Below are 54416 nucleotides of genomic sequence, written 5' to 3'. Positions count from 1 at the left end.
TCAAATAAAAGGGATGACTTACATGGATGGTAAAACATTTTTATGGGTAGAAAAGCTGTTCCAGTTTTAAAATCAATAGCCAGTTCTCATTCTTGCTGTTTTATTATCAAGTAAAATATAAGGAACTAAATACCTTTCTTGGCCAAGTTTATAACAAAAATATATCTCTATATGCCCCCCTTTTTTGTTTAAGCATGCTTGCATTTTAAAAGAACACTGCTACAGAAGTCTCTATACACCAAATTCACTGAAAGCTAAAATACTGTTCTGTAAACAATAGCTTAAAGCAATCTGCCAATGTGATCACAAACTTTCATCTTAACGTAAAAAAATCACTTACCAATGACAACCTGGAAGGGAGAGTAAGTGACTGGTGGTTTTGGATTATACCATGGAAGTTTTAGTGACATCCAAGCATGCTGCTGAAACGGATGCCTTTGAAACAACTGTAGAAATAATGCAGACCTTCGCTTTCATAAAAATCTGCTCATGTTTTTAAAGTATCTAACTCTGTAGAACCACAATTATGGAAAGCTCAGAGATGCTGCTAATGATAATTGTAAAATGTACCTTCAGTGTAGTATGATATTTTTCTATTCACTGGTGAGAGGCGATGGAGGCATCACAGTTGTATTTTAGGGCAAGGGAGGGGAACCCTCCCAGCCACCTAGGGAATAGTAAGGTCTAAAGCTTCAATGAAAACAGTTGTATTATATCACATTCCTGATGTAATCTTTCTGCCATGCTATGTTATCAATAGCTTAAAAATAATAATAAATAAAAACTACCAAGAAAACAAGAATATCTTCATTTAACGACATCTGAAAAAAAGTGATTACTGCATCTTTGTGGAATTATTGCCTGTATAATTGGGCTGTGAAAACAAGCTTAACAAAGTCCACTTTTGCTAAACAAAATTGCTATTCTGAAAATTGTTTAAAAGCATTAAATTTGGTTTTACTCTTTTTTTTATGCTGTGAAATATCAGATTTATCTAATTGCCTCTGCTATCTACTCTAACTAGTCTGGAGACTAAAGTGTATTTTCCACATTTCAGTATTCAGATGAATGTTTAGACAGTCAAGTTGAGCAACGTTTTAGTATTATTTTAAAATCAATTCATATGCTACAGTTCTTAATTTCAAGCCTTACATTCTTCAGTATCAGAACTAGCTAAAATATTCTGTGGCCATTTGTGATTTTGAGAGGAAAAAACACATGGTAGTAAAAATTTGAGGGTTACTGTCAATTCTAAATTTAAGTATATCTGAATTTTTTGAAAGGTAGTTTGAAGACATTTGGCTCTTACTAATAGTAAGATAATAAAATCTTAAGTTCCCATAAAAGTGAGTAACTTCAAAATCACTTTAATTTTAAAATATATTGAGTTTATTTCTAAACTGAGAGATAAAATAGCTTTTCTTTAAAAATGGGATTGGGGGAGGTTCCCTTAATCCTTTTTAAGCCATGGATCCACTTTAAATCTGTTTCAAACCACGGATTCTCCCCCCTGAAAGGTGCACACCAGCACATCCTAGACTTTGTGGTACTTCCATGGCCGTGGACCTACTGTGTCAAGTGGCTGCATATCACAGTTATTTTTTATCAACCACAGTTATTTGTTCATAGCAATCAGGAAAACTACAATTTTAGAGATGCAAGGATAACTTACTGGTTGGTTCCACATTGACACCATGTGGCTAGTTACATATTTCAATTTAAAACACATTTTGCAAAGCCAGAAAATATGGTTCAAACTAGTCTGGAGTAGATTTTACCTGACGCCTGCAAGCAAAAAAGAATAGTTTTTAATTGAATATCCATAGTTAATATGTTCTCACATATTTTATTCTGATGATATTATCTGGTTAACAAAGGAAAACAACAGGCACAGTAGTGTTCAGAAGATTTATTAGGTAAACGAGCTAAAACAGAATGTAGGTAGATACACTTAGCAGTCAAAATAAAGAACTGAATATTCATTGCTACCTCATTACATTTTTTGTATCTGTTTTGCTAGGTAACAAACATAAAAACCACCTCTGCTCAAAAAATTAACAGTTCAGAGAGCTGTGTGTTCTTTGTTCTGATACATTAAAAAACAGCCCCTCTTTTCATAGTTTTGCCAACCCCAGAATATTACTCATATGAAAGACCATATAGTTTTTTTTTTCCTCATCAGATAGTTTTTCCCCTTTTGCTCTCAATACACATCTGAAAAACATTTCTCTTTTATATGATCTCTAGGGATCACTAGCAGACATGGCTGCCAGTCATTCTTGAAGAGACTGAAGCCTTACAGGCAAAAATTTTAAAAGCTATATAGTATTAGGAGTGGGGAGAACTACAAACCCTCCAAGAGAACTGATTTGCAGCACACTGATTTTTAAGGGTCTCCCCTACAGAAGTAGAGAACAATCCCGCTTTTTTACTTTAGCCATAGAAGCTCCTCCAGCAAAGCAGAGGCCTTGTGTGTGTCACCCAGTGCAAATACATGAGTAGGAAGCCAATTTGCTTCCAACACACGCACTTAAAAAACCAGACTTCAGATCAAAGCCCCACGAAAAAGCTTCATGAAGAAAATGGAAAGGAAGTATTAGCTACTTTCTTAGGGAAGTAAAAGAGTCTTTCCAAATTAACAGAAACAATTTTAGCTTAACAACAAAACTGACATTCGGTAGTTTTTGTTTACAGAACTACAGAATGGACAAGTGTTTTTGAGACATTCCACACTATCTTCATGTCATACAAAATGATGTAAACGGACAGTGTTCACTAACAGTACTTACATCGAAAAGGCACAGCAATGTTCACGCTCAGAAAAACTACATCACACAGCACTAGGTGATACAGTATTACACAGACATGTTTAGATGTTTGGGTTTTTTCCTGCATGTGAAAAGGGAGTGTGCCCTGACCACCCTATTATTTTTACCTGTTTTCCTAACACGATTCAAGACTTCCTCCTCCATCTTCGTCTAAAGTAATAGTATAAAAAAAATTAACAGATCCCTAGAAAACACTTGACTTCCAGGTAAAAGAAAATTATGGTCTGATTTTTTTTTTTTTTTCCACATCACAGCAGCTATTCGCTTTTAAAATTTCTTTTCTAAAACTTCAGGTAGATGTTGATATATCTCATCAGGCTTAAACAACCCTAATAGTATAAGGTGTTTCTGTTCTCAATCTTTTGTCATCCGGTAAGACAAGTACATATCTGAAAGGGAAAGCTTCTAGTTGTTCATAACTATATATTTGGGTGCTTTTCTCTGCTTTCAGAACATTCACTTGTTTTACCCTTATTGGCTTTAAAGTTTGCTGCCAACCACAAGACATGTAAACATATAATTTACAACCATCTGCTTCCAGGTAGGTTATTACATAGAGAACTAATGCCAACTGAGATTCATGGATTAAATCTGAAAGATGACTGACTCAAGTTCTTCTGCATTTGAGATAACTAGCTTTTACCTCATGAATATATTATATTGATAGTACAGTTGACCCCTGAACAACATCATTTGAACTGCATGGGTCCACTTATATGCAGAGTTTTTCAACAAATAACAGACTGCAGTACTATGTGGCCCGTGGTTGGTTGAATCCAACCACGAGTGGAATCCCGGATACAAAGGGCTGATTGTTTTTGGCTGTGTGGGGTGTTGGCATTCCCAAACCCTGTGTTGTTCCAGGTCAACTATAATTCCAAGTGCAGTAACATTCAGTGTCACTACATAATATATGCTGTCTGACTTCACTGTTTTTCAGACTTCCTTCTAGTTTCTCATTGTTGGAAGTGTCTCGGAGATATTGTGTGCTTTAAACACTCATTACCAATATTCAGAAAAAAATATAAGACTTTTTTTTTGCCCAGGTGTTTGTGAATGTAAGTTAAAAAATTATATTTGATTTGGATTCAGATATTTATAGATTTACACTATATTTCGTCAAAATATATTGTATAATATTTAATAAAATCAAATACATAAAATAAAGTTTTCAACACTATTTATACAAACCCCTAGAAAAGCTGCTTTTTCTTTATAAGGCCGTTGGCAATCGATCATAACCGTGGAAAAGAAAGAACCTTTGGTTGCATGACTTTCACCAGGGATGAATGGTATGACTAAGACAGTTCTGGATGAGTCATTTCACTTGAAACACTTTTATACAATTAGGTACTTGGAGGACTTTTGCGGGTCTCAGTCACTTTCAGAATCTTCATCCTCACCTATCGGATGCGACTGGCTGCTGTTCTGTGTGTACATTTTTGTTTTAATGGGGCAGTTGTGATCCATGAGGATAGCCTAAGAGAGAGCAGGCGCAGATACATTAACTCACTGGTTCACAAAGAGAAGGCAGAGACTGCTTAAGACGAAGGATTAGTAGCTTGACAGCTTCCTACAGTACCACCCAATATTACCCAACCAGTAATTTGGTGCAACTGCCAGGTGCCTGGCCTAGAAGACCTGGAGTTCTACAGTGAAAATTCCAGGCAGTAGGAGGCAGCAGAAGCAGTCTCTACAGTGTTCCTAGTACATCTGCCAGGGACCCTAAGTCGATTTGGAGGAACCTGTAAGCTATGAAGAAAGGGGTATTCAGGTTAGGTTTAGTTTACACTTAGGGTGGCGGGATCCTCCTTAGTTAAGGCCACAGGTATGGCCCCTTTGATTTCCCTGGATTAAGCATCACAGGGCCCTTATCTTTTAAATGTGGCATGTCGGAAGGATGTCTTGTCTTCCCGAGTCCTGGCTGGCCTCTTCGTCATTAATATTATTTTATTAATAAAAAGTATGTTTCTCTCATACACGTAAAAATTCTGTGTGCTCCCTTATTGTAACAAAAACTTGTTAAAAGATCAACTGATCCTCAGTTGATAAGCGCTACAGTCATTATTCCTCCTGGAAGTATACAGACCAAGCACGTAGTGTTGAGTATACAGCTGGGGTTTATCATGCTGAGACTGTGCTAGGCATTCTCAATATATCTCTACTCCACAACAGCCCTATGTGATAGCTTGATCACCCTCTGTGTAGGCACAGGGGCCAAAGACCTAGACCAAGAGATGTGTGGCTAAATGGTGTGGATCGAGCCCAAGCAGCCTGTGCCAGCATCCGCTCTGGTGACGCCCCACAGGACAGCCAGGGGTGCCGAGCATGACATGGTGCAACTGCAATGAACTCTCACCAGGCATGTCTTTCAGTTTCTCTCCACGTAAGCTATCCCGCCAGTGCCTTTTTGTGCATTTGAAAATCTAAATGGCAACATTTATCTGGATTAAATTAATCTTCTGTTAGCCTATTGCAACCTATCTTGGCACTTGTCAGCTGCTCCTCCCAGTTCTTGTCCCACAGATTTGATAAGCTGCTGTGTCTCCACTCAGCCCTTAACCCATTTATCATTTCCCAAAAAATTCTAAAATGATCTGCCGTGTGGTCTGTGATGATAAGGATTTCCGTGACTGTCTAAGTTAGGCTGCCAGCTCAAATTGTTAGCTGCAAATTCAACTCTAGTTTTTTTTTTTTTTCATTATTATGCTGCTTGCCAAGCGAATTGATACATGGACTTCAAGAAGAGCTCAATTTTTTCAAAAGTAACTGAAGTGATAGACAGCAGGACCCTTCTTGCCACATGGGTGTGTGCTTTTAACACAAAAGCTTTAGCCATCAAGAGCTCCATGTCTTGCCTCTGGAGTCACAATCCTCAAACGTGCCCGAGAATCACTCGATGGGGCAGGTTAAACATCGAATCCCAGGTTCCTACCCTTAGTGACACTGGTGTCAACATGCTGTGAGAAGCACCACCCAACTTATGTGTGGCATCTTCTGGGACAAAGCAGTGTTGCACGGCTGATGACAGCTTACTGGGCACTTATCAGATGTGTGTTTCAGTGCCTTTAAGGTCCTCTCCCAGCAACTGAGGAACCTCACTGCACACAAGTGATGGTTCCACAGGGTTCGTGGACAGAGTGCTTCCTGGGAGTTAAGTGCTTGGGGAAAGCACATGGAGAAGATAGGGGTGGACTTGAAGCTTGCAGGACATTAAAGCAACCTGCTTTTTCCCCCACCCTCCTGCCAACCCCGAGATCCAATGTTGAGGCACAGTGAGACCATCACAGGAAAGACCAACCAGACCCTGACTGTAGGGCCCTGAAGGCCAGGCAAGAGGCCGTATTAACCCCAGGCCCACAGGCGGAGAGCCAGCCTTGGAAAGGATGGCCATCCTTCTTCCTTACCACAAAGGCCTCTCCCCTGGCTGCTGCTGCTAAGTCACTATGAACTACACAGACTTAAGGACTTTTGGAACCTAGCACTGGGCACATAACAGGGACCCAATTTTAAAACTGCATTGCAAGGGAAGATGTTCAGTCAGACCAATTATTTGGCACTGTACAGAACTTATCAGTTAACCAAACTGCATTTGCTGACACTACCTATACCAGGTAAAGGCGTTTTCTTTCTTAAAAAATCATTTGTAACTTTTAAAACCTAGCTTACTGGCTTCTGAACACTTTTTTTAAAGATTTATTGTGCCATCTTTTTTTTTTTTTTTTAAGTTATACAAGAGTAAGCCAGATGGCATGTAATAGTCCAAAAGTGCCATGAAAAGAGAGGCATGAGCAGCAGCAAGTGGGTAAATCACGGGCATGAGGGACGAGTAGAGGGACCTGGGGAGCAGCCTGGTAATTAGCAGTCCTCCACGCACTGCTGTGGGGAGAAAGGTGTGTTTGACCCTCAAGTGAAGTATAAAAGAGGAGGGTGCAGGGGATTGTCATTTGTATTCAGAGCAAAGCCCGTTCCTGAGAGTTGAGCTCCAGTCCTGCCAAATGCCTGGTTTCATATCAGACACCATAGAGTCAGGATTTCCAAAGCAGTGAAAACACGCTGGACCAAGTGAAGTGTAAAAATAATATAAATATGAAGCTAGGACAGTGAAACCATCAAAGGATTAAAATGTAAGAGTTCCAGGCTTCAAGACATTGAAAGATACCAGGGCTCCTGTGTGCTAGAAAAGACTTATTTACCACGTTATCTTTTGTTTTTTTAAGTGATGGTTTTGCATCAGGATCAGCCAGTAAAAGAAAGCTACAGTCTTCAAATCGCCTACTTTGCTGTCTGAGCAACAATTGTAAACTTGAAGAGTAAGACCTAAATTGTTTAGTCGCTAAGTTGTGATTCTTTGCAACTGTATGGACTGCAGCACGCCAGGCTCCCTGTCCTTCACCATCTCCTGGAGTTTGCTCGAACTCATGTCCATTGAGACCTAAGAAATGTGCCCTATCTTTAAAAAAAATTTAACCTGAAAAAATAAAAGTCCATTCCAGAACCCAGTTTCCTCACTGGCTACTCTAAGAGCCAGAGGCTACAATCATGGAATGCAGTTCCTCAAATGACAGAGCTGGTGTTTCTTATACCTGCAGAGGGACTACAGTAACAGGCTTTTTTCTCTGCCTGTATTGATAACACTGATTTCAAACAAACAAACAAAATCCCAGAAATCCAATAAACCAAATGAAAGCAAAACTCAGGTGCTCACAAACTGGTTCATGATCAGATGACTTGAGAACCATAAAATGGCACTCGAACTTTCCATTTCAAGCTTAAGTCCACACACCACTTAATCAGAATGTTTCCTAATGAAGGAATGACTTGCTAAGGCTTGTATGCCTTCTGGCTCTCCTGTCCCCTGCGCTTGGTAACTGCTGATCCTGAATGCAGGCACTTGGTGGTATTGGATTTTCTCAAGTGGATGGTAATCGATCGTGTCTCCGCCCTGGCACGCACCGCTTCCTGCCCTCGCTCCCTCTCATCACTCAGTGCCAGCGGCTGCTTCCTGCCTGCATAGTGAGTAGGCAGCGGCTGTTGGCTGCCACCTTCCCCTGTCACCATCATGCCCCTCAAATGGATCTGACATGATGCCTTCAATTACATGCATCAATTATGGGCAGGGAGACACACATTCTCTCTGGTTTTCAATGATTCATCTTGCTAGGCACTTATTAAGTGACATTTTACAGTGGAAGTAGCTTCTGGAAGCCTAGCCCTTATCGCTTTGCCTTCCAGGATTGTCTCTTCCACTTCTTTCAGCACTTTTGTTTTTAAATGAAAAAAAGCCTTGATTTAAGTGTGGGAAGAGGCACAGAGGCCTTCTGCCCATCATGTGTGGACTCCAGAGTGGGAACTGGTCCCCTGACCTCACCCACTTCCTCCAAGACCTCAGATAAGCCCTCGAAGCTGTTACTGACAAACGGATAACACGGTAGCCACTAACGTCTGCTGCTCGGCAAGGGAAGCCCACTGGGCAGTGCTGGGTTATGAGAGTTCTCATCTCACAGAGAGAAGAGAGGGAGGGACCTGAGGGACCGCTGGGCTGACAGACTGCATGAGAGTTAGGTAAGCGCAAGAAAGGAGGGTGGGGTTATGTGGAAACTAGTGACAACTTATTGAGCAGTTACTGTGTGCAGACATGGGGGTCACACTCTGCTGGGATTCCTTCACTGAATCCTCAAACCACCCTGTGAGGTCAAGGCTAAATCGTCTTCCTATGAGAGAGACAGCTTGGCTCCAGGGCCCTGCACTACCTTCTGAGTCTTACACAATCTCCTGGGTGACAGAATTATTTGTAGGTGATTTTTTTTTTTTTTTTTTTTTTTGGTCAAATAGGGTTGGGAGTAATCTTCATTCAGCCTTAATCAGATTGATATGGTGGCAACAGAACAAGAACTATTTTCTGTGATTGCACAGAGAATTTCCTGACCCTGATGGGGGCCAAGGAACTCTGCTGGGGTCAGACAAAGGTGGCCAGGGAACTCAGATGACCAGGCTGGAAAACAGGAAGTGCCCTGAGAGAGATGGGAAAGTTGTTCGGAGCTGGGGAGGCATCAGCAAGAGGAAGAGTCAGATGGGTGTGAGTAATTCAAAGATACCTATTTAAATCCTATATAATAAAGGGCACAAGACCAGTGCTCAGTGCTGGATACACTTCTTAAATATACTGAACAAATTAACAAATGCCCCAAATGCCCCAAACAAAGACTACACACGACCCAACTTCAGGGTCTGTGTCTGCCTTAAAACCTACTCTTTGGGGAAGATCATGAAGAGGGCAATTAAGAAATGCCAAAGCCTTAAAACCCATTTCAGTTCAAACGTCATGGAGAACTTCTGACGTACTCCCAAGAGCACAGTGCAAGGGAACCTCACATCCATTACTAAACAAAAAAATAACATCTCCCCCGGCCTTGCTTCTCTCATTCACTCTTAATCTAAGGCCCTCTTCTTTCAACCAGATGAATGTCCATTAGCATCGGACTTTTAAAAAAAAGTCAGCAGCAGCAGCACCAGGTATGAACACTTATTGGAAAGGGTAAAATGACTGATGCATTTCAAATTTCAAATTTAGAATTGATAACTTTGAATTTGTTCAAAAGGGGAACACTTTATATTCAATACTACATCTTGCCTATAGCTAGGATTCTGGTCATGAAATTGTTAACTTAAACATTATAAAGATGTGCTCACATGTGCCCAAAGGTACATAAAACAATGTTTTCCCATAAGTGTCTATTACCTACATTAAAACCATCTCCAGAGTCTTATGCAGAAGGACTTGAGACACTACTACTGAAAACCATCAGGGTTAGGAGAAAAGCAAACAGGACCAAAAATGGTTGATCTTAGGAGTGAGCACAGGAGGTAAAAAAGTTATGTTCAAGATTTCAAGAAGCTTTGAAAATTAAATTGTTTAATTGTCAATATGCTGCTGCTAAGTCGTGTCAGTCATGTCCGACTCTGTGTGACCCCATAGGTGGCAGCCCACCAGGCTCCCCCATCCCTGGGATTCTCCAGGCAATCTATGTTTATATTTGGTTGACAGAGAGCTATATTGACAGCTAATCTATATATGAAAATTATTTCACTCTTCAAGTGTATAAACATAATGCTTGATACAGTCAAAGAAGTATCTGCTCCATGTGGTATAAACTAAAAAGGAACTCTTACAATTTATATTTGGGGAGTTCTGTTCAAAAGGGGTAGAAATATATTTTAGAACCAAGCCATAAGATGCTAGCCAGAAGACCATGCTAAAATGATCAAGAAACACTTAATTGCATCCTAAAACTTTTCTTACCATTTTTTCTTCCTTGGCAGGTGGACTTCGAAGAAAAAAGCAGAGAGGAGCAAAAAGAATATCAATTATTCCAATAATTGTCATGAGCCATGGAAATCCAATTGCCTTTGCAATAGCCCCACCAGCAGAAGGACCTTTCAGGAAACAGAGAATTAGATGTAGGCAGAAAGATGCAAAGGTTTAAATAATTTTCAGTAGGCATTATCAATCGTGTACTGAGAAAAAAAAGTTCTTTAGGAAACCCAATGTCCTTACCTATGGCATATCCCATACAAAACGCTACATCAGCAATGGCATACACGCTCCCATAGACCGACACGTGCCGCAGGTCGACCAGGTAGCCCATGATGGGCATCATTGATGAATCCACCATGCCTGTGGACAGTCAGGGAACACAGACAGTCTACAGAAAACTGATGGAAACCAACAGCGGGCTGAATGTCAATGACTGTGTCCTAACCTCACAACCCTGCCAAGATTCTTCACCGCTATCTGCCAAGTCTTGAGGCAAACTCCCTACAACAGACCTTTCACTGAAGACAGACTAAAGGTGCCTGAGGCTGGGACTGGAACTCAGACTACTATTTGCCTGTTCCCTGCCTTGCCTCATCTTGTCCTCCACTGTCTGGTAGACAGCACTCAGTCCTCTAGGGGCTTGCCTGCCATTCTGCAGACCCAGAGGGATGCTGGTTACTGGCTGTGTGAACCCTGAGCCTGCTTCCTGTGGGTGCTTTCCTGATTCACTAGTTTCTGGTCCACATCGTCCTCTGCCCTCAAAGAGGGCATACATGCCTCACCCAGCCTCCTCCCCACCCACAGCTTGGCCTCACTCCTAGATTATGAGAGTTAAAGTCAGAAAGCATAGAGAGAATCAGAAGGAACCAGAACAGGAAAGAGTCTAAGGGATTGCCCGGCCCTACTCAGGAAACTAAAATCAAAAGAGGTTTGCTCATTTAGTTGGCTAAAACACCAAAAACCATCACCACTGCCAAGACCTGTATTAGGACCTCTGGTCTCTAAAATAGTCAGAGAACAGGAAGCATAAAGAAAGGATATGTGTATTCGGAGTTCTAAATCCAAACCCCTGGCTGGTTAAGCATCGTCATGCTTTATCTCTCTGAACGTCACTCTCCCCATCAATAAAATGGAGATGATAATGATTGGCTGAATGAGATGATGGCTGTGAACACCCCTGGCAGGGCATTCAAACATCAGATCCTCACCCGCACCCCTACCGAGGTAGGAGGGTAAGGGAAATTTCTTGCATTCAACTAGTATGTGCTGATCACCTGAAATGTGCAAGGTGCTGGGATAAGGGTGAACAGAGCAAAGAGTTGAAAACTAAATTATGATTGTGAGTGATGCTCTGAAGGCGCTGTAAGAAGCTATGTATATGGATACAGATATGTATGTGTATGTGTATGAGTGACTGAAGTTGCTCAGTCATGTCTCTTTGCGACCCCATAGACTGTAGCCTACCAGGCTCCTCTGTCCATGGGATTTTCCAGACAATAGTATTGGAGTGGGTTGCCATTTACTTCTCCAGGGGATCTTCCCAATCCAGGGCTTGAACTTGGGTCTCCCGCATTGTAGACAGACGCTTTACCATCTGAGCCACCAAAGCTCAACAAAGTTGGGTTAGTGAGTGAGTGAAGTCACTCAGTCGTATATGTATGCACGTAAGCTGGGATAACCTAGCCTGGTCTAAGGGGTCAGCAAAGGCTCCATCCTCACTACTGTACCAAAGATCTGACTTCTGCCTTTACCCTGCGACAGATTCACCTTTATCATGATTAATCCGTATATTATAAATGAGAAACAAGCATGTGCTATTTATCTAACATGTGAACGAGATTTTTCCTAACACATTACTTACTGTGCCTCACATTGCTACAAAGATTTATCCCCTTTGCTTGTGAAAATTCCCACAGTACAGCTGGTCATCAATACATCAGTCTACCTTTTCTGTACCAAACCTTATTGAAAACTACATGTGAAGCCTTTGTCCCCCAGCTTCATATGAGAAGGTCTGTGCACAGATATGAGCCCAAACAGATGGGTTCTGAGTAAGCAGTTCTCCTGTTTGCCCAGGCTCAGCAGTCGAGTGTCATTTTGCTTCTGTAAATATCAGGCTTTTACAATACTGGTTTTCAGGAAATAAATAACTAGTTCATGAAAGCCAGTACCTGTGGACAGTCTACAAACTGTACATGAGCTAAGGTGCCACAGCCTCCTGTCAAGCATCTAGAAATTTTAGACTGAGTAACTATAAGTCTGCCCAAGTAAGAACTCTTTTTGTTTGTTTTGGCCACACAGTGCACCATGCAAGATCTTAGTTCCCCAACCAGGAACTGAACCCAAGCCCTTGCTGTAAAAGTGCAGAGTCCTAACCACTGGACTGCCAGGGAAGTTGAGGAACTCTTTCTTGGTACTGGGAAAACAAATTTTTAAATTTAGGCACAAGGCTCCAATGACTTACCAATTGCAAAACCAACTCCGAAGTTGGGAGCTATGAGTCCATAGATGTTTTTTGCAAGAGGAATCTGTAAGAGGAAATACATGTTATGCCAAAAGAACATGCTATTCAACTCTGAATTATCACAGAAAATCTTAAAAATAGGTTTTCTCAGGCCTGTTATGTGTGTTCTCTTCTGAAAGAAGTAGGAGGAGGGAGCAAGATGGGGTTTGGGCAGAAGAGGACCCTCCAAATCTTTAATAGAATTGAAATGGGTTTTGTGACCACCACGAAAAGCTAGTTCACTTCCATATGTGAAAGTTCAGCCTAGCCTATACTCCATTCTTTTAATAGTTATTTTTATTTATTTGGCTGCACTGGGTCTTAGTTGCAACATGCGGGATCTTTAGCTGCAGCATTCGAACGCTTAGTTGCTACATGTGGGATCTAGTTCCCTGACGAGGGATCAAACCCAGGCCTGCTGCACTGGGAGGGCAAAGTCTTAGCCACTGGGCCACCAGGGAAGTGACCATACTCCATTTTTTAAAAGAACCAGAAGGTCTCATTTGGGGTAGATATTAGCCTTTGGTAGATGATGTTTTATTCTAGAAAAACATCTTGCTACTGTTTCTGGCTAGTTGCCCTAAAGTGTTCAAGCCACTGTGATATTTTAGACGCACAGGAAGAGGGGAACAAGGTGAAATAAAAACAATGTAATAAAACATTCTAAATAATTTCCAACTGACATAAAGATAAACCCTTTGGAGACTCTTGTCTGAAGTTTTTAACATGATAAAAAATGAGAAGAAAATGGAAGATTAATAAAACTAAGTGTCAACAAACTTCAAACTGCCATATTTGTTGATGACTCTTGCCCAAAGCAAAAGTTTCATTTACAGGTTATTTCCACCTGTCAAATGTCATCTTCCCCTCCACCCCCCGCAATGTCATCTTTTACTCACACATAAAATGCTCATTCCGACAATTATCATTCCTAGAAGAGCACAAAGCCATCTGTCAAAAAACAAAAAAGCACCATTAAGAAATTATTTCCCCCCCAACCCAGGTTTTCAGTGGAAACAACAGTTTATAGCAGTGAAAGTTTCTAACAGTTATAGTAGTGAAACTAGAAACACTTGGAATTTTTTAAAGTAAGTTTGTTACTGTAACCGAGTGAGTGTTGGGTTGTTTCATTTCATCTTACCTCCCCATTTTGTGTGCGAGGATCCCAAAAACATTGGTTCCAATGAGATAAGAGATGCTAGCTGGCAAGAAAGCCACGCCTGTAAATTTATGAAAGGGACACCTTATCAGTACAGATATCAGTCACGTGTGAGAAAAACTAATAATTGTGAGGCACTACACTTGTGATGAGAGCTGAGGAAATGAAGCCCTGGGACCTGCACCCAAGCAGCTAATATCCGGTGTCTGATGGAGCTAGTCTGGACTCCACACGGCTTATCCGCCCACACGAAGCTGCCGCCTCTACAGAAATGAGATTCCTCCCTCTATCGTGGGCTTCATCTCGCCCCCACCTCTGCCTAGTGGTGGGTTTTACCAGGCGAGTTGGGGTGGATGACAGTGATGGCTCCTGGCTGTGGAGCTGCCAGCTGCCACCCCACACAGGCAGTGACCAGTGGTGGTCATCCGCTCCCAGGTGCCTCCCTTTGTATGTGTACAGCAGAACAAAGACACAGGAACTGACAACAGTCAGGAACACTGAGATGAGCACAAGGAAGAAAACATTAAAACTCTCCCACGCTCCATCACTCAGATAATCCCACAGTTGTTTTCCCTTGCAAGTTCTATGTACATAAATAAATGCATAAGCACAGGAGTTTTGTGTCTTTAAAAAAAAATAGTATTATACCTACGGTTCTACATCCTGCTTTTTTTTTTAAAGATTTATTTCTTTATTTTTGGCTGTGCTGGGTCTTCATTGCTGGTCAGGCTTTTCCCTAGTTGTAGCGAGCGGAGCTACTCTTCCTTACAGTGGCTCTCTTGTTGGGCCCACAGGCTTCAGCAGTTGCAGTTCCTGGGCTCTAGAGCACAGGCTCAGGAGTGGCACATGGGCTTAGTTGTCCCGTGGCATGTGGGGTCCTCCAGGGATCGAACCAGGGATCAAACCCGTGTCTCCTAAAATGGCAGGCGGATTCCCTACCACTGAGCCACTCGAGAAGCCCCATCCTGCTTTCAATTCCCTTTATGAACATCTGTGCATGCCAGATAAATAAGTAAATAAATGCGTGGTCATTTTTTTGTGGCCAAATCCTATGTGACTGACAGTTTCATGTTTTCCCAGGAGAGGAACTTTGCAAGTCCCAAGCTGAGTTCACAGCTGACGAGGGCGATGGTTGCCTTGAACATGCCTCTCTGCCTTGAATAGGAAAGCCTACTCAAGCCAGCCCATGCTTGGTGGCCAGGGCATTTGTCCACATCAGCTCCATCTGGCTTCCACCCATCCTTAGGACAATAGGACAATCTCTTTTCCAAAGATGGCTTTTCAAACTTCTCACACTTTTGGTGTTTCCCCTTGAAATCCAGAAATACCAGGCTGGTTCCTAAGCCTTGCCTACAAGTGGTAAATGTTGCTTTGTTCCCAATCATCTGACTGCATAAATGGTCAGCAGCTCCCCACTCACTCCAAAGGCCCAGGGCCAGAGTCCTCCTTGTACAGGCAGCTCACTAGCACACGAGCAGCAAGTGTGATCTTACCTCTCCAAAGACACACTGGCTCCCCCACAGGCACTAACACAAGCCATCAAACTCTCAGATACACAGTATTGAAGGAAATCAAAAAAGGGGATATATGTAAACATACAGCAGATTGCATTTTGCTGTACAGTAGAAACTAAAACAACATTGTAAAGCAACTATGATCCAATAAAAATTAATTAACAAAGAAAAAACTCCAGAAAGGCCAAGCTTCCCAGAACAGAAGGGACTTCAACAGTGATTGCTTACGGGAGCTAAATCTAAAACCAAATCATTCTAGATTTGATAATCTGGAAAATAACAATTAAGTGCAATCTCATTTCACGTTCCAGGAAACCATTTCCATCACACTTAGCAACATACAGTGGCCACACAATTGCTAGAGGTGACAGGATACAGCAAACATCACCGGCAGCTCACGCCCAGCTCAGTGCTGGGCTGCAGCAAAGACAACGGGCACAACATGGTCCTGATCACCATGAGAGTCACTTCAAAGGATCAGAGGACATCTGAACTACGACATGGCTGAGCTGGGGTTGCACACAGGTACCAGTGCCGTGATCAGGGAACCAGAGTCTGAAGCTGGCAAAGCTCCCCAAAGCAGCTGGTGTTTAAACCTGACCCTGGCAGGGGCATAGCAGAGAACTAAATTAGTCTGGAGATGTAAGAAATCATGAGGGCCTTTGTCTGAGGATGAGTGTCAGGAGGCATTAATGAATGAAGCACACAAACTATCAGAAAAGTGACAGCATGGATACTGTGATAAAGAGCCGCTGACATTCAGCTTCAGCATCAGAGAAACAAAAGGAAAACAGAGTGGGGGGCCCAGGCCCACCTGACGGCACAGCTGCCATTCTGCCCAGACAGTGACCGCCCTGGGGACTGAAGTCCCAAATGAGATGATCTGGTTTTTCTAGAGAAGCTGGAACTCCAGATTCTTACACGAAGTCACCTGATTTTTACACGCTGGCAATTCGTATTTTAAAAACATAAACCTCATGCCAACACCTGTGCCAGCCAAATAAAACATACTTCTAGGCTGCATTTGGCCCAGAACCTGAGCAGAGGTTGGAGAAAGTGGTTGGTACAGCATCTGGCCAGAATGCCTTGCTGGTGACTCCTGACTCCCCAGATGGAACATGGGAAGCATCACTGAAGCCAAAACTTCAAAGCAGGGATGCAGACAAGCTCAGGGGATGCCCCAGATGAGCTACGTCTTCCCAGGCAAACCAGCTGGGATGCTGAGTGCACAGGAGTAACCCAGGAGCCAGCACAGATCATTTTCCACGGACGGCAAACAGAGCTGACCCTTGAACAATATGAGTTTGAACTGCTCAGATTCACTTGCGTCTAGATTTTTTTCAATAGTAAATACTACAGCTCTACAAGCCCCACGGTTGGGTGAACCCACACCTGTGGAACCACAGACACCAAGGCAACTATAAATTATAGCGAATTTCCAACTGTGAGGAGGGTCAGTGCTTCTAACCACCCCCCACTGTTCAAAGGTCAGCTGTACTCTCAGATGGCAAACACCAACTTCATGATTCTCTAGCCAGAAGCATGGAATTAGGAGGGGGGCAACAAGGTGTTCATTTCAGCTGGGGATTTACCAGCTGAGGCTTGAATGGGTCACTTGAACCTCGAGCCAGAGACAGCAACAGCTCCCACTGCACACTTTGAGGATCACGTGGCAAAGTGAGCACCAAGGGCCTTGGCACCTGCCCTCCCAGCCTGATCCCTGTGCCGTCACTCCACACTCACCCCACCTGACCCACCATTCACCCTGGCACGCTGACCTTCCCCACACTGCAGCAAGCTGCTGTGGGCGGGGACCACTTCATCTGTCTCCCTGCAGCCTTGCTCCGCAGCGGCACACAGGAGGTGCCTAGAACCAGCTGACCATTCAGAGGAAAGACCCTGAGCAAGGGCGTTCACTTCACAAAGCTGAAGGCCGTCCCTCGAAGGCACCCCCACTGGTCCAGCAGCCTGCCCCATGGGGAAACAGGCAGGGTGCGTGTTCGGGAGCCCAGAGGGCCCCCTTCTCCCTCCAAGGTGCAGACAGGGCCACACACGTTCTTTGGACCTCAGGCTCCAAGCTCCCGATTCGTGTTCTGACACAGCCTCTGCATCCTCGGCCTTCTGGGACCTCCACCACCTACATCATCGACGGAGCCAGCCTCTCGGAACTCAGAGAGACCTCAGTGGGCCTCACGGAGGAACTGCTCCAGTGTTCCAAGAGGGGGCCATCCATCTCTGCTTTAGAGACCAAGGGTGGCAACCTACTACCTTTCCAGACAGCCTTTCAGGGGCACCTCCTAGGACAGGGCGGGCACCCTGACACCAAGCCCTAAGCCTTCCCATCATCTCCACCCACCAGCCCTGGTTTACATTCCAGAGCCAAGAGCAGCAGGCTTCAACCCCCACCTCATGAGACCCTAGACCAGAGGGGCAGAGCTGCCAGGTCTCCAGGAAAGAGCTGTGCGGCCTCCTGGCACTGGATCCTCACCTTGGGGACAGGCCCAGCCTGGGGTCTCCTCACCTGACTGGGAGGGGCCCGAGGGGCTCAGGAGAGGTGGGCAGCAAGGTGCCAAGGGCCCACATGGTGGGGAGTGGGGGGAGATCCCCCCTACACAGGAGATGACACTGCAAATGGGAACAGAAATCTGATTCTCTGAAGGAAACACAAGTCTAGCTCTGGGGCAAGGAAGGAGCCAGGTCACTGGTGGAAAGGTATGGGGCTGGGGCACCATCTGGCCGGAGAGATAAGCCCTGCAAGAGGTCCTCCTGATGAAATCTAGGCAGCCTGTGGCCCGCTATCTAATCTGGATGGCCTGGGTCCCTGACTGACGTGAAAGACTTGACTGTGTTTACGTGTCTGGAGAGGAAGGAGGCGAGGCCGCTGAAGAGCCCTGCGTACGGCCAGGACGTGGTCAATTAGGGCGATGAGTCAGTTAATTGGAGAAAACAGAAACACCACCGCAGCATCTCTGCCCAGGAGCACGTGCAAAGCCAACACGTACGCTCCACTCACAGCCACGCGCCACACCCCCAACACACACACACACGCACACACAGACACACACACAGACACAGAGACACACACACAGACACACACACAGACACACACACAGACACACAGACACACAGACACACACACAGACACAGACACACAGACACACAGACACACACACAGACACACACACACAGACACACAGACAGACACACACACAGACACAGACACACAGACACACACACAGTCACACAGACACAGAGACACACACAGACACAGACACACAGATACACACAGACACACAGACACACACACAGACACACACACAGACACACACACACACAGACACACAGACACACACACAGACACACACACACAGATACACACAGACACACACACAGACACACTCACAGACACACAGACACAGACACACAGACAGACACACACAGACAGACACACAGACACACACACAGACACACACACACAGCAGCATCTCTGCCCAGGAGCACGTGCAAAGCCAACACATAGCTCCACTCACAGCCATGCGCCACCCCTCCCAACACACACACACACACACACACACACACACACAGACACACACACACACACACACACAGCACTGCCTGAGGACCCCTGGAGGCCTGGAGCAGCATCTTTGCCCAGGAGCACATGCAAAGCCAACACGTAGCTCCACTCACAGCCACGCGCTACCCCACAACACACACAGACACACACAGACACAGACACAGACACAGACACAGACACACACACACACACACACACACGGCACTGCCTGAGGACCCCTGGAGGCCCGGAGCAGCATCTTTGCCCAGGAGCACATGCAAAGCCAATACGTAGCTTCACTCACAGCCACGTGCCACCCCACAACACACACAGACACACACACAGACACAGACACACACACAGACACACACACAGACACGCACAGACACACACACACAGACACACACAGACACACACACACACATACAGACACAGACACACACACACACAGCAGCATCTCTGCCCAGGAGCATGTGCAAAGCCAACACGTAGCTCCACTCACAGCCATGCGCCACACCCCAACACACACACACACAGACACACAGACATGCACAGACACACAGACACACACACACACAGACACATACACACACACACAGACACACACACAGACACACACACACACAGCAGCATCTCTGCCCAGGAGCACGTGCAAAGCCAACACATAGCTCCACTCACAGCTACACACCACCCCCCAACACACACAGACACACAGACACACACACACACAGAGACACACACACACACACACACACACACACGGCACTCCCTGAGGACCCCTGGAGGCCCAGAGCAGCATCTTTGCCCAGGAGCACATGCAAAGCCAACATGTAGCTCCACTCACAGCCACGCGCCACACCCCCAACACACACAGACACACAGACACACACACACACACAGACACACACACACACACAGCATCATCTCTGCCCAGGAGCATGTGCAAAGCCAACACGTAGCTCTACTCCCAGCCACGTGCCACCCCCCCAACACACACACACAGACACACACACACACAGACACACAGACACACACACACACGGCACTCCCTGAGGACCCCTGGAGGCCCAGAGCAGCATCTTTGCCCAGGAGCACATGCAAAGCCAACATGTAGCTCCACTCACAGCCACGCGCCACACCCCCAACACACACACACACACACACACACACACACACACACACACACACACACACACACAGCACTGCCTGAGGACCCCTGCAGGCCCCAGTCAGCACAGGCCAGAGGGAAAGAGCCCGAGAAAAACACCTCCCATGGTGTCATCCACTGGTATCAGCACTGAGATGGAAGCTGTCTGATCCTTTGCAGAACTGCTATTCGCTAACTTGAAGACAGAAGCCCATGCCTCCTGCGAAGCACTAAGCTCACCTTAGGACCCTGGGGAGCCTCCACAGTTCCTCAGTCACCTCCATAGCCAGGAAGTTCAGAGTGAGATTTCTGCTGAGAACTGGCCTTAGTTGAGCTCCCAGAATCTTTCCTCCTTCACTGAATGACTCTTGTTGTTGACGGTTTGGTTTTGTGGCATAATCCACAGACCAGACAATTCTGCGTACCCTTTTAAAGGACACAGTTCACTGGTTTGTAGTATATCCACAGGGCTGTGAAACCACCATTAAGATTTAATTTCAGAATGCTTTCATCACCCACAAAAGAAATCTCACACCCTTTAGCAGTCTCTCCACATCCAGCCCAGCTTCTAGCCATTTGGGGCTTTTTAATGAAGGATTTTTATTTTTTTAATTAAAGAACACAGAAATTCAGTGCAGACCCCCAAAGGACTAGTCCCCAGGCCAGGCCAACTGGAATAAGTCTGGAAGATGAGGGACCAGCCCCAACCAGAGGGCAGCATTTGTGAAGACGCCTCTGCAAGGGCTGCGCAAGCTCACCCGAGGAAGGTAGTGCGGTACGGTGCGGTGCTGTGCTCAGTTGCTCAGCTGTGTCTGACCCTTTGCGACCCCGTGGACTGCAGCCCGCCAGGCTCCTCTGTCCATGGGGATTCTCCAGGCCAGAATACTGGAGTGGGTTGCCATGCCCTCCTCCAGGGGATCTTCCTGACCCAGGGATCAAACCCAGGTCTCCCACATTGCAGGCAGATTCTTTACCAGCTGAGTCACCAGGGAAGACCAAGAATACTGGAGTGGGTAGCCTATCCCTTCTCCAGGGGGTCTTCCCAACCCAGGAATCAAACTGGGATCTCCTGCATTGCAGGCAGATTCTTTACCAGCTGAGCTACCAGAGAAGGTTGGGGGGCTCTAAAAATGTGGGTTTATTCAGAACTGAGAGTCTCCATCTGAAGATGTCAGTACGTAACGTGAAAGAACTGTGAAAAGAAACTAAACTTCTGGGAAGGACAACTGATAAATTCTTAAAGAAATGTGTACATGCAAGACCTAGTCTTCAGATATTAAGCAGGATTCTCAGGCTACAGTAATTAAATAGTAAGGTATTGACAAGGGGATACAGGCAGACAAATGGAACACAAGAGAGAAACCCAGAAACAGACCCAAGAACGAAATGGTCGTTTCCAGCAAGTTGGACATGGGAAATATCAGATGGATTCCAGGGCGCCCGGCTGTAGGGCTGGCTGGCTACAAAGAGAACAGTAACATCAGGTCCTTCTCACACTCTTTTACAGCAAAAGGCATTCTCTGTAAAACCAAGAGCTAAATGCAAAAAAAAAAAAAAAAAAAAAGCAACTCATACATTTATTGAAGGAAACTCAGTGAAACCATAATCTTGACATAGGAAAGGCCTTCCTGAACCTGACTTGAAATGATGGAAAAGCCTGCTAAGTCTGACTCATGGCATTTTAAATGTTCCAAGTGACAAACAGGAAAACAAAAAAACCTGAGAACACCTATTAAGTCAAAAGACATAAAACAAAGGGCGATATTTGCAAAAGATCTGATAAAGATTAATATCTGAACATACAAAGAACACAAATTTCTAAAAAAGGATGAAACAATAGAAAAAATGGGCAAAGGATATTAATCAGAAATCCACAGTAAAGGGAATAGATATGGATAATAAACATATGAAAAGGTGCTCAATTTCACTCACAAAGCAGAAATAAATCAATATGAGATCCCCTTTCTCACATACACTCAATGTGGAATGGCTGATAACACCTGTTTTAGTGCAAGGCTACCAAATATCAAAACACAATTTAAGTTTAGGAATTTGCCCTATAGATACAGGTACTTTCACACTTGAGCAGGAATACATGGAAAGGATATTTCACTGCAGTGTGGTTTCTAATGGCAAAAACTGGGATGAAACCAAATGTCCAGCTAAGGACAGGTAGGAAATGTATGGTATAATCATAACACAGAACAGAAAGAAATCACTAGTAGGAATGATGGGGATGTCCCTAGTGGTCCAGTGGCTAAGATGCCACACTCCCAGTGCAGGGGGCCCAGGTTCGATCCCTGGTCAGGGATCCAGATTCTACATGCAGCAACTAAGTGTTTGCACGCCATAACTAAAGATCCTGCTCAGCCAAATAAATAAATATTTAAATTTTAAAAAGGAATGATGTTGTTTAGTTGCCGAGTCATTTCTGACAATTTTGCGACCCCCCTGAACAGTAGCCCTTCAGGCTCCTCTGTCCATGGAATTGTCTTGGCAAGAACGCTGGAGTGGGTTGCCATTTCCTTTTCCAGGAGATCTTCCTGACCCAGGGATTGAACCTGCATCTCCTGTATTACAGGCGGATTCTTTACCACTGAGCCATCTGGGAAGCCAGATCCAGTTAAACAGGGCAGACTGAATCTACAGGGTTTTCTAAATTCCACTTAAATTTTAGTAAAGGAATAAAAGAAAACTATAGACCCTCCGCTGTCTGCTCAAGGAGAAACAAAATGAAAAAGCAAAATGCAGTGAGAAGGAGGATCAACCAGAGGGAGAGAAGTGAGGTACATGGCAGAGAGCTCCAGAACCTTCCACCCTCACACAGAGTGGGCAGAAACAGTGAGACCTTCATGCCTCAGAACCCAGGACGTTCAGGAGCTGAAGGCTGCAGGTGCTGTGAACGTAAGGCTGAGAGTGGAGGCTGTCAACCAGAAAGAGGCTGAACCGCCCCCTCACCCGCCCCGTCCTCAGTGGTTCAACTGGCAGGAGACAGTTTCTTGAGAGAGACTGAACTGAAGAGGTTCAAAGACCCCAGGTAATGACACGGGAGGCTGAAACAAGGAGGGGGAGAGAGTCTTCCTACTAAATAGTAGGAGGATATTCTTTCAACAACCCCATCACCACTCCCTAACACATACACAAAACCACTCAGAGAAAATATGAAAAGACTCTTCAAGTGTATGATATGATGACATCAATTATAAAAGCTCAGTTGAGTTCAGAGGATGACGATGAAGAAATCAGTGGAAACAGGAAAGGCAAGATAAGAAATTAAAGCATAAAATGTAGGGTCCAACATCTGACCCACCAGAGCACCAGAAAAGAGCAGACAGAAAATGGAAGAGGGGTAGGATTAAAGAAATAATATAAAAAGATTTCCCAGAACTGAAAGAAGGGGTTTCCTAAGTGAGGAGGCTGACTATGCGACTGCCCAGCAGAGTGGAGGAAAACAAGACTCCTGTCAGTCACCATCGTGGATGCTCAAAACCTAGAGACAAACAGAAGACCCTTCAAGCTCCTACAGAAGATGGGGAATGAGGACACTGGCCTCCTCAACAGCGACCCTGGCTGCCAGAACAGGGCAGTGGCCTCAAAACTCTGAAGGAGGACTTCCCTGGTGGTGAAGTGGTTAGGGCTCCATGCTTCCAAGGCAGGGAACGTGGGTTTGATCCCTGGTTGGGGAACTAAGATCCCACATGCCACACAGTGTGGTCCAAAAAAATATTTTTTTTATAAGATTCTGAAGGAAAAGCATTTCCAACCAAGAATTATATACCCAAACAGACTAAGTCAATCAAACTCAGGATAAAATTGAGGCAAGGATGCGTGTGTGTGTGCTAAGTTGCTTCAGTCATGACCAACTCTTTGCAACCCTATGGACTGTAGCCCAGCAGGCTCCTCTGTCCATGGGATTCTCCAGGCAAGAACACTGGAGTGGGGTGCCATGCCCTCCTCTGTAGAGACACTTTCAGATATGCAGGATCCCAGAGGACTTTTACCTCAGGAAGCTGCTGGAGGATGCGTTCCAGCATAATGAGAATGCAAACCAAAGAGACGAGTGCTTGAGAGGAGGGTACAGGAAACAGCAGAGAGGCAAAGAAGATGCCCAGATATTAGAAGAGAAAAGTCTCACGATGGCCTAGAGCACACGTCTGGACTGGAGACAGAATGACGTGGAACAGACGTCCACAAACAAGCAAAAACACAGAAAGGATAGGTCTGTGGTGCACTTGGCTGTATTTAGAGGGTCTCTCATCTCTGCAGGAGAGTTTGAGGGATATATTCACAAATGCTACACAGGAATCTAAGGAAATGGAAAGACAGCAATTACTACCTACAGGAAAAACAGGCAGCTTGTAAAAGAGAAAGAAACCACTAGTATTCTACTAGTTAAGACTCCGCGCTTCCACTGCAGGGGCCCTGGGTTCAACCCCTGGCTAGGGAACGAGATTCCACACACACACTAAAAGGAAATAATCACAGAACCCTATACAGCTCATCTTTGAACAATATTTACACAGTCAGAGTAATGTCAACACTGAAAGCCAACGTAAAGAAAATCTGTTAGAGAATTGTTTTAGGAAAACAGAGGATGAGAAAACATGTGAGTTGTTTGTTTGATATTCTCAGGTAGAGCAATAATGGCATTAAAGCTTCATCTATTATATTAGGAAGCTGGTGGACAAGTCAGAAATTGGAAAATAAAAAAAATAAGAGTGTACATGTTATTGAGAGACAACAAGGAATTAGCAGAAGAAATAACTAAAAGAGTTGAGGGTGAACAAAATTTGAGGAAGGGATTGGAGATGAGAAGGCATTGAGAAAAGACTGCTGTCTTTTCACTACGACTTGTATAATATTTTACTTAAAAATTAAGTACATATGTAATTTTGATAAAAATTAAAATTTAACTGTGAAAAGTAAATCTGTGCATTCTGACAAAGAAACAGGAAAAAACAAGAGGTCACACAGTGATGTACATGACAAGATTTGACACGGGTTGGGTTTTCAAGCATTGCACACAGATGGCACAGAACCAGAAAAGACACAAAACTGTTAACAGAGGACTGGGCTGGGAGAAGGGGAAAGATGCATATGAGATTTTTTTTTTTAATTTTACTTCCTCATTCCCTGTACTTCGGTTTTGAACAAGAAGCATGAAAGCGAAAGTGAAAGTCTCTTAATTGTGTCTGACTCTTTGCGAGCCCATGGGCTATACAGTCCATGGAATTCTCCAGACCAGAATGCTGGACTGGATAGCCATTCCCTTCTCCAGGGGATCTTCCCAATCCAGGGGTCGAACCCACGATTGCTGCACTGCAGGCGGATTCTTTACCAGCTGACTTACCAAGGAAGCCACCAGCAAGCATGAATTACTCTATAAATAAAAAACACTCTAAAAAAATTCATCCTCTTAAAAACTAAGTTTGTAATGGATAAAGATGATGTGGTATATATATATAAAATGGAATACTACTCAGCCATGAAAAGAATGAAATAATGCCATTCCAGCAACATGGATGGACCTAGAGATTATCATACTAAGGGAAGTAACTCAAACAGAGAAAGACAAATAGCATGTGATACTACTTGTATGGGGAATCTAAAATTTGACACAAATGAACTTATTTAGGAAACAGAAACAGATTTAGACATGGAAGACAAAATATATAGTTGCCAAACAGGGAAGGTGGGGAGGGATAAATTAGGAGCTTGGTATTAGCAGATACAAATTACTACATGCTGCTGCTGCTGCTAAGTCGCTTCAGTCGTGTCCGACTCTGTGCAACCCCATAGACAGCAGCCCACCAGGCTCCCCTGTCCCTGGGATTCTCCAGGCAAGAACACTGGAGTGGGGTGCCATTGCCTTCTCCAATGCATGAAAGTGAAAAGTGAAAGTGAAGTCTCTCAGTCGTGTCCAACTCTTCACGACCCCATGGACTGCAGCCCACCAGGCTCCTCCGTCCATGGGATTTTCCAGGCAAGAGTACTAGAGTGGGGTGCCATTGCCTTCTCCACAAATTACTACATACAAAATAAATAAACAACAAGAGCCTACTCTACAGCACAGAGAACTATACTCAATATCCTGTAATAAACCATAATGTAAAAGAATATGTAAATATAAGCTTGGGCCTTCCCAGGAGGCACAGTGGTAAAGAATCTGTCTGCCAGTACAGGAGACACAGAGACTCAGGTTTGATCCCTGGGTCAGAAAGATCTGGGGGATGAAATTTTCCTGGAAAACTCTGACAGAGGAGCCTGGTGGGCTACAGTTTGCAGAGTTGTGAAGAGTCAAACACGACTGAGTGACTGAGCAGGCACGCATGCATAATTGGATCACTCTGCTTTACACCAGAAACTAACAAAAAAGTGTAAATCAACTATACTTAAATGTTTTGAAAAATTGTTTAGTTGCTAAGTCCTGTCTGACTCTTTAGCCGCCCCATGGACTATAGCCTGCCAGGCTCCTCTGTCCATGGGATTTGCCCGGCAAGAATACAAGAATGGGTTGCCATTTCCTTCTCCGGGGGATCTTCCTGACCCAGGGACCAACTCGCATCTCCTGCAACACAAGTGGATTTTTTACCACTGAGCCACTAGGGAAGCCCCCTTGAAAAATAAAACTAAGTTTCTCGTTATTCTCTTTTCCATAAACTTGATTGCTGTCCACATACATTTAATACAATAGTTCAGCTGCCGAAACATGAGGAAATACTGAATGCATCTTTTCTCTCTCATTTCTGGTCTTTGTATTAACTGCACCTCTATCAGGCATGATGCAAAATCTGGAGCTGAAAGAAACCCCAAAGCTCATTGCTAATCTAAGCACTGATCCCCTTAAGTGTCAAACTGAAACAATCACTTTATCATCCTGCCACCAGCCGCTCAGCAGGGCTACAGTGATGAGACCTACCCTGGGGAGACAGTTCTAGAATCAGAAGTGCCCAGCCCAGTCTTACCCAGCTGCCACTTGTGGGAACACATGGTCTCCATCATCCAGATCGGCAGGGCTGGCTCCAGCATGGCAATCCCCATGTTTGCGAAGCAGATGGACCCTTTAAGGAAGGAAGAGGGTTAGTGTCCTTCTGTTTGGGGTCTCCAGTGTCCCCTACCATTCCCAAATACAGCTAAATCCCATGTGCCCACAGCCAGAACAATCAGCTGAGAAACCCAGAACTTCTACTTTTGTAAGAATAACAGATCAAGGGGATGGTGGGGAGGGTTGTTTCTTTTTAGTATTGTTATTACTTAAGACAACTAGCATCTCAGAGTCATAAAGTTTGGAACTGGAGAAAGGCTTAGAGATCACTAGGTTTAAATTTTCCCAATTTATTAGGGAAGTAATGTGCTTGAGGCCACTCAGCAGCTCAGACTGATCACACACAGACCCAGGCAACCTGAGGCTCCTACATTTTGTGCAATCACACAGATATTTCTAATGATGCCCCTGGTTGCTTGAAATTCCAGTGCACTTGGTACAAATATCCTGGTGAGGAATTTTTCTTTTTAAACAACTATACCTATAGGGTAAACATCCATCATCACTGTGTTAACCAGAACCCTTGGTAAATGCAGAACCTTTGGGGAAAAAACACACACACACACCCTCCTGTCCCCATTATTCTGAAAGCTTCCTCTGCTGTGCGCTGTGAATCGTCTAATTTTCTAGACTTCTGATTCAAAGAACATCGTGCAACCATAATTAAGGTGCTTACAGATGAAGAAAGATTTTTTTTTTTCATTCTTTGTAAATTTAAAGACAGAACATAAAAATGATATTGAAATGGCTGGACTACCTTCACTCACCTACTTTGTGTTTCCTTAGATTCTGTATTTGTCTATTTGACATTAACTATAGGGCCAAACTAACCAGGGTTGTTCGTGTCTCCCCTGTGATCCAGAGCCCATATTCTGAGCTCCCTCTTTATCAGCTCTGACCCACGGCACCAGTGACCCCTCCCCACCCTAAATTCACCCAGGGAACTGGGGAGAGCACCCAGACTGGGATTATTGAAACTAGCCAACCCTAAGCTGCTTACCCTGCCCTGATATTCACACAGAAGCCCCTAGGATCTGGCCTGGGCTTTCCCCAGCCCCTTTCTGCCTGTTGACCAAACCAGCTCCCCATGTGGCCCTGAGCAGTGTGGCATGCTCCCTTTTCTTGGGAAACACAACTAACAAAATCTTCCTCCAGCGGTGTTGACCTCTCTGGGTCATCACTCACTCATCTCCATAAACTGACAAATGAGATACACCAGGCTCCCAACTAACCCCTCCCCATGGCCAGGCTTCCCCGACCTCCAACGGCCTGACATTGAGTGCGGGCTGGGTCTCCGTACTTCCTCCATGGCAGGTGGGGGGCCACATAGGAACAAGACAGGTCAGAGAAGGTCAGAGAAAGGCAGGAGCAGGAAGGTCACAGGCAGCAACGCCTGCCCACACGTCTGCCCCAAGGTGCAAGGTGGCGTCTCTGGGCCCCCACCTCTCACCACACATGTCCTCACCCCCAGTTCGGACAGCCAGGGCTCCAGGGGAATCCCAGTTCTGGAATGTTCCCTGTGTCTTGCAGGGGGCACACAGAGGGGCCCCTCCAGGAGGCGGTCATCACACTAGGTTTACTACCCTTTGGTCAACGGGTATGACAGACAAGGTCTAGACCAGGACCACATGCGTGCCACCTGAACCAGACCCAGTGGCAGATGGCTTAACAAAGTCTGCCTGGGTATATAGGTCAACCCCAATCTCATAATTCATCCCACCTGCTCCTCCCCAGCTTGGTAACAAAACGTTCATTCTCTACGTCTGTGTCTCTATTTCTGCTTTGTAAATAAGATCCTCTGTACCAACTTTTTCAGATTCCACAGGGACATATACACACTATTGATACTATGTATAAAATAGATAACTAAGGAGAACCTACTGTATACCACAGAGAACTCTACTCAATGCTCTGTGATGACATAAGTGGCAAGAAAAATCCAAAAAAGGAGGGATGTGCTTAGTCTCCCAGTCACGTTTGAATTTTTGTGACCCCATGGACTATAGCCTACCAGGCTCCTCTGTCCATGGGGATTCTCCAGGCAAGAATACTGGAGTGGGTTGCCAAGCCTGATTCAAAAAAGGAGGGATATATATATGTGTGTGTGTGTATATGTATATATATATATATATATATATATATATATATATATATATATATATATATATATATATAGCTGATTTGCTTTGTTACACAACAAAAACTAATACAACACTATAAAACAACTATACTCCAATAAAATTTTTTAAATATTAAAAAAAATCAGCCTTCATGTCTGTGACCCCTGCTTAGACATACCTAACCCTAACAGGAGGGAACCCACACTGCACGGCTCCCCTGACCTCAAGGGCTGCTGCTGACCACTGTGTCCAGGCCCAGGCCACATAAGACTAGTTCCTCACGAGGCAGTTCCAGGCCCAGGTCACAGGGATGGTCCTGGGAGGATGGTCACTTGGATGGATACAGCCCATTATCCCCCACAAGAGCCACAGCACCCCAGGGCATCCTTTGAGCCTCTCTCTGCTAAGAACACAAAGGATGTCTTCTGGCCGCTACAGGATACCCTCTGCAGAAAGGGGGCGCCCCTTCACCCTCCAGATGCCAAGTTGAAATCAGACCACCCACCTAAGATGCCTGCAGGGAGCCCATGGACCCATTCCGGAAGCTCAAGGCCAAACAGTGATGCCCGCTGACACAAACACAGCGAACAAGCTTGGCCCCAAACAATGCTCGTGGAGGTCATCTCTGTGACTCAGACATCTTTGCCGCAAATGCAAAACAACAAAGGAGCTTGGCTGTGTCAGAAATCAACGACAGAAGAAAAACATTTCTTCTGACCTCTTTGTGACTTTTATGTTTTTCTACAGCCCAACGTTTCCAGCACAGAGAAGGCAATGGCACCCCACTCCAGTACTCTTGCCTGGAAAATCCCATGGACGGAGGAGCCTGGTAGGCTGCAGCCCATGGGGTCGCTAAGAGTCGGACACGACTGAGCGACTTCACTTTCACTTTTCACTTTCATGCATTGGAGAAGGCAATGGCAACCCACTCCAGTGTTCTTGCCTGGAGAATCCCATGGACGGAGGAGCCTGGTGGGCTGCCGTCTATGGGGTCACACAGAGTCGGACAGGACTGAATCGACTTAGCAGCAGCAGTAATGTTTCCAGCAGCAAAACCAACACTGGTCCTTGCCACCCACCCCCACCCGCTTGATGGGGAAGTGCCGGGGTGCTGGGGGAGCCCCACCTGCAGCGATGAGGATGTATGGGTCCCTCAGCAGGGTGGTGAGCGGTGTCCCCTTCTGGCTCTGTCAGGAAAACAGGAGTTAGAAGAGGCCACGTGGCCACCACAGTGCCCACCTGGCCCTGCTGCTCACCTCTGGCTGCACCCGGGATGGCTGGAGCACAAAGAGCTGAATAGCTATGGGAGGAAAAAGAAGAGGCGTGGCCCCAAGCACCTGCTCACAAGGATGCTGAGCCCGAGGTCCCCGAGATCACAGCCAGGGGTCCCAGGGGACTCACTCACTCACCTCCATCCAAGAGCACCAGGGCAGCCAAGACTAGGAACGGAGCTGTCTTCCCCACAAACTCGTACAGCACGCTCCCAAAGGGGGGGCCCACTGCGAGGAAGACAGAGCGGGGCTGGTACCGGGCCCAGGACTGCCAACCACCCCCTCGACCAGAACCATCTTCTTTGTGTTTCTCCCTCTATGCATCCTCAGTTGCTCAGCTGTGTCTGACTCTTCGTGTCCCCATGGACTGTAGCCCACCAGGCTCCTCTATCCATGGGATTTCCCAGGCAAGAATGCTGAAGTGGATTGCCATTTCCTACTCCAGGGGATCTTCCTGACCCTGAGAGCAAACCCTCCTCTCCTGCGTCTCCTACGTTGGCAGGCAGATTCTTTACCACGAGCGTCACCTGGGAAACCCCTCTACTTGGTTCCAGACAGTATGTAAAAGGACCACCCTATATTCTGTTCAGGAGTGTTAAACCACCCTGGCAACTCCTCTAAGTGGTTTTACACCTGAGATATGGGCAAAAGCCTATGAGGGAAACCCCACAGGCAAAGGTCAGAGAGAAATAAGACTCAGGCACAAACATGCATAGGAAAATGGGCCAGGGAGGACTGCAGGGTCCTTACGAAGCAGCAGACAGGGGGGACTGTGGGCCCCCAGATGAAGGTCAGGAATGTACAGAGAAGGCAGATGACCTGGATCTGTCAGGGAAGGTGCCTGTTCCTGGTCTGGGAGCTCAGCCAGGGCAAGTCGGGGAGGCAGGCTCATAAAGTGGGAAGGTCCTCGGGCAGGATGGAAACTCAGAGAATGTTCTAGGGCAGGGACCTTGGCAGAGCATCCTGTTCAAGACTCGTTTTCATCTGGATCGGGGAGAGAGGACTAGGGAGCCCAGGACCGCCCAGGTCAGGACACGTCCCATTTTTCAAAGCCTCCATGAAAGCAGGGAGGAAACAGAGGACACAGTGAAAGGGGGCTCAGTGTCCAACAGAGGATAGACCCTTCCCTGTACGGCAGCCCTCACCCACCTAGGACCCCCATGGCCAGGCCTCCCAGGGCAATCCCCATGGCGTTGCCTCTCTCCTCGTCATCTGTGTACACGCTGGCCAGCATGCCCATCCCTAATCAGGGAAAGAAACGGTGACAGCCAAGCTCTGGAAGCAACAGAATTATCTTCATGACTCACAACCCCACCCACCCCCAGCCCAGACTGTGGTCTTCCCACACCTGCCAGACCAATAAAACAAGGTCAAACAACATCCAAAAACCCAGCACCCACCACCACTGATACCTTGATTGCCTGAATTATTCCAGCTCATTCTGTAAAGGGTCGCCAGCCAAGGCAGGGCCCGGTCCTCCCATAGACCAAAGCCCCTGGGGCACAGACTTAGTCAGTTCCACACCTACCAGCTACAGAGGAGCAGGAGGAACCGATGCCCTGCAGGGACCTGGCGAACAGCAGGAAGGCGTAGCTGCGGGAGAAGGCGAACACTGCGGAGAGAGTGGCCAGGCCACGGTCAGTGTAGACCCGGCTGGCACGGTGACCAAATCTGCTCAAACAGGACCTTTCTAAAGGCCTCCCTTAACCTGATGGGGGTACTTCTGGATTTACCACATCATGCTTTGGTTCCCTGAAGACCTCACCCACCCTGAAGACCCTCACTGCTTTCTGCAGTTGTTGCCAACATACCTACCCCCACCCCCATCCCAGCTGTGTTCTCAATTCCCAGCTGGTGGTGGTCAGAGCCTACCCGGTGACCCAAACTCGGAAGGCAAACGTCAGACACTTACTAACTGTTGAGATGAACATGATGCAGAATCCTGTAAACATGGGAATTGGGTAGCCAATTCTGCAAAACAGAACCACAGAGAGAACCTAGTGACTGCTCCGTACTTTATTTAAGCCTTTCTATTGAGTTTCTCCTGTTAGCCTTCGGGATCGGGTGGATAAGCGTCTGGTCAACTTTTCTAAAAATTCATATAGTTGGTGCTTCCTCCGTGACCTTTTGGTGTTTGACTGTCTTGGAACGTGAATACATTTAGGGACTGCCACTCTGAGGGGAAATTTCTCTGGCATAAATGTTAATAAAATCTTGGCAAGTAACCCAGAACACATTCAAATACACAGCCCCTGTTTCCAGCATTCTGTAAAACTTTCTTTAATTAGAGTCTTGGCTAGAGCTTCCCCAGAGGGACGGCTGCAATCAAATGATTCTAGTAAAAGGTCATCAAGAGATTCCATGGGCAGCAGACACAACTGCAGTACGTCTAAAAGGCATCGGGAAATGAGGACATTTCCAAATCTATCTTCACCTTGACCCTGATACAGGCCTTGTTTTCTGCACAAAACTTTCAACATCCTAATTGCTCCACAAGACCACAAAGCACAGGGGTCTGCCACCAGGCAGACAGGAGAGGTGGGGAGACCTCAATGTCTGGGTATCACACCCTTGGCTGGACATCTGGCCTTGCCATTTTACTCAAACTACTCCCTCGAGGCTCAAAGAGAGACCACCACCCACTTCCCATAGGTGGAATGCTAAGTCCCTTCAGTCATGTCCGACTCTTTTCAACCCCATGGACTGTAGCCCGTCAGGCTCCTCTGTCCATGTGATTCTCCAGGCAAGAATACTGGAGTGGGTTGCCATTCCCTTCTCTAGGGGATCTTCCTGACCTGGGGAGTGAACCCACATCTCTTCTGCCTCCTGCACTGGTGGGTGGGTTCTTTACCACTGGTACCACCCGGGAGGTGGAGTGGGTATGATATGACATGGCTATTAAACTGCTACCAGGGCACCTGGAACATGACAGATGTTTCAGAAATTTTGCTTCATCCCTCATTCTCTTCCTGTTTTCCCTACCTGTTTCTGCAGATTAAGCAAGCAGGTTGATCCCTGTCATATAGATGGCACATGACAGTGAAGCAGCTTCCTGCCCCCTGGCCTCCTTTCTGCCAGGAACAAATCACAAAAAAGCAGGGGCCAGGACTGGCTGAGCTACAGCCCTAGAGAAGATCTGTGTCACAGCCCAGAATAGCCCTGAGCATCTCCAGGCCTCATCTTCCTCCAGCCCCAGACTCAAGACCCTGGAGAGAAACCCAACGAGGAACAAGGAGCCCTGAGTACCAGTCATACAGCCTGGGAGGGCTCTTCTACTCAAGGCTGGAATGAAAAATCATAACAATATCTTCACCTAAGGTTACACTCCATTCTCCAAGCACTTCCACCCATGAGCTCCCTGATGTGATAAAAGCAGAGAGACCACTTCCACATGTTACAGATGAGGTATGAAAAACTGACTTGTCTGATGTCCTAGGGCTAATTCCATCCAGGGCCATTCCATCCAGTCCTTCTCCTTGCAGACTTACTTTACTAACCTCCCCAGGTAGCCAAAAGGCATATGTGGTTTTGAACAGAACCTTCTAAAAGTTCTGGTCCCACTTATACAATTTTTAAGTGTTTCATGTGCATCCAGGAAACAAACAGCATCATAAAATCCTCGCATTCTCAGGCCATCACCACCCCACTAACTGATGCAAAGACTCCTCTACTGTGACCTGAAATGAGCTTGTAACTCATAAAGCAGGCTTTGAAGCCAATTTGGTGAACTAGGAAAGATACCAAGGTGCTGAACTGCAGTTCAGATACCATCAAATGACAGCTGCTCGTCTCCACCAGCCCCGAGCCGACTGCTCTGTGCTCTCACTTCTGCAGGCAAAAGAAACCTGCTCACAACACCAGATCCAACACGGCACTAATGGAAACTGATGAAGGAAACTTCCAGGGGGCTCAGAGAGAAGTCACAGGCAGTTTATTTTCTCAGCAACTATTACATGTCCATAAAGAAGGCTGAGCGCCAAAGAATTGATGCTTTTGAACTGTGGTGCCGAAGAAGACTTTTGAGAGTCTCCTGGACTGCAAAGAGATCAAACCAGTCAACCCTAAAGGAAATCAATCATAAATATTCATTGGAAGGAGAAGCTCCAATACTTTGGCCACCTGCTGCAAAAAGCTGACTCATTGGAAAAGACCCTGATGCTGGGAAAAATTGAGGGCAGGAGGAGAAGGGGACAACAGAGGATGAGATGGTTGGATGGCATCACCAACTCAATGGACATGAGTCTGAGCAAACTCCGGGAGCTAGTCAAGGACAGGGAAGCCTGGCACTTGCAGTCCATGGGGTCACAAAGAGTCGGACACGACTGAGCAACTGAACAACAACATTGCATGTCTGGGGGAAGAACAAACACACAACTGCCCTGGAATGAACAGAGGCTTCTTATCCCTTTCAACATCCAGCTTGGAAAACCACTGACTTAAGTCAAAGCTATTGCAAAACCAGTAATATTACATCCAGTCGACAGCCCAGCCACTGATCAAGGTCACCTGGCAGGGCACAGCTGGTGTGAGTGCCTTCTTACCAGGAGGCTCCAGCACTCCCGGAGATAACAAGCATGCAGAGTCAGCTGTGACCATCACAATTCCACGTGATAGCTGGCTCCAACCCTATATTCAGATGGCCACATGGAGGCTCAAGAGATTTAGGTAACTTGCCCCAAATTCAAGGCAGAGGGCATAATCTTGAGTGTCAATGAGGCCGGGTCCTGCTAGTATACACTTTGGTGGGGGGGACACCAGTCGCAGGAGCAGTGGTCCACACGGGGTGCGTGGAACGTGGGTCCGCAGTACCTGTTAATACCAGGTGGCTTGGTACCCAGAGGGCTGCACACTTATGGACGATTCTTTTAACCAAGACCAGGTGTTGTGTTTTTCTCTAAAAATGCAGCAGCTACTGTTGTGTTTCTCAGTTGCTTTCAGATTTTAATAAAGCATGACTGGAAAACCAAATGGCAAAGCTAGAAGGAAACTCAAAGGCTGGCCAGTCCAATCCCCTATCTTAGATGAGAAAGTCAAGGTTCAAAGGTGGAGCCTGTGACTCAGCCACAACTGCAGAGCAAGCCAGCTGCTTTGGGTATCACTGGGATCCTGCTGCTTCCTTCTCCTTACCAGACTCGTGTGCCCTACGCTTTCAACACTGGCCAAGCCACTGGCAGGGTTGCCCAGTGGCAAGTGCTGGGCAGCATCCTTCTCTGGAGCTCAGCCCCAAGGCAAATGCAGCCCAATGGGCAGCTCCTGGCTCTCCACCCTCAGACTGCCCTGTCCCCCTGAACACCTGCCTCAGAACAGCTGCCCAAGGCCCCAGGGTCACTGAGTGGTGGCCAGATGGCCACTGTCCTTTCTCCCTCCCCACAATGTCTCCTAAATGGTCAGAACCTCAACTGACATTAATCATAAATGTCTGATTTGGCCTCCTGCAGCAATTCAATGCCATCTCAATTAAAGTGATACTGAGCCAAGCCATGTCTGATGCAGCAAACCTTTACCCAAGCATCCCATTATCACCCCCTCGTGAGTCATCCTGGCCCACTGTCATCTCCACAGGGCATCAGGGAGCAGCTAATCCAATTGGAATGAGTAAAAGTCATATATTTGATTCCTAGAAGAGTGCAAAGCAATAAAAGTTATATGCATTATGTATCCATACACAGTCAGTGGAGAAACCCTATTATGTTCCTAAATTATCACTGGCAATCAATACTTGTTCTCTATGCTATGGACTAGTTTATCTTTACCTTATGTAAACTCTTGTCCCAGGCTTGCTAAGATCTGCCTCGGTTCCCTCTTCTGGGTAAGTGACAAAAGCAAGGACGCAGAATAGGGGACAGAGAAGCGAACAAACTGCCCCAGAGGAGACAAGAGGTGACATCTCCCTTTCCAGCTATCTCCACACACTCCTCAACAGTGAACAGCAGTGAACAGAGAGGTATTTTACATTTCCTAGAGGCTCAGTGGTATGCAGGAGACACAGGGTCCATCCCTGGAGCGGGGAGATCCCCTGGAGAAAGGAATGGCAACCCACTCCAGGATTCTTGCCTGGAAAATGCCACGGGCAGAGGAACTTGGCCGGCTATGGTCCATGGGGTCACAAAAAGTCCGATAGGACTTGGAAGCTTGTGGTCAACCATTTCATAAATAAAAGAAAATCCTTAGGTTTAGCCCCTGGGTCTGTCTCTTTCAGTTATAACATGTGTGGAGTGAGCTACATGAGCCTTGAATTTCTTACTCTCCCGGGTGTTCCTTGATGCACAGATCACATGAGGGCTCTGCTCCCATGGGAAGGACCCAAATCCACGGCCAGCTTGTTCTGATTTCAAAGCAAAGACTCTGTCACACCCTTTCCATCCTCACGACGTCTGGGATGGGAGATCCCTTCCCAGAATGGCTGATTTCCCTGTCCATGGAGACGCTTTTTGAAAAGGTCACTGCTTATTGCTACAGAACCCACTTCAGACCAACTGCCTGAAGCTAGAGAAAAAAAAAAAAACACAAAAACACAAAAACACACAGTCGATTCGGTGGGGATTTCATGCCCTGTGGCTTTCTCCCTGTCGTTCAGATGTGAGCTAAGATTTGTGAGGAAGAATACCTGGCTTTCAAATATACTAGGTAACTATGGAAATAAATTAAGCCACTGACGCTGGTTTGATAAAAAGCAGACCACTGAGAGCGACAAGCTGAGGAGGGAGCTCTCCCTACCCCCGGCCCTGGAGTTAACCCTTTCCCAAGCCGTTGGGTTCATTTGGAATATCTTGGGTCTAAAGATACAACTACTACGGAAGCCTTATGTTAAGCAAGTGAAGACCATGGTGCCATGTTCTTGACTTACGGAAGAGAGAAATGTAAAGATGCTTTTCACATTGTGTACCTCCCTGGAACATGCTTTTTATGTGTGGGTACCTCTAAAATCCACTTACTGGGCCAAATGACAACAGCTGTTGCTCATATTCATTTCACTTACAAGTGCAATCATGAAATGAACAGTTAAACTGGAATTAGAAAAGAAGTCACACAAGCCTCAAAGATGGCAATCAAGTCAAGACACACACCCACAGGCTTTGGAAAGTGTGTTACTGGACCTGTGATCACCACCCTCACCATAGTCAAAATGTCCTTTGTTCCCTATCTGGTCACAAATTATTCAGTGAAAATATACTACCTACAGAGGAAATGAAATGGGAATTACTTGTATCATCTAGCAGCCAAGTGAGCATTTAAATACTCCCCAAGAATCGTCATATTTTATTTTCATGGTTCGACATGAGATCTTACCCAATATTTAAAACAAAAGACAGGAGGCTGCTTCCTGTTGTCACCCACTCACAAAAGCCACTCACACGGCAGCATCGTGACCACAAACAATGGGGCGCTGGACTGTAACATGGGGGTTCAACGGGTTATGATGGGTGTGACATTGGGTGTCTCATTTCAGAGTGGGTGCTGTTTACAGCAAGAAGCTTTAGAAATGAGTGGCTCCAAGCTCCCTACTACATCTCTGGAGATGCAAGAGATCTCTTTTTTCCCCACTGTCAGAAGCACTGCACAGACACGGGGAGGCTAGGCCAGCGTGCATCATGGGATGGAAAAAGATAATTTTCTAGACCAGGGAGGTGGGTGAGGATCGAGGTCCCTCACATCAGGCTGATTTTTCCTAAACTCCCTCCCACTGAATAAAAATAGCATCCAACAACTCACTGTTTGGACTTTTCCTCATTCAGCCTGGGGCACCCAGGGAGAGCCCAAGGAGATGCAAAAAAGGCAGATTTTACCTGTATTATTTATATTCCGTAACTAAAGGTACAAACTGGTTTTTAACAGTAAGCTGGTGGAAAGAACCAGAAGAGAGGAAGACATCAGCCAGAGTCTGGACAAATGCTTTCTCCTCCTGAGTTATTGTTTAGTCGCTAAGTTGTGTCTGATTGTTTTGTGACCCCATGGACTATAGCTAGCCAGGCTCCTCTGTCCATGGGATTTTACAGGCAAGAATACTGGAGTGGTTGCAATTTCATTCCACAGAGTCACTGAGGAATCCTATCCTTCAGGATCTAATGCCTGGTGATCTGAGCTGGAGCTGATGTAATAATAACAGAAATAAAGTGCGCAATAAATGTTATGCCACTGAATCATCCTCAAAGCACCCCTCACCCCCCACCTGTGGAAAAACTGTCTTCCACAAAACTGGTGCCTGGTGCCAAAAAGGTTGGGGACCACTACTATAAAAATACTAAGACAGCCCCCAAAGCTTTTGCTCAAGCTTCCTCAAGATCTGATGCTTCATGTTTTAACTACTCTTTAATCAAAAACATATTAACCAAGTGTAAAATGCTATTTTAAACTCAGTTCTTTACAACCCTGAAAATGTGAGTCACATATCTCGTTGGTAATTGTGGATGTGATTGGCACAAATTACATCAAAAGGCTATTTGCAATGGCTCACAAGGGAAGAGTCTGTAAACGGAAATATATTTATAACTTCTCTGAGCAGAGCCACAGAGTGCCCAGAAATGCTGCAAGTCCCCAAATTCATATCTACTGGGCTTGGAAAATATTGGAAAACATTACTTATCATGACCATGTTGGAGGGACAACTGAGTTTGTTCAATTGTTTTGCCTGCCTGCATTGATATTAAAATTTGTTTCAATTTCCACATTACAAGGCAGTGCTAGAAGATGAAGATTGTTTTGAAATTTGCTGGAGAGCTGGGAGAAATCAGCTAGGGAGGAAAATTTTGTTCTTGACAAGTTCCACCATACAAATAGACTAAATTTCACAGGTCACTAAAGGAAATTAGTTTTCTCTTGGAAGATAATTTTTTTTTTACGAGGCCCAAACACAAGCCTTGCATGCATGCATGCTAAGTCGCATCCAACTCTTTGCAACCCCATGGACTGTAACACTGCCAGGCTCCTCTGTCCATGGGATTCTCCAGGCAAGAACACTGGAGTGAGTTGCCATGCCCTCTTCCAGGGGATCTTCCCAACCCAGGGATCGAACCTGCATCTCTTGTGGCTCCCGTATTGCAGGCAGATTCTTTACCGCTGAGGTGGCTACAATGTCAAAGTATTTGGAGTATATAATAGGGCAAAAGTCTCCCTGGTTTTAAACAAGCTCCTGCCCCTTGGCATAAGCAAAGCATTAGAAATGAGAATGGGATTTTTTTTTTAAGCTTTTCATTTGCCATTTACATTTGGAAGATTGGAACGCTCACATCATTTCCGCTGAGTTTCTAAGTATTGCGCTGTACAGCTAGTGACATTCATGTCCAAGTGATTGGCAAGGTGTTATTACAATAATGTCCTGAATTTTCCCATATAGCATTTGAGCTGTTTGCTTTCTCAGAATACAAAACCCTGAGCTGTTTTCTGTAATTATACCAGATGCATTTTAAGGAGCGCTCTTAGGGGTGAGAAAAGAAAGAAAACCCTGTAAACCACGGAGGTCTGCTTGGTTTTCCTCCTGAAGAATAGAAGAAATGCTGAACGCTATCTTAATAATGGTGCCTCTTGGTGGGCTCCCAGTGGACCCAGCGTCCTGCATTCATTTGCTTACCATTTTATGCAGTAGCCTGATAACACTGCCACATAGCCTGCAGGCTGGATGTGGCATGGGAGGGTTAAAATGGATTCAATGGCAAACCCAGTCCAGAAAATCACATCGCAGAGGTAGAAAAGGTACTTCCATCTGACTCACCATGGGTACCCTACCAGAAATCTTTGCTTCAGGGGATCGCTTGTGTGGAGGAAGGCAGGCCTGCTGTGGCCGCTTTGAGCCCCTGCCACCACCCCAGGCCTTGTTGCCTCATAGAGCCCCCAACCCTCCAGAGTTGGCCCCACTCTCAGCCACACAGGGCCCCTCTCTATTGTCACCATCTTGATATGATTAGCAATATTTTAATAAAAGACTGGGCCTTGGAGAAGGAAATGGCAACCCACTCCAGTATTCTTGTCTGGGAAAAATCATGGACAGAAATAGCCTGGTGGGCTACAGTCCATGGGGTTGCAAAGAGTCAGACATGACCGAGTGACTAACACTTTCACTTTTTACCTTCCCTGACTCTTCAATTAGCTTTGGAATCTCTAGTGGCTCCCAAGTGCTCCTGCAACAAGCGCCTACTCCTCTGTCATCTAGCACGTGGGGCTCCTCACAGCGCAGCCCCACCCAGGCCCCCCAGACCTGCCCTCCTCAGTCCTCTGGACCCCTCTTTCGCTCTCTTTCCCACCTCTGGTCCTTGTCTCTGTGCGTCTAAGCCTGTTTCACAGGTAGGACTCTGGGCACCGCCCCCCTCCACCGTTTTTCACATCTCTGCTTTTGGGGTCACACTGTTTAGATGGGAGCCCACCACCACTGCTCACTCTACCAGCTCCCACTCTTTGCAACAGACATCTCCTCCCCTCTTTTGCAAGCCCCCTGTCCTGTGCTTGCAGCCCCCAAGTCCTGGGCAGAGCTGGACCACCTCAGCTGGAGAAGAATAAATAGTAGCTGGATGGCCGCCAACAATGGACATGTGAACCATTATTCAGAAAAACTGGGTCTCAAAAGACTCCAGAACATCCGGATTAATATAAAGCTCATGTGGGCAGCTTGAATTATCTGGGGAAAAAGATTCTCTTTGTTGGTGTGCACATGGACACAGCTCAGCACGTGGCAGGGGAAGGTCCACTGCCCAGGGCCTCGGTGTCAGCGAGCTGCTTCCTCTATCAGCAGGACTATGGATCACATGCCACGTTCCCCACCTGGCCATCCACACGAGCCTTGACCACACCAGCCTGAAGGAAACCGCTTCGGCTGTCTATTGGGAAGTCCATGACCAGAAGTGGAAGAGAAGAGAAAGCCACATGGCACGTACAATCCCACGATGATGGCCACGGTGGCAATGAAAAGCAGCACCAAATGGGAAATCGTGACTGCCTCAAGATGGAAACGTAAGGTGAAGGAGACTGGATTTCCCCTCCAGCTTTGGATCTCCAGACTCTGATCAATGAATGAGAAACAAAAAGATCTGGAACAATATTATGAATATTTAGCTCCTTGACCGAAACAATATAACCTACCTGTTGGTCAACAGTCCTATGAATGGGTTGGTGAGGAGCTGGACAGTGGCTTTCGAGGCAAACAGCAGGCCGACCTGCACATTCTCATTCAGGAGGTCTTTGTCTTCACTGGGACAGTCAGAAGGGGCCGAGGATGAGTTAGTGACCACGCGCTGCGTGGTGGCCTCGTGCACCAGCGCCCCCTGAAGGTGGTCGGTGTTGTTCCCCGTGACCATGGTGGAGTTGTCATAATAGGAGAAGATGTTCTGAAAGCTTCCGGGGGCGGAGGCTGTGAGCCCAGGCTTGGCGGTCTGGATTTCTAGAGCATCTTTCTCATGCTCAATGCTGTACAAGTAACTCGGGATGATGGGGACTGGGGATGAGAGCAGGACAATGGTGATTACACTGAAAGCCTCCCTGGAACCAAAGCCAGCAAACCTGTGGTCTTGTCAAATGCTAAATGAGACCCAGAGAAGTGGCGTGTCTGCCTCAGGAAAGGGAACCTCTGCACCGACACTGAACAATTTCATGTTGTTTAGCTCTGGGAAAGATTGAGGGCAGAAAGAGAAAGGGGTGACAGAGGATGAGATGATTAGAGGGTATCACTGACTCAGCAGACTTAAGTTTTAGCAAATTCCAGGAGATGGTGAAGGACAGGGAAGGCTGGTGGGCTGCAGTCCAAGGGGCTGCAAAGAGTCGGACACGACTGAGGGACTAAACAACAACAAGCTCTGAGAACAAAGCCCCAGAGGCTGTGAGAGCTCTCAGGGCCAGCAGACCTGAGCAGCCCCAGAGCTCCCTGTGCTTCTTACAGGGCTCCTTCATAGGAATATTTTAGGAAAGGAAAGCAAGATGCGATCTGAAATCTAGTCTGTGCTGACCTGGGGTCAACCAGGGCTTCTCAGAAAGAGGCTAGAAAGACCTTTAAGTGAATGAATCAGGAAAACAGAAACCTAAATTTCATTATGTGCCTTGGAGAAAAAAAAAAAAATTAACCCGCAGGAAGTAATAATTCGGAAATTCTGCACTAGACTCACTTTATCTTTCTATTACTTGAGGGGGAAGCAGCAATGTTTCATACAACTTGACAAATTCAAGACTTCCTGCGACTTTCACAAAGGAAAAGAAAGCTGATGTAATCGAAGCTTTGGGCATGTGTATAACAGAGGATTCAAGACAAAGGAGGACACAGGCCCTTGTTACTCTACTGGGATGAGCCCCAAAGCTCCCATATTCCTGGAAGTGAAAACCTGACTCTCTGATGCTCTGAAAACTGTCCAGAGAGAAAAACTTAGACAGGGGAAATGACCCTTTAAAAAGTCATTTTTTATTCATTAAAAATTGGGATATTTTTCAGGAAAATATGCGTGCCAAACCTGTTGTTCATGGGGCTAATTAAGAGACCTGGATGTCAATTATGTAGCTGGTCAAAAATCTATTACAGCAAAAAAGATGAAAATCAACAGTTAAAACTGCTCTTGATAGGAGTCCTGACATGTGTCCATGTCCCTTCCTTCTATGGAGGGAGGTATGCTGACCTGTTCCTTTAGGTGACAGACCACATAATTAATCCACCTTTTTCCGGGGGGGGGGCGTAATAATTATTATAATATTATTGTGAATCCTGGAAATTGCTCTTCCTTCACAGAATATTAAAAAAAATTTTTTTTAAATCGCGTTGAAAGTGACAAGGGGAAGCAGGAAATTATCAGGAGGAAACATAAGTTCTTAGTTTTATCTGATGTCACGTTTTTTTGACCGGACCTCCAGGAAAACGAAGCCGCGAACTCGGCCACTAGCCTAAGCGAGGCAGCCTTGGGCGGGGAACGTCTTTATGAAAAACGTATTCTCTCCAACCTGCCCGCACCGCGCCGGGGTAAGCGGGGCGCGCCGGGGGACTGGGACGCCGGGTCTGTACGTACCCACAACCGTGAGCAGCATGTTGTCCAGCAGCAGCGCGAGGAACACGATGAACAGGATGAGCTTCCGCGAGTGCCGGCTCTCCTGCAGCCGGCGGAGCAGCGCCAGCTCGCTCAGGGCCATGGTTCCTGGGCTCGGCTGCGGGCGCGGCGCGCGGGTCAGGGGCCGCCGGCTCCCCCGACCCCAGGGCTCGCCCGGCCCGGCCCGCCGGAGGGGCGCTCGGGGAGCGGGGCTCACCTGGCGGCGCCAGACGGTCCCCGGCGTCCCCCCTCGGCTCACGTGCGGCGAGCGCGTTCTCACCGGCACCTGCGCTCCGGGGGTAATAACGCCCGCGAGCGCCGTCGGGGCGCGATCCCCCGCCACGGCCGGCGCTCCGCCGCCCGCGCCCACCTCACCCTCCGCGCGCTCGGAAAGGGCCGCGCGCCACCCGCGCGCCAGGCGTCCTGCACCTCGCTGTCCCGGGACCCCTCGGAACCCCGCGCGTGGCGCCCCCGGGGGCTTCCCCTGTCCTCGGCCGGGCCCCTCTCTCCCGCGCGTCCGGGCGGCGATCGGTCCCCAGCGCCGAGTCCCGCGGGCGGGGAGCGGGGTCGGCCTTACCTCGGGGTGGTCTGCGGCTGCCCGCCCTGGCCGCCGTGGGCTCCGTCTGGCCGGCCGGCTCCGGTCGCAGCCTCCACCCCAGCGCCCGGCCGCCGCCGCTCAGTTTACCGGGTCCGGCTCTGACGTCACGGCCGGCGCGGAGCGGGGGCGGGGGGCTGGGGCGCCCCGGCCTCCGCCCTCCCAGCGCAGTAGCTTTCCTGTCCCCGCCCCGTCCCGGGCCGGCTTTGCGCCCGGACTCTGGAGTCGCCCCGTCCCGAGCAGACCCTCGCCCCTGTCTGGGCACTTCGCCGTGAACCCTGGGGACACCGGCCAGAGTGAAGCGGATGGGTCTCAAAGGGAGGACGTCAGGAACCCCAGGGCGAGGGGCCAGGATGAGGAGTCGGGGATTAGTGCTCTCATCTGGCCTCAGTTAGGAGCTAACGCTCTCGTTGAGCCTCCGTGTTCCTGAGGACGTGAAGCCTCTTCAGTGAGTGTGCCCGGGACGGATGTTGGGGTTGGGCGGCCGCGGACAGACCTGCTTCCTGGAGAAGCCACCCAGTACCCCAGCACCCCTCCCCTCTCCCGCCTCCGGATCTTGGTGCAAAATGCCCCTCGGCCTCTTTGACCATTGGGTCCTTGGATACCCTCCAGATGGTGATGTGGCAATGCGGGGTGTGGGGGGAGAGAAGGGGACATCCCTCAGCATCACCTCCACAGTGAGAGTGAGGAAATGAGGGCCCCAGGCCGCTGAGTTCAGGTCCCAGAAAGGAGGACCATGTCCCTGAGCAGGGGGCACTGGAGACTAGGTGAGTGCCTGGTGCCCAAACAAAAGGACCCCGTGGCAGCTGCCCAAGCCCTGTGCGCCATAGTGCTCTCCACCATAGTGCTCTCCACTCAATGTTTTCGGGGGATTCTGGAAAAGGGCCTGTTTGTGACTGACCTGGAGCTGTCATCTTCACTACCAAAGGACAGGAGCCCTCTTTGATGTCCAAGTCCCTCTATTTTATAAAGAGAAACAGACAGACTTCCCTCCTGACGTGGCTGGAGCTTTGGAGACCCTTTAGGGGGCGGGAGGAGCAGAAGGTGTTTTCTTGGAAAGCCACTTAGAATAAACGTTATCTGCTGCGACTGCAGCGGTAGAGTCTGGCCATGTTTTATTAATGTTCGCTTGTCAGCTGGAGGCTGCTGAGAGCGGCGGGGTGCTGTGTGGGGCTCCCCTCTCTCTGTACCTCCTTCCTTCCTTCCAGACACCCCCTGTGCCATCCCCAATGTGAGAGAAATGGTTGGATAAGTAAGTAGGTCAGTAACATGGGGACTCTGGGATGTCCCAGGATGTGTGCAACTTAAATATTAAACGGGGAGGAGGGGAGGAAAACCATTTAGGAGGAGAGAACAGCTGGCAGGGAGCTGTTTGAGATGGCTGAGAAGGGTATCACATTCATGGGGTGGCCCAAAGTGCCTGGAGTTTCAGAACCAAGACACAGGCCCTGTCCCTCTGCTCCCTGGGCCAGAGAGGTATCATGGTTATCAGGATGCCTGGGGCCAGTCTGCTGTGTCCTTGATAGGTGACCTCGGGCACATTATGTATCTTCTCTGTGCCTTAGTTTCCTCATCTCTGAAACGGGGATGCCAACTGGACATAAGCCAGTGTTGTTGTGGGGATCCACAGGGATTCCTTAACACAGTGCCTGGCACAAAGTAAAAGTCAGCATCCACCGTTCATCCACCCAACAAATATTTATTGAGCATTGACCACAACCAGGCACTGTTGTTGATACTGGACAGATATTAATGACCCAAAGAGATAAAATCCCCATCCTTGGGGGGCTTACACATTCTGGTGGCAACACCACAATGGTGCACAGAGGAAGCCACACCAACTCCAGCCCAGCCATCTGGAAGAATATGGTGCTAGGGGAAAATGCCAATCCCTGGGTCCCTTCTCCTGATCTCTGCCACCCCTCCTAGAGCACCATAGCCTATATTAGCATCTTCAGATTTTTTGTTGACATGCCCAAAAGTGTTTTTAAAAAGATACGTGTGCCTCAAACATTTCTCAGTTGGCATCTAAAATATTCTTTCATCATAAATTTAAATAGTTTAGGGGTATATCATGTATGTGTGTGTATATTAGTCACTTGAAGTGAAGTTGCTCAGTCATGTCCGACTCTGTGCAACCCCATGGACTGTAGCCTACCAGGCTTCATCCATGAGATTTTCCAGGCAAGAATTATTGGAGTGGGTTGCCATTTCCTTCTCCAATGTTAGTCACTTAGTTGTATCTAAATCTTTTCAACCGCATGGATTGTAGCTCACCAGGCTCCTCTGTCCATGGAATTCTCTAGGCAAGAATACTGGAGTAGGTTGCCATTCCCCTCTCCAGGGGATCTTCCCAACCCAGGGATCGAACCCAGGTTTCCTGTGTTGCAGGCAGACTCTTTACTGTCTGAGCCACCAGGGAAGCCCCATATCCTGTATCAGTTCAATGCAGTTCAATTGCTCAGTCCTGTCTGCAACCCCATGGACTGCAGCACACCTTTATATATAAAGGCTATATTCACCTTTATATATAAAACCATTACAACTCTCTTTTAAATGTACCCAATGGATTATAAAATTATCATATTTTATTTAAAAATACAAACAACTTTTTCTTTAATACTGTAAATGTTACATTGTTTCCTTTATGCTCTCAAAGTATATTTTCTAGCCACTTTCAACAGAATTTTATCTAACTGTAATGTTTTTATTACTTAAATTCTGTGTTTACCACCTTATCTATTATATGATCTGCAACAGATATATGAACATGTATTAGCATTTTAAAATTTACTTATGGCCATAAGGTCCTAAGTTCAAAAATTCTTTTTTAAGATTGTGTTATTATAGCAATTATTCAGTTCAGTTCAGTTCAGTGGCTCAGTTGTGTCCGACTCTTTGCGACCCCATGAATCACAGCACACCAGGCCTCCCTGTCCATCACCAACTCCCAGAGTTCACTCAGACTCAAGTCCATAGAGTCAGTGATGCCATCCAGCCATCTCATCCTCTGTCATCCCCTTCTCCTCCTACCCCCAATCCCTCCCAGCATCAGAGTCTTTTCCAATGAGTCAACTCTTCACATGAGGAGGCCAAAGTACTGGAGCTTCATCTTTAGAATCATTCCTTCCAAAGAAATCCCAGGGCTGATCTCCTTCAGAATGGACTGGTTGGATCTCCATGCAGTCCAAGGGACTCTCAAGAGTCTTCTCCAACAACACAGCTCAAAAGCATCAATTCTTCAGCGCTCAGCTTTCTTCACAGTCCAATTCTCACATCCATACATGACCACTGGAAAAACCATAGCCTTGACTAGATGGACCTTTGTTGGCAAAGTAATGTCTCTGCTTTTGAATATGCTATCTAGGTTGGTCATAACTTTTCTTCCAAGGAGTAAGTGTCTTTTAATTTCATGGCTGCAGTCACCATCTGCAGTGATTTTGGAGCCCTCCAAAAAATAAAGTCTGACACTGTTTCCACTGTTTCGATTATTAGTAGTATATAAATGATAAAGCTGCAAATGTATAATATGAATTTTCATAAATATTAAACACAAAGAGAAACATATTAGACATGTATTACCTAATGAGATGAGTAGAGAGAGGATTTTTGGAGCCTTAACAGAAAAGAAACCATATTGTCTCTGGATGTTTTTATGCCTCAGAACAATGTAACACAGTAAAACAGTACATGTCAGGTTGGGTGGGAGGTAAGCCTTTCTTTGTCCAGTGGGAGGCAGGAGATTGTTGAAAGGGGAAGTGATAAAAAAGAATCCTCGTGTCTCTATCTGGGTGGGTCCATCTCAGCCAGATTAATTTTTAAGCACAGGACATATGGAATGAGCATCTGCTATGGCCTGGGAAACCTTCATATATACCCAGTATCCTGAAGTAGCAGATTGAAGAGCCAACCTGGAAAGCCCTGCCTGATCTGGGACTTTGGGACTCCATAGCCTTTTAATTGACTCAGCCCCTACCTCTCCTCTCCAGCCACACTTGCTCCTCTCGGTCCTTCTCTGCCACAGGGCCTCTGCACATTCTCTGCCCAGGAAGTTCTGCTTCTAGTTATCACCTTCTCATTCTTGGTTACCAGTCCTAATACCACTTCTTAAGGGGAGCCATCCTTTCATGGACACCCCAGCCCCAAGTATCAGACATGTCCCCTTCTCTTGTAAGTCCTCATGGAACTGTTACTTCCTCCAGAATATGTCTGTCCAAGAGGAGCTGTTCTCCCACAGGTGTGATCAGTTACCTCTGTCTCCCCAGGTATCAGGACCAGGGAGACCCTTCTTGGTCATCACTGAGGTTCCGGAACACAGATGAAGCTCATTGAATACCTGCAAGGAGGATGTGTTCTGGGTAGGTCTGGTTCCCTTCTGAAGCAGAACGGTGGGGACCTGAAAGAGAGGCACCTTTGCTGGAAGGTCAAGGTTACACTCCTGTCTCTCTCCCCCACTCCTCCAGGACCAGGCTTTGAGGAAGCCCCGTAGTGAACACTGGTGGCTCAGATGATAAAGAATTAGCCTGCAATGCAGGAGGGGTCTGGAAGATCCCTTGGAGAAGGGAATGGCAGCCGACGCCAGTATTCTTGCCTGGAGAATTCCACGGGCAGAGGAGCCTTGCAGGCTACAGTCCAGGGGGTCGCAAAGAGTTGGACACAACTGAGTGACTAATACTTTCACTTTCATTTTCACACATTTATTTAGCATGTTAAGGAAAAACTCAAATGAATTTCCTGGCCAACCCAGTATTTACTCTTCCTGGGAACTCAGACTGGTGAGCTCAGCCACTCAAACCCCTGCCTCCGCCCACTCCCACCCTTTTCAAACACTAGGGACTGGGAAGGTACAAAGGTCCCACCAGGGTTGGCTTTTTTTTCCCCACTAAATTCCAGTATTTAGGAAAGATAAGGCATGGAGCTTTTTGGAACATGGCAGTTATTTGAAACAGGCACTATGGGAGATACACTAACAAGAGTTTAAGCTATGGATGGCTTCTGATTGGGTCGCTTTTACAATTCTGTGAATTTGAGCGAGTCGTTAAACTTTTACGTGCCTCAGTTTCGCATCTGTCACTCAAGCATGATAGGAGCCCCCCTCCCCCCCGCCGCCACTGACCCAGCAGAGCTGTTTGGGGATGGAGGGAGATGATCCTGGCATAGTGCCTGGCGCAGAGCAGAGGCTCACACTTGAAGGGTTTCTTGGCCTCAGGAAAGTGAAAGTGCTGATACGTGGGAGGTGTGAGTGCCTGGGAAAAGCCCCAGGCACTCCCCCCACCAGCGACCTTGGAAATAAGGAAGACAGATTTGTGACCTGGGCATTAAGCTATGACATGCAGACAAGGGATCAGAGCAGAAATAAACAATGGCATCCTGAAGAGACACAGTGGTTCATGGGCCAGCAAAACCAATACACTGGTTAACGTATGGGCAGAGTAAGGAGTGGAGTACCCAGTGGAGAGCCAGGCACAGGGTGAAGCAGGCTGTTCCTAGAAGAGGGAGCCCCAATGGCTCCCAAGCTCATGAAGAGATGCTCAGACACACTAGTGATCAGAGAAATGCCAATGATAATGGGAGGAAGAGGCAGCGCTATACCCATCAGACTGGCAACAACTAGGAAGCTGGGTAAATGCCAGATGTTGGTGAAGATGTAAGGAAATAGGGACCCTTTCCTTGGGGGTGGTGTGGGGACTGGGGCAGCCTTTCCAGAGAGCTTGGTGGAATTAAGTCAGCATGCACCCTCTGATCAAGTCCACATCTCAGGGAAATCCCAAGGGGGGAAGAACAAGGGAAGGCATTACAGTGTTGGTCGCAGTAGGGAGTTGGAGGCAACCTCAGTCTCCATCACTAGGGAATAAATAGTTGAAATGTGGAGGATGCTCAGAATGGAGTGCCATGGATGTGGGATTACCCACGTGTCTGTGCACAGTTTCTACTAACTAAGCCTTGAGTGTAAAGGCAGGAGGAGGCGAGCAGGCTCTAAAGATTCCATGTTGGAAAAGCACTCAGAGCACCACTTATTTTGGAGGCTTCATTCCTATTCAAGTGTCCACATTAAGTTCTTCGGAGTGCGTGCCTTAGTAGGGGAGGGGCCCAGGAGTGAGCATCTGGGATGTTGGAAAAAAAGTGGAAATAAACCAAGAAATGGGCCTTACAAGGACCAATGATGATAGTATGCTCAGAGATGAGACAGATGATCAACTCAACTCTCTGCGCACCTGGTTACCCACAAAGGGATGCCTAGAGAAGTCGAAGCCTTTCAGTACGGAGTAGCTGTTCTGAACGCATAGCCGTCACATGGCCTTTATCTCCCAGATCAGGCAGGGCTGTGCTCTGTCCTAACCCAGACTGACAGGAAGTGAGAGCAGATGGAAATCCAGGTCCAGGAAAGAGCAGAGAACATCAGAAAAAGTAAGCTGTCTGGCTAAATGCAAAAGATACAGCTGGTGTTTTGGTCTTATTTTGTTTTGTTTTGCCTTTTCCCTCTTGTTTTCTTTATAAGTCTTTAACTGTTTATAATATTTAAAACTACAACAATTGAGGAATTGATGACGAGTAGAGGTACTACTTTCCACAGTTTATTGTGATCCACACAGTCAAAGGCTTTGGCATCGTCAGAAATAGATGTTTTTCTGGAACTCTCCTGCTTTTTCCACGATCCAGCAGATGTTGGAAATTTGATCTCTGGTTCCTCTGCTTTTTTTAAAACCAGCTTGAACATCTGGAAGTTCATGGTTCACATATTGCTGAAGCCTGGCTTGGAGAATTTTGAGCATTACTTTACTAGCGTGTGAGATGAGTGCAATTGTGCGGTAGTTTGAGCATTCTTTGCCATTGTCTTTCTTTGGGATTGGGATGAAAACTGACCTTTTCCAGTCCTGTGGCCACTGCTGAGTTTCCCAAATTTGCTGGCATATTGACTGCAGCACTTTCACAGCATCATCTTTCAGGATTTGAAATAGCTCAACTGAAATGCCATCACCTCCACTAGCTTTGTTTGTAGTGATGCTTTCTAAGGCCCACTTGACTTCACATTCCAGGATGTCTGGCTGTAGGTGAGTGATCACACCATCGTGATTATCTTGGTCATGAAGACCTTTTTTGTATAGTTCTTCTGTGTATTCTTGCCACCTCTTCTTAATATCTTCTGCTTCTGTTAGGTCCATACCATTTCTGTCCTTTATCAAGCCCATCTTTGCATGAAATGTTCCCTTGGTTTCTCTAATTTTCTTGAAGAGATCTCTAGTCTTTCCCATTTTGAAAGAGATGGGAATACCAGACCACCTGACCTGCCCCTTGAGAAACCTATATGCAGGTTAGGAAGCAACAGTTAGAACTGGACATGGAACAACAGACTGGTTCCAAATAGGAAAAGGAGTACGTCAAGGCTGTATATTGTCACCCTGCTTATTTAACTTATATGCAGAGTACATCATGAGAAACGCTGGGCTGGAAGAAGCACAAGCTGGAATCAAGATTGCCGGGAGAAATATCAATAACCTCAGATATGCAGATGACACCACCCTTATGGCAGAAAGTGAAGAGGAACTAAAAGCCTCTTGATTAAAGTGAAAGAGGAGAGTGAAAAAGTTGGCTTAAAGCTCAACATTCAGAAAACGAAGATCATGGCATCCGGTCCCATCACTTCATGGGAAATAGATGGGGAAACAGTGGAAGCAGTGTCTGACTTTATATTTTGGGGGCTCCAAAATCACTGCAGATGGTGACTGCAGCCATGAAATTAAAAGACGCTTACTCCTTGGAAGGAAAGTTATGACCAACCCTAGATAGCATATTGAAAAGCAGAGATATTACTTTGCCAACAAAGGTCCATCTAGTCAAGGCTATGGTTTTTCCAGTAGTCATGTATGGATGTGAGAGTTGGACTGTGAAGAAAGCTGAGCACCAAAGAATTGATGCTTTGGAACTGTGGTGTTGGAGAAGACTCTTGAGAGTCCCTTGGACTGCAAGGAGATCCAACCAGTCCATTCTGAAGGAGATCAGCCCTGGGATTTCTTTGGAGGGAATGATGCTAAAGCTGAAACTCCAGTACTTTGGCCACCTCATGCAAAGAGTTGACTCATTGGAAAAGACTCTGATGCTGGGAGGGATTGGGGGCAGGAGGAGAAGGGGATGACAGAGGATGAGATGGCTGGATGGCATCACTGACTCGATGGACGTGAGTCTGAGTGAACTCCAGGAGTTGGTGATGGACAGGGAGGCCTGGTGTGCTGCGATTCATGGGGTCGCAAAGAGTTGGACATGACTGAGTGACTGAACTGAACTGAACTGAGAGGTACTACTTAAAACAACTATAACTTAAAGGATGAGGGTGGTTGTGGGGATATGAAGCAGCCAGATATCTGTATTTCATGTGAAGTGGTATATTATTCACTTTCAATGGACTGTAAGAAGTCAAGAATGTGTATTGTAATCTCTAGCACAACCACTATAAAAGTAATAAAAAGGAGAATAAATAGCTAACAGGAAAATTAAATGGCATTCTGTAAAGTATTCAAATACTTGTAAAAGGCAGGAAGGAGAACAGATGAACAAGAAAAAAAAAGAAGAAATCAAACAAACAAACAAAACCTAGAGGAGTCAAGTAGAAAACAAAAAATAAAATGATGGATTGGGGGCTTCCCCGGTGGCTCTGTGGTAAAGAATCTGCCTACCAATGTAGGAAACACAGTTTTGATCCTTTATCCAGGAAGAATCTACATGCCACGGAGCAACGAAGCCTGTGTGCCACAACCATCGCGCCTGCGCCCTAGAGTCTGGGAGTCAGCACTGCTGAAGCCCGCATGCCTAGAGCCCACGCTCTGAAACAAGAGAAGCCGCCTCAGTGAGAGGCCCACACGCCACAAGAGAGTACCCCCTGCTCGCTGCAGCTAGAGAAAAGCTCCTGCAGCAACAGAGACCCAGCACAGCCAAAAATAAGTCAATAAAGAAATAAAAAAATTTTTTAATGAGATTGAAATCTAGCTATATTAACAATTACATTGTGTATGGGAACACACAATTAAAAGACAGAAATTGTCAGAATAGATTTTTTTTAAAAATAGTCCCGCCTCTATGATGTCTGTAGGAGACCATTTAAATATAGACACAGGTAGGTGGAAAGCAAATGGATGAAAAAAAAAAATACAGCATGCAAACTGTAAGCATAAGCGTGCTGAAATGACTACATTAATATCATGGTAAAAGCAATCAATTCAGTAGAAGACGTAAGACTCAATATGTACACACCCGAGGAGAACTTCAAAATGTATGACACAAAACCAGACAGAATTAAATAAGAGAAAAAGACAATTTCACAATCCAACCTAGGAAATCTAAACACCTAGACCAAAAAATCCACAGACATAGAAGATCCAAACCACTCCATCAACCACCTTGGTTTAATTGATTTTTTGTTCACCCTGAACAAATGACTTCACATTCTTTTCAAGTGCTCTTGGAAGGACTTGGCCAAGATCGGTCTCATTCAGAGAGCTTTTTTCCTTCTTGAAGCCAGCTCTATCTGTTGTTGACCACGTATATAAAGACTGAGAATACAAGTAGGAAAAAAATGCATTTTATTTTCATTCTATTCTGAGTTCTTCTGCACACTGCAAAGGCACATTTTCTGTACAAAGTTTAACCAAATCTACTGTTCTGGTTTTAAGACAGAATGGCAAAGCAAATGTCAATTTACTTGAAGGAGGCCTTGCTGACGGCCAATGAAATTAAGTCATAGATGCTCTAACTTAATAATTCAATCACTGAATTAACTGGCTTCATGCAGCATTATCTGTAAAATGTGGGTCTCCAGGTTTGGCCACTTTAATAGAATCACTAACCTGTCTGAGGACATTTGCTGTAATTAGAGGCTGCAGAGGAGCCAGGCAGCTGTGAAGGGCAGCATTTCATCAGCTTTAAGCCTTGATCCTCCACTGTCACCTGGACTTTTGCAATCATCTCCAGTGGCTACCCTGACGGTCACCCAGGCCTCCTGCAGTTCACCCTCCTCACCTGTTCTAGAGAGCTCCAAAACACCAGAATGGTGATACCACTCCCTCTCTAAACCTTCAGTGGCCTTGCACTTGGGATAATGTCAAACATCTTCGATGTGGCCCAACAGGAAGTGCCTGTTCTGGCCTCAACCACTCCTCCATCCTCATTTACCACATTGTTCCTGCCGCTGACATAAAATCAGATTCCCTTCTAATTAGCGGGGCTCTCACGTGGCATCAGATGTCTGTGTGTATCACGGGGGTCCTAGCATTGCAGCTGGAGGAACCCTGGCCCAGAGGCCATGCCCCTCCTGGGTCATGCAGCCTCCAGACTTCTTATGGCCCCTGCCTTCCCCCTGCAGCCACAGAGGGCTCCTTG

General features: G+C 46.5%; 1 protein-coding gene across 1 annotated transcript; it reads right to left on the bottom strand.

The window, feature by feature from the left end:
* Positions 1–4202: 4202 nt before the first annotated feature.
* Positions 4203–43553, bottom strand: SLC18A2 (solute carrier family 18 member A2). The gene is made up of 15 exons (XM_052660693.1): positions 43433–43553; positions 41532–41883; positions 32374–32432; positions 31990–32073; positions 31611–31703; positions 30600–30689; positions 30447–30490; positions 30317–30377; positions 26991–27086; positions 13791–13869; positions 13549–13600; positions 12611–12674; positions 10387–10506; positions 10132–10265; positions 4203–4307 (listed from the first exon to the last, which is right to left on the bottom strand). Exons 1-15 carry the CDS (start codon positions 43551–43553, stop codon positions 4203–4205), a joined length of 1554 nt encoding a protein of 517 aa, XP_052516653.1.
* Positions 43554–54416: the final 10863 nt, after the last annotated feature.

Source organism: Budorcas taxicolor, chromosome 23, assembly GCF_023091745.1.
Source record: "Budorcas taxicolor isolate Tak-1 chromosome 23, Takin1.1, whole genome shotgun sequence".
NCBI classification, from domain to species: domain Eukaryota; kingdom Metazoa; phylum Chordata; class Mammalia; order Artiodactyla; family Bovidae; genus Budorcas; species Budorcas taxicolor.
The sequence above is the reverse complement of the archived record's forward strand: the minus strand, read 5'-3'. Positions and strand labels throughout refer to the sequence as shown.

Coding starts and splice junctions, on each gene's coding strand:
- SLC18A2 (XM_052660693.1), bottom strand. CDS start 43,553: ATGGCCCTGAGCGAGCTGGCGCTGCTCCGCCGGCTGCAGGAGAGCCGG. Junction 32,074..32,373: donor CATGTTCATCTCAACAGTTA/GTAAGTGTCTGA, acceptor CTCTCTCCGCAG/TGTTCGCCTTCTCCCGCAGC. Junction 31,704..31,989: donor CTCCTGCTCCTCTGTAGCTG/GTAGGTGTGGAA, acceptor TTCCCTGATTAG/GGATGGGCATGCTGGCCAGC.